The sequence below is a fragment of the Lynx rufus genome, unplaced genomic scaffold (genome assembly GCF_022079265.1).
Source record: "Lynx rufus isolate CCGP_SWC_20201006 ecotype Redwood Valley unplaced genomic scaffold, mLynRuf1.p SCAF_31, whole genome shotgun sequence".
Lineage (NCBI taxonomy): Eukaryota > Metazoa > Chordata > Mammalia > Carnivora > Felidae > Lynx > Lynx rufus.
The window spans coordinates 1,573,954-1,637,035 of record NW_025814847.1 but is presented as its reverse complement, the minus strand read 5'-3'; the positions used below and the strand labels follow the sequence as shown (position 1 = coordinate 1,637,035).

General features: G+C 47.3%; 2 protein-coding genes and 2 pseudogenes across 2 annotated transcripts; 2 read left to right on the top strand and 2 right to left on the bottom strand.

Moving 5' to 3' along the window:
• Positions 1-3,158: 3,158 nt before the first annotated feature.
• LOC124521639 (olfactory receptor 10J3-like) lies at positions 3,159-21,780 on the bottom strand (annotated as a pseudogene).
• A 1,307-nt stretch (positions 21,781-23,087) lies between these two features.
• On the top strand, positions 23,088-24,023 carry LOC124521879 (olfactory receptor 10J4-like). Its single transcript, XM_047093037.1, has one exon. It carries the CDS (start codon positions 23,088-23,090, stop codon positions 24,021-24,023), a length of 936 nt encoding a protein of 311 aa, XP_046948993.1.
• Positions 24,024-31,396: 7,373 nt separating this feature from the next.
• Positions 31,397-32,350, top strand: LOC124521882 (olfactory receptor 10J1-like). Its single transcript, XM_047093040.1, has one exon. The coding sequence runs from the start codon at positions 31,421-31,423 to the stop codon at positions 32,348-32,350; it is 930 nt and encodes a 309-aa protein (XP_046948996.1). The 5' UTR covers positions 31,397-31,420.
• Positions 32,351-62,539: 30,189 nt separating this feature from the next.
• LOC124521637 (serum amyloid P-component-like) lies at positions 62,540-62,971 on the bottom strand (annotated as a pseudogene).
• Between the last annotated feature and the right edge of the window lie 111 nt (positions 62,972-63,082).

Below are 63,082 nucleotides of genomic sequence, written 5' to 3'. Positions count from 1 at the left end.
AGATAGAAAGTCAATCCGTGTTTGTGAGTGGCTGGGGCGAGGGGAGAAATGAAAAAGTGGCTGCTAATGGCCACAGGGGGTCTTTGGCAGTGATGAAAATGTTCTGAAATTAGGTAGTGCTGACAGGCGCACAACCCTGATTTTAGTAAAAGCCAGTGAATTGCATATTTTAAAAGGGTGAATTTTACATTCTGAATTCCATCCCAATAAAGCTGTTGTCTATTTTTGTTGTTTTTGTAAGGTGCTCAGACAATTTTGTTATTACAGTAAGTGGATATTTTTCTATGAGATCCTTCTGGAGAATATTATGTCCCATTGCTGGAGAACATAAAGGAAGCACTGTGTAAATGGGGCCACCTTCATTGATGGGAAGATTCAAGGATGCAAAGACGTCAATTCTTCCCAGATCAATCTACAAATTCAATGCGATCCCAATAAAACTCCCAGTAAGATGCTGCATGCATACTGACAAACTAATTCTAAAATTAGTCCAGAAGTAGAAGCTCATTCCTTTATTTAACAAATATTTATTGAGTGCTTACACTATGTCGCTTTTATTAAAGCTGCTGGGGTGCAGCCAGCAAAATGATAAACAACCTCACTGCTTTCATGGGGCTTATGTTTAGGAAATGTGCAAAAATAGACGAGCCTCTTTCAGAAAAAAAATGACAATGGGGTTTTTTTTTTTACTTGATCTAGCAGATATCAACATACCTCATAAATCTATACTAATTAAAACAGCATAAAATTGGCACAAAATAGCCAAAATAGATCCATACAACAGAACAGAATCCCAAAACGGATGCGTATGCATATACCAATTTGGCCCATGACAGAGAAGGGCCCACGGTTGAACAGACATGAAACGTGCAAACATGAAACTCTCTTTCATTAAACTTTTTTTTTAAACCGCACTTCCTGGCTCTGAACTCCAGTGTGCTTAGAGCCAACTACTACAAAAATATCCATCCAGTGTCTCTTCCAGTTGGATGCTGGCAGTCCAAAGGACAGGTCTGAAGCTTCAGCTGGTGCTAGGAAGCATCAAAGACTCTGGTTTGCTGGGTGGGGTCAGGAGTGAGGGAAATCAACAGGCAAACAAGTTTCGGAAAGCCAGCCTTTCACCCACAAACTGAGCACTGAGGGGTAATGAGCCTCCTGACCCCAACTCTCCATTTCTTTTCTCCACTCTCCTGCGCAGGCGTGCTCCCTGATGCCCCTTCCGAGGGACCAAAGGAATGCTCGAAGAGAGGAGGGGCCGGGATGGCCTCCATCAGGTCCTTTGCTAACCGCCCCCAAGGAGTGATGCTTCCTTCCCCCCGCCACGCCCACTTCTGGCTCTGACCTTGATTCTAAAATCTGCGTGGTCGGTGAAGGCAGATGCGGGTGTGCTTCCAGAGGCTCTGTCCAGTCAAAACCATTCTCATGATGAAGCGGACGTTCCTCACCTTTTTCGCTCATTCTCTTCCGAGAGAAGTTTTTCAGAGGCTACGCGATATGCGATAGGGCGTCAGGTCACGTGCGGGAGAACCGGGTCTCTTGGATGAAAGCAGACACTGGACACATTAGCAAAAACGTACACGGGCGTCACTCTTTTTGTCCGGGTTGTAGTTATTTTTCGTAACAACGTGACTTGTGCTAGCATTTGGATTATTTTTAAGTGAATAAAACATACTTTGGAAATCTTTTGGTTTTAATTTCTACTGCGGTCAGGTGGTACCAGCAAAGACTCTTGGGTCCTCCTTCATTTTTACGAAGAGTTTAAAGGGGTCCCCTGGTCACAAAGTGTGGGATGGCCCCAGCCTTCTTAGAGCCAGCTTCACAGCATCAACGGGTCATACAGCCCTCAATAACCACCACTTGGGTAAATGAGCGAAGAAATGAATCGATATACCAGCTTTTGAAGGACACAGGACATACCATGTCGAACACGGTGCCTATTGCACACGAAACACTTAATGCATCTGTGTTGTCTTCTCTGACACCGAACTAGAGGCACAGGGCTGGAAACTTGGAGTTTAACATCATAGCTCCTGTATCTGTAGGAAGATGTCTGAGATGCTGGCAGGGTAACCGTGGCCTCCACCCCCCCCCCCTTCCACATAAACTCCTGTCTCCAGCTCTTGGCAGAACTGGGGACAGATCTGGTCCTCAGGACCCACAGAGGCTGGCTCAGTCTAGGAGCCCCCGTGCTGGTACCACACTTACAGTAACTCCAGAACTTGTACATCTTACACATCCTCTCGACAAGACCCGAGTTAGAGACGTGAGAGGGACTCCAGTCGATAAGGGCGGGCTGGGAAATGAGGCTTTCAGACAACCCAGGACTGATCGAAGACTGTGGGCAAGGACACTGGCACCTATTTGTTTCCAGGCTCCTCGTCTATCCCTCGATCAGCCCTGCGGCGTGGGATTCTGCAGGTGTCCAGTGTGACACTAAGGGGGTCCATCCACAGCTTAGACATCTGGATTCGGGATAATTCCCAGGAGAGGGCAATAAAACCGTGATGGCCATTTCTGACAGAAGCATCCAGAGGAGAGGATGCTTTTCTCCTCAAGGGCACAAAGCCTCCTGCAGACCAGCCACAGCCCTGCCCACGCTATTCCCTGAAGGTCCTAATTTTGCCCGTGAAGTTCCCGCATCTTGTAAACGGATTCACTAAAAGGAATTTTAGTTTCTTTATTTACGGCACAGGATCGTTGCTGACCTGCCTACCTTCCAGATCACATAAAAGCCTGCAGGTGGAAATTCCTTATAAATCGTGAGGTGTGTACAAAGGCAAACAACTTTATCATTGGTGTGATACTAAGTCCCGGCGTTGACACGCCACGGCCGTGGGGGAGGCAGGAACAGCACCCGGGAGGAAGGGCACCCAGCAGGGCTCAGCACGGGCTCCCTGGGGTGGGGGGCGCAAGAGACCAGCTGGAGAGAAAGAGTAGTACACTTGCACCAAAGTCTGGCAACAAATGAAAACGTGAGAGGAAAGTGTATAAGGCGCAGCTAGATTGACCAACCCCATCTCTCCTGGAGGTCCCCTGGCCTCAAAGCAGAACAAAATTTTTGGAGCTTTTTCCAAGGTGTCCAACATGAATCTTCCTTTTTTGTGTGTTATTTGGCAGATGTAAGAACTGGCCAGAATCCCAGGGCCTGTTACCTGCGTTCATGGGGATATGACTGAAGTGTGACAGGAGACGTCTCCGGAGAGGTCACTGCAGGGGCAGGCCCCATTGGAGGCTCCGTGGAGCTGTGGAGAATCACGATGTCCCTGCGAGTCAACACTCAGAGGAACGAGTACGCAGAGAGAAACTATCACAGTCTCGATGCACTGAGACTTGAGCAGTGTTTTTGCCACGGCTCTGCACCGGGCACCTTTGACCTCCTTGTTCCCCAGGCTGTACACGACAGGGCTCAGCAGGGGAGTGAGGACGGTGTAGGTCACAGAGATGAGTCTGTCCTGCCCCCATGGAACTCTGGGACTTGGGCTTGAGGTAGATGACGGAGGCACAGCCATAGTGGACGATGACCACCGTGAGGCGGGAGGTGCAGGTGGCAAAGGCCTTCTTCCGGCCCCGGGCGGAGGGGATCTTGAGGCTGGTGGAGACGATGAGGACATAGGAGAAGAAGACCGGGCCCGTGGGCAGAATCAGGACACAGACGCTGATGACAAAGTTGATGATCTCGTTGACAGGGGTGTCCACGCAGGCCAGCTTCAGCAGGGGCCTGACGTCACAGAAGAAGTGAAAGATGACAAGGGCGTCACAGAAGGGCAGGCCAAACACAGATGTTACCTGGACAAGGCCATGCCCAGGCCAATTCTTAGAGACGCAGACGTCCACTGGCACAGGCCTCTTCCCTAGGACGGCTGTGGTGGTGAATTTTGTGCGTCAGCTTGACTGGGCTAAGAGATGTCCAGACAGCTTGCAAAACAGTAATTCTGGGCACGCCTGCGAAGGTGTCTTTAGAATATATTAGCATTTGAATCAGCAGACCGAGTGGGGAAGATCACCCTTACCCAACGTAGGCAGGGATCATCCCATCTGCTGGGGGCCTGAATAGAGCAAATGGCAGAGGAGGGCAAATTCCCTGTTGGTGGATGAGCTGAGACATCCGTCTTCTCCTGCCCTCACGCATCAGTGCTCCTGGTCTCGCGCTTTCAGACTCAGACTGGGATTTACACCATCAGCTTTCCCGGTTCTACACAGCTTGCAGATGTGAGGTCACGGGACTCCTCGGCCTCCTTGAGCACATGAGGCAAATTCCTATAGTAAATCTCCTACACGTATCAATAAAACCTGTCGGGTTCTGTTTTTCTGGAGAACTTCGATGACTACGACGACCGGCTGCCACAGGGGTTGCAGATGGCCACGCAGTGATCAGACTGTGTGGCCAGGAGCAGGAAAACACTGTGGGCCGCACAAGTGAGGCAGGAGACGAGTGGGCATGACCGTCTTGAATGGCAATGGGCTGGTGAGGACTCAGGAGGCCAGATCGGATGCAAGGAATGATGGCCACAGCGTAGCTGTTCTCCGAGATGGAGAGATGTATATGTCCCACATGGAGACAGTCAGCTGATTGCTGATGAAGGGAATATGGAGGTGATGGTCCAGAAAAATAATAGTCACGATGAGGACATTGTTGGAGAGAGTCACAGCAGGTACAGAATTAGAAGGACCAAGAGAAAAGGAGGCCGAGCCTGTGTGACCGCCCAAAGCTGGAGGAATCTGTGAGGAGGAGCTTGGCTGCAGCAAGGGTTCAGCCTTGGCACTGAGAAGGGTCCGGATCCAAATGAACTGGCCAAAGGGAAGGGAGGGTGAGATTCTCGCTGCACAACAGGTTGCCCTGTGCTCCGAGCTGCAGGCGAGAGTGCTGCCCCGGCCTCGGGTGCCAGCAGTATTCTTCCCCCGGCTAGGAACTCCGCACTCTTGAGAATAAATCAACAAGTCTCTTGTGATGTGCTTGATTTAGGGCAAGGATGACAGGGAGGAGAAGTCTCAACACAAACGAACGGCAGAATCACGAGAACAACTACCCAACTTGACCACGAAAGAGGTGGGTCCAGGTCAAAGACATGGCGGGTGTTGAGTGAGCGTGGCACTTGAGTTCCCTCTGTGCTGTGTGAGATCGGTCCAGTCCTCTCTGTCAACACGCATTGCCAGCACAAAGTGCCCTGGGAATCTCCCAAAACAGGTGTTCTTACCAAGTACTGAGTCCTGTGTTTTCCTTTCCTTAGCCCTGCTCCTTCGTGTACATGAGACCACTAGTACAAGGCCAGGCGGTGAGAGGGCCATTCAGGCTATAACACTCATCATGTTTCCAGAAATGGAGGCCAACGCTCTTTTGAACTAAGTTCTGTCACATTTCTTTCTTCCTGTATACTGTGTCCTCTCTAGAGAAAAAAGCAGTACCCGGTGTTAATAAATGATGTTGACTTTTTCCAAATCTCTTTGTGATGTGACATTTCCCAATGAAAAGAAAGATATAAATAGAGGTGAGTTATTTTTCAAGGATTTTTTTCTACCCCTAAACCTGTACTTCATAACAATGGTTAATAATGCCATCACTGTGCCTGTAATTTTCGGCAACTATCACTTCCATGCCCCTCCTGTGTTTCTTAATGTCCTTTTCTTTTTTCTTTTTTTGTACTGCTTGGACAGGATCTCACTTTGGCTCTCAAGTATTGTGGAAGCAAGAATCAGCCCATTTCCCTGGAGAAGCATGGGATATGGCTCATCGTTTTTGCTTTTCTGTCACCAACCCATGGCAGTAATGGGGTAATACCTTGAATATGGGCAACCCGCTCTTACTTAATTCAAGAAATAGAAGATCTGTGTCCTGCTGGCACCCTCAGTGTATACCACAGGATTGCTAGGTATACACAGGATCCCGTGTATACCACAGGATCACTAGGTTCACGTCAGGGGCGGAAGTAAAAAAAAAAAATCTTGCCTATAGAGTAACAAAGATTACACCGGCCTTCTCCTCAGCACTCATGCCAGCAAGAAGACAGCAGAGTGAAATATTTAGTGTTGACAGAAAACAATGACCATGCTAGAATTCTGTACCCTGCAACATCATCCTTCAAAAATGAAACAGAAATAAAGACTTTGTCAGGCAAAAACTAGGGGATTTTGTTGCCAGTAGACCTGTCTTCTGAAAACTGTTACAATAAATTTTGTAGAAAAAAGGAAAATAACATAATGTCAGAAAGCACCAGGCCCAAATGGGTTCACTGATAAATTCCACCAAATATTTAAGGAAAAATTATACCAATTCTTCACAGTTTCTGTTAGAGAATAGACAGTATGGTATTGGCACAAAGACAGACACTTATATCAGCGGAACAGAATAGAGAACCCACAATGGACCCACAAATATATGGCCAACTAATTTTTGACAAAGCAGGAAAGAATATCCAATGGAATAAAGACAGTTTCTTCAGCAAATGGTGCTGGGAAAACTGCACAGCGACATGCAGAATGAACCTGGACCTCTTTCTTACACCACACACAAAAATAAACTCAAAATGGATGAAAGACCTAAATGTAAGACAGGAAGCCATCAAAATACTAGAGGAGAAAGCAGGCAAAAACCTCTTTGATCTTGGCCGCAGCAACTTCTTACTTAACACGTCTCCGGAGGCAAGAGAAACAAAAGCAAAAACGAACTATTGGGACCTCATCAAGATAAAAAGCTTCTGCACAGTGAAGGAAACAATCAGCAAAACTAAAAGGCGACCGACGGAATGGGAGAATATATTTGCAAATGACATATCAGATAAAGGGTTAGTATCCAAAATCTATAAAGAACTGATCAAACTCAACACCCAAAAAAACAAATAATCCAGCGAAAAAAATGGGCAAAAGACATGAATAGAGACTTTTCAAAAGAAGACATCCAGATGGCTGGCAGACAGATGAAAACATGCTCAACATCACTCATCATCAGGGAAACACAGATCAAAACCACAATGAGATACCACCCCACACCAGTCAGAATGGCTAAAATTAACTACCCAGGCAACAACAGATGTTGGTGAGGATGCAGAGAAAGGGGAACTCTTACACTTATGGTGGAAATGCAAACTTGTGCCACCACTCTAGAAAACAGTGTGGGGGGTTCCTCAAAAATTAAAAATAGAGGGGCGCCTGGGTGGCGCAGTCGGTTAAGCGTCCGACTTCAGCCAGGTCACGATCTCGCGGTCCGTGAGTTCGAGCCCCGCGTCAGGCTCTGGGCTGATGGCTCAGAGCCTGGAGCCTGTTTCCGATTCTGTGTCTCCCTCTCTCTCTGCCCCTCCCCCATTCATGCTCTGTCTCTCTCTGTCCCAAAAATAAATAAAACGTTGAAAAAAAAATTAAAAAAAATAAAAAAAAAATTAAAAATAGAACCTATACCCAGAAATTGCACTACTAGGTATTTATCCAAAGGATACAGGTGTGCTGTTACCAAAGGGACACATGCACCCCAATGTTTATAGCAGTGCTATCAACAATAGCCCAAAGTATGGAAACAGCCCAAATGCCCATCGACAGGTGAACGGATAAAGAAGATGTGGTGTGTGTGTGTGTGTGTGTGTGTGTGTGTGTGTGTGCTGTACCCTACACACACACACACACAAAATGGAGTATTATTCGGCAATCAAAAAGAATGAAATCTTGCCATTTGCTGGGAAGACAAAGGAAGAGGAAGACACTTGCTGGGATGAGCACTGGGTGTTATATGTAGGGGATGAATCACTGGATTCTACTCTTGAAATTATTATCACACTATATGCTAACTAACTTGGATGGAAATTAAAACATAAAAAAATAATTTAAAAATATTAAAAAATAAAAAAAATAAATTCTTATAGAAATAAAAAAAGAACTATTTGAGGAAAACTACAAGAACTCTGTTAAATGAAAATAAAGAATAAATGTAGAGATATTCACAGATAGGAAGACTCCATATCGTCACATCAGTTCTTCCCAACTGGATCTATGTATCCAATGCAATCCCAGTCAAAATCCCAGAAAGTTCTTTTGTGGATGTCAACAAACTTATTCGAAATTTATTTGGAGAGGCCAAAGATCCATAATATCTAAAGAGAACAAAATTGGAGAAGTGACACTACTCAGCTTCAAGACAGTATCGTGTTGGCAAAAGAATAGTCAAATGAGTGGAACAGAAGAGAAGGCCCAGAAGCGGACCCACATATAGTCAACTGATTGTTGGTGAAAGAACAAAGGCGATACGATAGCACAAAGTCAGTCTTTTCAACTGGTGCTGGAACTGAAAATCCACAGGCAAAAAAATGAATCTCGACACAGACCTACCACCCTTGAAAAAATGAGCTCAAAATGGATCACAGAACTAAATGAAAATTCCAAAACTCTAAAATTAAAAGATTTTAATTTATTTCTTAAAAAAATTTAATTTAAAACAAAATTAAAAGAGAAGAAAATTTCAATGACTTTGGGTGTGGTGAGGACTGTTTAGACACAATACCAAGGGCACCATCCATGAGAGATAAAAACCTCTTCTCTGACATGGCAAGAGAAGGAAAAGACAAGCCACAAATTGGGAGAAAATATTTGCTGCTGACACGTCTGATATCTCCACAATATACACACAAGTTTCAAACTCAACCATGACAAAATCTGATTTTTTAAATGGGCCTAAGTGTGGGTTTCCTTGCATGGGATGAGTCATTTAGCTCTTGCTGATTTCATGATTTTTGTCTTTATCCTACAATAGTTTGTGATGTTTCTACATGTGGCTGTCTTTGTGTTCACCTTTGTGTGTGTGGGGGGGGGGGGTTGGGGAGTAGTTTGTTGGATGCATAGATGAATGTTTTCATCACCATCTCAAAGGGAAATTGGCTGCTGAACCCACAGTGGAAACTGAGGAAGGAAGATACAATCAAATATCTTTTCTTTGGAAAGGCAGTGCATGTTGGCTTTCCAACTTTAGCTCTAGCTCTTCTCTTTGCTTCTCTCCTGAATAGCACTCTTCCCAGAGGGGGTCCAAACCACTGGATTGATCGAGTGGTCAAGGTAGCTCTCCCCCCCATCATGCTGACCCAACTGGTACAGCTGGAATCTGTCCTCCCTCCCAAAGAGAGTCTCAGTTTTTCTAGAAACGATGAGTTTAACAGAGGGGCACTAAGGTTTACTTGTGTCTTGCTTCCCAACTGTTCTAGAATTCATAACACTGAATCATATGCACAAACATAAACAGAACGCGTCCTCTACCTCTCTCTGCCACAAATGACCCTGCTTCTTTCTAAGAAATTTAAAGTATTGTAATTCTTTTTGCCTCTTCCTATCACAGATGCTCTTTCACTGCTGGGTGTTCCTTCTCTGCTTCTCCATACTGAAATGATAAAGGACTCGTATCTAGCTTTTTTACATACTTTCCTGACGTGCTTCTATTGAGTACCTAGTTTCTTCCATTCATCCCTCCTTCCAATTTTTTGTTGAATAGGTAATGCACAATGCTATACAAAAACAGAACTAAGGCAGGTTCCATTTAACTATTAGTCTCCCTTAAAACTTCCTTTCTGTCCCTTCTGGAATGCTAACCCTCTGGGGGCGCCTGGGCGGCTCAGTCGCTTAAGCATCCAACTCTTGGTTTCAGCTCAGATTGTGATCTTACACTTCATGAGTTCGAGCCCCGCATCAAGCTCCATGCTGCCAGTGTGGAGCCTGCATGGCATTCTCTCTCTCCCCCTCTCTCTGCCCTTTCCCTGCTCGCTATGTCTCTCTCTCAAAAAATAAATGTAAAAAAATTTTTTAAAAAAGAATGCTAACTCTCTGAAAATAGCACTAAAATAACCTGTTGATAAGCAAAGCTGAGTTTATTCCTATCTTCACAAGGAGAGTATCAACTTCCTAGAGTAGTAGTGTTATATCTGCTAGTGGGGACTGAAAAGTGAGGCTATTCATGATGTTTTGGGGCTATGGTATATGACTGGTTTTCCAACTCAGGAGCTTAATTAGGACTGGGTGTCATGCTAAAATAGTTTAAGATGTGTGGACCCAACAAAGACTTTTGAGGTCAGGGTTTCAAGTGCCTTAGAGAATTAACAGTCATTTGGTGGTGTTTATTGAAGAGCTGAACAGTTTGATGGTCATTGACCTGAGGTTTTTTTTTGTGAAGGTTCCCAAGAAAAACAATAAAGTTATACACAACTTTTGTCTTCCTGGACAAAGACTTTTTTTTTTTTTTTTTTTGGAATAGCAATGCCATGCTGATGAAGACAGTAGAAGAGTAAAGTTGTATTATTGAAGACAAATGAATAGCAAAGTCATGTTAATGTAATCAGTAAGCACGCTCCCTCCTTACCCCCACCCCCACCCCCACATTCTTTCCAGGAAATACATAGTATATAAAAATACAGATATGCCTTCAAATACAGGCTAACATACAAGCAAACGTGTGCTCATATATACATTAATACTATCCCCACTATATGTAACGACATCTAGGACATCCTTCCGCAGAGCACTCAAAGATTTACCTGAATTCCTTTTAACGGCAGCGTAATTTTCCACTTTAGAGATGGGTCATTATTAACTCAGCTTAATGCTGACATATTTTATTTCCCCCCAGCTGTCGCCATTATAAACGATTCCATACTAGAAACCAGTGAACATGTCATTTCATACAGAAGTGAGCACAAGGAAGTGAAATGCAAAGTCAAAAGCTATCTGCACACGGAACTTCGACCGAGTGCCACACATCCTTCTGTGACACGTCTTACCGAGCGATGCCTCACCAAGAAGGTGCCAAAATGCAATCTCCCGTCATTAGGTCTCAAAGAGGAACGAAGAGCATAGGGAGAGGCAACAGGGCTCAGCGACGAAAGGCATGTGTCTGGAGCCACACTGCCCGGGATGGAATCCCACTTCCCTCTAGCCATGTCACCGCAAGGCAAGTCACCTCCGTCGCGGTTTCTCTCTGAAGTGGGTTTAAAGATGGCACCCTCTTCACAGAGTTGCGAGCATCAAAGTCGTTAAGATACGCAGAGTGTTCAGATGTGTGTCTGGCACCTAGCAAACTCTATCTAAGTAAACTAAGTACCTATGAGGTGTGATTATAGGAATCACCACCAGCAAAGACACGGAGCACCCAGTGCCTTCCAGGGATCTTAGGGCAGGAACCGGAAGCGGACAAACCGGAAGCTGACGAGAGAAGGCAAAACTCACGGGAAGCTGGGGGGAAAACAATCGATTCTGTAACTTCCTGGGTGTAGCCAGGCATAAAACCCCCTCTTTCCGTGTTAGATTAGCAATAAAATTCACAACTGATCTTAAGGGGAAATGAATCTGAAAGAAAAGGTATTTATTTATTTGTTCAAACATTTCCTATTCCCCTACCATGTGATAGGATCTATCGATGGAATGCCTACTACCTACTAGCTTCTCAATAAACGTTTACTGAATGAAGAATGAATTAGAAAGAGTCTCTGATGTTAAGGAACTCGGAACATCATTAGGGGAGAAAGATACATGAGAATGACCATACAGAACAATGGGTGCTATAATGGAAATTGGTACAGGATGCTACAGAAGCATCGGACAGGGCCAACTAATGCAGACTAAGGGTCACAATACACTAGAAGAGAGCTTGTCCAAGTTAGTAAGGGAAAGGTGACTCATGGATGCATTGCAGAGGGCATCTGGTTAGACAGATCAACATTTACAAAGGTCTAGGAAATGTGGAGGTAAAGCTCCAGATCCAGAAGGTCCTACGACTGAATCCTACTTCCCGCCTCGGGCAAGGTCCACTCCTCTCTATAACACACTTTCCACATCTATACAGCGGGTAACATTAGTCCTTAACTCCAAATACAGCCAGGATCGAAGAGGTTAGTGTGTAAGCCATTACGCAAAATGGCTGACACATAGAAAGATCTCAAAAAATGTTGGCCATAATTATCATCACCATGAGGGATGATGGTGCCACGTTCGGGAAATAAAGAGTGGTTCTGAATGGGTCCAGGGTCCATTCGGTGGCCTGTGGTGGCTTTAAAGAGGAGGAGTCCTTGGGGGCCTATCGTAAGGAAGAGAAACCCAGCTAAGTCTTTGGGGCTGAACAGCGCCTTGGTGTGTGGGATTTTCTGAAATACAAAGGCTGAATTTGATGGAACCAAATGTGTCATTATGTACTTTCTACTATTGTGTGAGCTGAATGAGCCTGTATTAGTGCTGTTCACACCATTCCTAATATGCTGGCGTGAATCACATCCCTTCTCTGCCTCTGCCTTATCAGACTACCTGCACACGGGAGCCCTGGCCCCTCTCCCGAGGGCATTTCCCGGCTCTTACCTGGTGGCTTGGACGGGGGTCACCTGCCTGCAGGAAGGAGAACCAAGGGTGTGTGAACGGTCTTTTGTTGCCACTGCTCCCTGATGAAACCCATTTTTTAAAATCTTTTAGGCCTGTATACTGGGAAATTGCCCACAGTGGCTGCAAACTCTGCTTTCTTTTAAATTAATAGCTCAGAGGACTTGATGCTTCAATCACGCTCTAGGCTCTCTTTTTAAATGTATTATTTTACATTTTCTCGCTTCCTCTTCCTGTCAGCCGCAGAGAAATTCCTGCCACTTATTTTCATTGACTTCATATCTTCACATCTTTGAATATATACATTTCCATTAAGATAACCATTTATCTTGACCTTTATTACCTACCTGTAATCCAAACATAATAAAGATCCTCTGTTATTTTAATGGCTCAAATACTAGAGAGAGAGAGAGCCTTCCCAAAGTTTGAAACTCAAAATATATTACTATTTTTATTTACAGAGCAAATGGATCATCTAGCCTCTTAAGAATACATTCCCCATTCCCCACTGAGCGCCTCGGTGGCTCAGTGGGTTAAGTGCCTGACTTGGGCTCAAGTCGTGTTCTTGTACTCCGTGAGTTCGAGCCCCACGTCAGGCTCTGTGCGGACAGCTCAGAGCCTGGAGCCTGCTTTAGATTCTATGTCTCCCTCTCTCTCTGCCCCTCCCCTGCTTGCTCTCTTTCTCCCTCTCTCAATAAATAAATATTAAAAAAAAAAAGATATGGTCAAACATATCCAGTCATTTCTGTCTCCATCCATCTTTATCTAGCTTGCTGGAGCTTCTTTTTGTCTTAAGACCAGCGTTCTGCACTCCTCTTTCCTCCAGCTCCAGTCTGGCTGGGGTTGCTTTGTGGGACTGCTCTAGGGCTCTAATCCTGGAACTCTCCTTCACCAGCATTCCCCCCCGATCCCCAGCTTTATTAAAGTATAATTAACAAAAAGAAACTGTACTATGTCTGAGGTGTACAATGTGATGATTTGATACATACATTGTGAAATGATTACCACAATCAAGCGAATTAACACATCCCTGACCGTGTGTGTGGCGAAAACACTGAACCTCTCTCCTAGCAGATTTCAGGTATATGACACAGCGCTATGGGCTGTGGTCACTATGCGGCAAGCTCTATCCTTAGAACTTATTTATCTTGTTTCTTCTTGAAATTTTTTTCAATGTTTATTTACTTTTGAGACGGAGAGAGACATGAACGGGCAGCGTCAGAGAGAGGGAGACACAGAATCCGAAGCAGGCTCCAGGCTCCGAGCTGCCAGCACAGAGCCCGACGCGGGGCTCGAACTCACGGACCGCGAGATCGTGACCTGAGCCGAAGTCGGACGCTCAACAGACTGAGCCACCCAGGCGCCCGAGAACTTATTTATCTTGTAACTGTAAGTTTTTAACTTTGACCAACAGCTCCCAGTTCCCCCGGCTGCTGGCAAGCACCTGCTCCCGTGACCTTCACATTTTTAAATTCCACATATAAGTGAGATCATTTGGCTTATTTCAGTAACTGTTATGTTCTCCAGGTTCATTCACACTGTTGCAAATGTCAGCATTTCCTCCTTTTCTGAGGCTGGATAATGTGTGTGTGTGTGCGTGGGCACGTGTTTCTCTCCCACATTTCTTTATCCTCTCCTCTGTTGATGGATGCCTAGGTTGCTTCCGTGTCTTGGCTATCGTGAGTAATGTAGCAGTGAGCACAGGGGTGCAGTTATCTCTCTACAGAACACCCCCTGTGCATGCAGAACCGTGGTTAGAGAATTAAGAAAATTGGAATAAAGCCCCCATCCAGAGCTATGAAGGGTCTGAGACTGACCCTACTTGCAAGTTGCTGGCACGTTAGCCTGCCATCATGTCACGGCAGAAGACAGACATGCTGGCAGAAGACAGACTCCTGGGTCTGAGACAAAGGACGTTATTATTCACAGCAATAGTATTGACCCTGGCTCTGGTTCTTCGAGCTCTGGTTCTCATACAGGAACAGAAAGAGGGCCAGGAAGGACCTGATCATGCAATGAATTGCATTAGAAAAATGAAACTCTGAGCTTGGGGACCCCGGGTCTGCTTTAACGCGCAGTAAAGTTGCCTCCTCTGTGCTTCAGAGGGACACACGGTCTATATTCCAAGGCCGTTCATTACACAGATTTCCTCGAAATAATAATCTAGGACAAAGGCGTGAAGTGTCTCTGTTCACAAGATGTGCAGAAAAGTGAGACCCAAGGAGAACTGTCCCAGTTCAAGTAGGTACTGTAGAACCTCAGAGGGAAGGAGGAAGACATCATGTGTGATGGCAGGTGGGGTAAATGCTGCCTGCAGGTGGGGGTAAATGTTGGCTTCTGGAATGAAGTGCAGACACACTGAACGTCACCTGTGAGGGAAAAGCATCTTGGCTCTTATATGAGGAATGTATTCTTTTTTTTTTTTTAATGCCTATTTATTTTTGAGAGAGAGAGACAGCGCATGAGCAGGGGAGGGGCAGAGAGAGGGGGAGACCCAGAATCCCAAGCAGGCTCCAGGCTCCGAGCTGTCAGCACAGAGCCCCATGTGGGGTTCGAACCCACAAACCATGAGATCAGGACCTGAGCCGAAGTCAGACGCTTAACTGACTGAGCCACCCAGGCTCCCCTATGTTTAACCATACCTAACTAGCTTTGGAAGAAGGCTTTCCTGTTCTGGAAAAAGAAAAAGGAAAAGGAATTGAGGTTGGATTCATTATGCATACTTCAAAACTGAAGTAAAAGGGTTCACTTACTAAAATTTAGTGAGAAAACAAAAGTTGTGCTGGAAGAGATCCACACTCGTAGCGTGCTACCTGGCTCAGAATAATATTTGCATATTGCAATGATGTATGTTCTGAAAACAGATTGAAGTGTTTTTTCATTAAATGCTTTTTTATTTCTTTATTTTTTTTTTGAGGGGGGGTGCAGAGAGAGAGGGAGACACAGAATCCGAAGCAGGCTCCAGACTCCGAGCTGCCGGCACAGAGCCCGACGCGGGGCTCGAACCCACGATCCGCGAGATCACGACCTGAGCCAAAGTCGGATGCCCAACCGACTGAGCCGCCCAGGCGCCCCCAGAATGAAGTTTTAGTAGGAGGATGACACGAGGAGAAGCGTGCGTATGTGTTCATGGGTGCACAGTGTCGCAAATGAGCTGGGAAGTCAGGAGAGGATGTCTAAAATCTAGGAAGTCAGAACTATTATTGCAGCCATGTTATGGAGAAAACAGAAGCAGCAGAAATATGGAGGGGACACCACGAAAACAGATAAAAGAGCTGGACGTGGGTGCTTATAAGAAGTGAGAATCACAGGTGGATGGAGAACTGCTTTAATAATGAAGTGACATTTTGTATTTTTAATTCTGCATTTGGACTATTTGTAAAAACTAAATTCAGTTGTACAGAATTCACTTTCACTTTTGGATGACTACAAGTGGTACATAAATCAACAGAAAATGAATCAAACAAAAAGCCTGGGGAAGAAACAAACAGAGAGGAGGACGGTAATTTCCAGCAACACCTCTAGTTATAAAAGATGTGAGTTGGGGCGCCTGGGTGGCTCAGTCGGTTGAGCGTCCGACTTCGGCTCAGGTCACGATCTCACAGTTCGTGGGTTCGAGCCCCGCGTCGGGCTCTGTGCTGATGGCTCAGAGCCTGGAACCTGCTTCATATTCTGTGTCTCCCTCTCTCTCTGCCCCTCCCCCACTTGTGCTCTGTCTCTCTCTGGCTCTCAAAAATAAATAAATGTAAAAAAAAATTTTTAAAGAAAAAAAAAGATGTGAACTGATTAAGTTAATCCATTGAAACAAAAGGCTCTCAGACTGAATTTTAATAATCTGGCATGACACTATTAAAATAAAATTAAAATAAAAAGGAAAGGTTGAAAATATAGAGGCTGAGATGGGATCCAGAAAAAGGCTGACAAGAAAATAGTTGATGTAGGGGCACCTGGCGGGCTCAGAGGGTTGATTTCGGCTCAGGTCATGATCCTGGGGTTGTGGGATCGAGCCCTGCGTTGGGCTCCACGCTAAGTACGGAGGCTGCTTAAGATTTTCTCCCTTTCTCCACCCCTACCTCTGCCCCTCTCCCCCACTTGTGCTTTCTCTAAAACAAAAAAAATAAAGTTCATGTAATACTACAAACATCAGACAAAATACTATTCAAAGTGAAAACCAATAAGGAATGTAGGGTATTGATAAGCAAAATAATTCACCAGGGAAGTCTTCCACTCGTGAACTTATAAGGTCCTAACAGCATAGCTTCAAAACGTACTACACAAAAATTGATAACACTCCTGGGAGAAACTGAACACTCAATCACAGGAGACATTTCAGGCAGTTCTCTCATAAACTAACAAAACCATCAATGGGTCAATAGGGTTCAAAAGGGTATAAGGACAATTCACACGCCTGATCTACAAGTCTAACCTTCACACAGAGAATGGTCACGATTTTGACCCCACAGGAAGCCTCGAGAAATTCTGAAACACTGATATTATATAAACAATTTCCATGAACCACAACACAATACGTCCTCCGTCCCAAAAAAGGAGCCAGACCCTGGCTTCATAGACGTGGATATTTACTATCCGTCTTCATAGACGTGGATATTTACTTCATAAACACTTCTGTGCCGGCCATTATTCTAAGCACTTTCAAATATTTACTCACCCGATCTTTACAATAGCTGTTTGAGGAAGTCCTATCATTCCCCACATTTTACAAACAAGCAAATGGACACACGCAGACTTGGAACGACTTGCCCAGAGTCACGGAGAGTAAGTGGCAGAGTTAGACACAAGCCCAGCACCAGGACTCCACGGTCTAAGCTCTTGATTGTTGTATCACGCTTATTCTCCTAACATAAACATCTAAATATGCTGTGAGTTGGGGCGCCTGGAGGGCTCAGTCGGTTAAGCGACTGACTTCAGCTCAGGTCATGATCTCACGGTTCGTGAGTTCGAGCCCTGTGTCAGGATCTCTGCTGACAGCTCAGAGCCTGGAGCCTGCTTCGGATGCTGTGTCTCCCTTTCTCTCTGCCCCTCTGCCTCTTGCGCTGTCTCTCTCTCTCTCTCTCTCTCTCTCTCTCTCTCAAAAATAAGTAAACATTAAAATTTTTAAAAATAAACTGTGAGTTAAACAAGAAATAAAAACAAAAATTTTAAAATACATAGTTCTACAACTTAACAGAAGCACTACAGATCAAAATAAATAAGGAATATTGAGAGCAGTTCCCAGAAAGCAATTTATAGCTTTCTAGGTTTACTGTAAGAGGCAAGATAAATAAAAGATTCTAATCCAAAAAGCCTGGAAAAGAACAAAATAAACCCAAAGGAAGTAGAAACAAATAATAATGAAGTAGAATTTAATTAAGATCCAAAGTAAACATGAAACAATAGAAATGTTCTTTTTTTTAAAGTTTGGAATCTCTGGAAAGATGAGTTGAAAATAACCTTCAACGACAATGATAAATCAGAAAGACTAAACAAAATGAGGTAGGAGAAAAGGACACATAAGATGATTATAAAAACATACCTTGAACAACTTTGTATCAATCTATTTGAAAAAGTATATAAAATGGGCAAACTCAGAGGAAGATATAAATTACCATAATTATACCAGGAATAGAAAATGTACTAGAATAATAACCCTAAAAAAATGGAAAAGCAGTGGGGGGAAAAATCCACCCTTTCAAAAAACAAACAAGAAAAGACACCAGGCTCAGAGCTTAGAAAAGGCGTGAAATTTCCCCAGCATTGAAAAACATTGTTAATTGCAAACGTTTGGTACCAAAAATAGGCAAAGTAGGAGAAGATAACTACTGGCAAATAACAGGTAGATGAAAAAAATAGCTAATTCAATTCAATAGTGTATATTGGGTCTTGGTCTTTTGACCAAGCAGGGTTTTTCTTAAAAATGTACCAATGAGTCAACCTTAGAAAAATCTATTAATGTAATTCACCACCCTAACCAATTGAAGAGTAAAAAGCATACAATCCTATCAATGGATATAGAAAAGGAGCCAGCTAAAAATGTAATAGATCACTAGCAATAAAGTGGCAAACGAACCAGGAATAGAAAGGAACTTCCTTCATCTGATAGAGGGCAATGCCAGAGATGTGCCCCAAACATCCCCTGTCATGGTGACCGAAACATGAGAAGCATTTTAATTAAAATTTGGAAAAAGGGAACAAGTCTCCATGATAGCCTCTGTGGCTGCTAGCGTTCAATATTGTATCATGGCTCATAACTGAATGCAACAAGAGAAGATATAAAAAGTCAGAACGGAAAAGACAAAACTGCCAAAAATAGGCAGATGATGTAATCAGTGTATTTTCTCCCTTTTCAGGAAAAAAAAAAAAAAAAAAAAAAAAAAAAACCTCCATCCACTCCAGATTTTCCAGTCTTTTTACATCTAAACTTATGTCAGATAGACCCACGGTAAGAACCATACATGTTCTAAAAATGCACGCAGTTTCCAGATCACAATTTCAACATCAGGGTTTCCTTTTCTTTCTCGTAGGTTTCAATCCCATTGTAGTCCTAATTCCAAAGAGCTGCGTAAATATTTGAATTGAGCTGCCTACCAGAAAAACTGTGAAGAAGGGACACTGACAAATGAGGCCCAAGATTAACGGATTCTTTTCAGGTCTTGGGAAGACCCTCCCCGCCACACCTCCCCCTCCCCCCCCAGCAGTGGTAAATACACCATGTAGTATCTCTCTTAGCTGTGGGTCTCTCTGCTCTTAAGTGTTTCCGGTTTCTCTCGGGTCAACATTTGGGGCCAGGAGAGATCATGTGGGACCGGACTGGATGGCTGGCAATTATCCCATGCTGGTTTGTCAGTCTCCATTGACCCAGCTTATCAAAGACACATTAATAAACTACCTTACTCCCAGGTATTCATGCCTCAAGCATGCTGGTTCTTAGAAAGGGAGCCTTTCATACTTTGGGAAGGTCTCTAGGAGAAAGGCATAAACTGAGCTCCAGAACTAGGAAACACCAAGGAGTCAAAGTCCCAGGGAAGCTGGCAGGTCAGTGTCTGGGTTGCCTTCAACCTCTGGGAAGGCCCATCTTGGCCCCATTGCAGGAGAGGCAGACAAGGCTGGGTCTGCTGACTGCCCAAAGGCCAGGAGACATGGGAGGGAGGCAGGAATCTGGAGGTTGTCTGCTCTCTCCAGCGATTCGAAGCGATGCTCTGGACTGATGAGCAAGCAGTGGGACTGGCGTCAGTACGGATGCCGTGTCCCCAGCTGCCGCCACATTCCCTGGCCTTGGCGCGTGCAAAGCGCTCAGTGAGCACCTGCTGAAAGCATCCACAAGTGAATGAGTCACAGCTTCTGGAATATTTGAATTGCAAGGGGCCTCACAGATCTTCAGCAATTAGGGCACGAGACCCCAGGGCACGAGTGGCTTGACTAATAAAGCTGCACCCTTCAACGTGGTTGGGTCCTGGGGCACCTGGGTGGCTTGGTTGGTTAATCGTCCGACTTCAGCTCAGGTCATGGTCTCAGTTTGTGGGTTCGAGCCCCGTGTCAAGCTCTGTGCTGACAGCTCAGAGCTTGGAGCCTGCTTTGGATTCTGTGTCTCCCTCTCTCTCTGCCCCTCCCCTGCTCACGCTGTGTCTTTCTCTCAAAAATAAATTTAAAAAAAAATGTAAAAGTATGGTTGGGTCTCGAGATAAGAGCTCCTCATCCTCTACGGAGATCAGGGCCGTGTCTTGATGCAAAGGCTTTGTTCCTGCTGGAAACCCCAGATCGCCTACACACATACCGTCCATGTGATCGGGCTGATGAGCCCCCTTTCTAGTGAGGTCCCCAGACATCAGCAGATTTGGATCTTGCTACTGCCCCCTTGGGGAAAGGGACCCCGGGGCCCAGGGGCCCGGGGGAACAGTCCTCCCTGACAGCCTTTAATACACACTTAAGGGGCAGGGCTCCGGGAAGGCACAGGGGAGCCTGGGGCTGCTTTTGTGACTCCCAGACCTGACCAATCAGCGCAGGAATTAACAGACAGACCCGGGCAGGTTCTAAGGTTTTCTTGCAGGCTTCCCTTCAGAAGACTCTGAGCGTGCTGCACCTGCCCAGCAGAGCAGGAGTGCTGGCCGGGGCTCTCCAGCCTTACTCTCTGAAGCCAGATCGAGCCTCGGCCCTGCCTGGCGAGAGGTGAGTCACCCTCCACCACTCAGTAAAAGCAGGGTTCTTGTCTGACTGGGCGCGGCCTCACGACTCTTGCTCATGGGACACCACCTTTTCTTTTTCTCCTCTGTCCTGGGACTATCGTCAAGTGGAACAATGACTGTATAGCTGGGCTGTAAGATTTAGGGAATAAAAAGCATTATACATACCGGGGAAAAAAATCATTTGGAAAGGGTTATCTGGGACTTAGCCTTAGAAAAACCTGAGGCAGAACTTTCTAAGGGCTTCATTGGTCCCTTTAGCCCAACAAAACAACTAAAGGCTGAAGGGAGAGCCAGGGGAACTGGGAACCTGCACTCCCACCCCTCACAGTCCTACCTGTCACACTCCTGGTGAACGGGGCCTGGTGGCAAGCCACAAGCCACCAGACTCTGGCGGGGTGAACCCACGTGGGCCCTTTCCACCAGGAAAAGTGGATTTCCCGAATATACAAGTCCCCGCCATTTCCTCCCATTTCCTGCCCCAGATCTCAAGCAGGGGCCAGGAAAGTGAGGATCAGTGAATGGCTGAAGTAGAGTCTCCCGAGCGCAGGAGTCCAAGCAGAGCCCGAGAAGAAGGTCCCGGATGCAGGCACACCTGCAGAATTGTTGCACTGGGAGAGGCTTACCCATCCCGACCCACATCCACACGCTCCCCCTGCCCTTGGGACTCTCTCCCCTGCGGGAATGTCTCCTTCCCTGTTTCCTCCTCCTCCTCCTCCTCCTCCTCCTCCTCTTCCTCCTCTTCCTCCTCTTCCTCCTCCTCCTCCTGTCTCTAAAAGCTAGCAGAGCACCCTCTATGCAGCAAGCTGGTAAATACGTTCTAGCTACATGAAGACCAGCCACGTCCTGAGCTGGGACTTGGGAGAGAAGTGAAGACAAAAACAATGACCTAAACTATTCCTATTTTGACATCTATTCTCATCTTTATCAATGGTTTCCATTTATTTATTTATTTATTTGAATGTTTGTTTATTTTTGACAGAGAGAGAGAAACAGAGCGTGAGCAGGGGACGGGCAGAGAGAGGGAGACACAGAATCCGAAGCAGCCTCCAGGCTCTGAGCCATCAGCACAGAGCCCGACGCAGGGCTTGAACTCACAGACTGTGAGATCATGACCTGAGCTGAAGTCGGATGCCCAACCGACTGAGCCAGGCGCCCCCATGGTTTCCATTTATTGATGGCCTACTGTATACCAGGCCTTCTGCTCAATGCCTTCTAGGCATCTTCTTGTGTAATTCTTCCGTCGGTCCTCTTCCGTGGAGATCCGTCCTGCCTTCATCTTACAAGGGGAGAAACCGAGGCCTGAGGAGATGAGGGAACATTTCTAAGGTCAAACATGAAGCCGGTAGAGCTGGGGCTTGCTCACGGGGGTGCTGGACTCCAGACCAGCCCCAGCCCCCCTCCAGGGTGCAGAATCTAGAACTGGGCAGGAGGTGGGAAGGGAGGACTGAGCGTCGCAGTCAACAGAGATGGGACAAATCAACGACGAGAACCCTGCACGATGTCTGGGTGGGTCTGACATTCAAGTAGAACCCAACTGGAAGTGGGGATGGGGAGGGTGGGTGAAGGAGCAGAAATTGAATGTACCATTTGCCTGTTACATATCAAGAACTACGCTTGGCTATTTACACAGAGTAATTAATATAATCTCCATAGCAACACTGTGACGATATATTATTCTATTTTATAGACGAGCACACACACACAAAGTGAGCAAAGTAAAGCAAGCATCTTCTACTTACACTAAGGTTGAAGCCGGAGGTTCCTAGAAACGTCAATATTTTGTTATTTTTATCACTCTTGTCTTGGAGTTACCAGTACTTCAAACCTTTAGGATGTCTGAGAGGCTTTCTGTGCTCGACTAGAGACTAGGAAACAAGTAGAAACGACCCTCCACACGGAAGGGAGGAGATGCAGGTGTTGAAACACAGGGTATTTGGGGAGCACAGGGAGGAAAGCAAGAATCAGGCTCTGCATCATAGTGTCCTGGGTCCACATGTTAGCCTCTCATCAAGAGAAAAAAGCAGTGTCTCCTCTCCCTGCCTTAGTCCAGACACTGGCCATTTTGAACTTGACCCACGGGGAGGACAACACTATGTGCTTTGAGCACACCTGGGTCTGGCTGCCCACCTCCCAGAATCATGCCTCCGGCAGCGATCTGTCCGTGGCTTGAATTCTCGCTCTATGGAGGACCCCTCACAACTGGCTCTCTGACAGGCGGTGCGTCACTGCTGGGCCAAAGCAGGGGAGCGTGGGCGGACTTCCAGGCTGTGCACACTCAGTCTGGTGACTTCTCTGGTCTGCGGCCCCCCCAGCCAAGCACGTGAGGTGTTTCCACCGCTCGCTGCAGGTATTAACTCTCTTCCCCACCCCCCTGCATCTGCCTCCCAGCGCCACGCCCCTGCGAACCTTGAGAAGTCTTGGTGAACTTGGCCAGTGTCTGAAAGCTGAGAGCTTCGGAAACCGGGAGCTATACCCATTTTGCGCCCCTGCACATGGCTGACGAGGACCGTGGACCAGCCTCCTGCTTCCACCCCGGATGTCCAACCTCCCCACTTCATCTCTTTCAGACCCAGATTGTCCTCAATGCCAAGACTCAACTTGACCGCCGTGACAGAGTTCACCTTTGAAGGTTTTTCCATTTTTGGGTGGCAGCACAGACTCATTCTCTTTGCGGTCTTTCTGGTCTTGTACCTGTTGACCCTCACCAGCAATGCCATCATCTTGACCGTTATCCACCTCAACCGTCAACTTCACACACCCATGTACTTCTTCCTGAGCGTACTGTCCATCTCTGAGACCTGTTACACGGTGGCCATCATCCCCCGCATGCTGTCCAGTCTCCTCAGTCCCCAACGAGCCATCTCCATCCCACACTGTGCCACTCAGCTCTTCTTCTATCTCGCCTTTGGCATCAACAACTGCTTCCTGCTCGCGGCCATGGGGTATGACCGCTACGCGGCCATCTGCAACCCCCTGCGGTATTCCGTCGTCATGGGCAAAAGGACTTGTCTACAATTGGCGAGTGGCTCCTGGAGCATTGGCCTGAGCACGGCCATCATTCAGGTGTCGTCTGTGTTCAGCCTGCCCTTCTGTGATGCCAACGTCATCTCCCACTTCTTCTGTGACGTCCGGCCCCTGATGCAGCTGGCCTGTGCTGACACCACCATCAAAGAACTTGTCACCTTGCTCATCAGTCTGTGTGTCCTTGTTCTGCCCATGGTGCTGATCTTCATCTCCTACGTCCTGATTGTCTCCACCATCCTCAAGATCCCCTCCGCCCAGGGCCGGAAGAAGGCCTTTGCCACCTGCGCCTCCCACCTCACGGTGGTCGTCGTCCACTACGGCTGCGCCTCCGTCATCTACCTAAAACCCAAGTCTCACAACTCCCTGAAGGACAGACTCATCTCCGTGACCTACACGGTCATCACACCCCTCCTCAACCCTGTTGTGTACAGCCTGAGGAACAAAGACGTCAAGGATGCCTTGCTCAGAGCTTTGGGCAAAAATCCTCTCTCTTAGGTGCTGGTCGGTCTCCATAAAAGTCAACAGTTTGCTGAGGGGTCGCAGTGAGAGAATGAGTGTGACACCAGGCACCCGGTACCTGATCCGGGCAGCAGCTAGGACTGAGAGGGCTACAGGAAAGTGAGGAAGGAAAAGATGAACAAGAGATTGATGGATTTCCCAAGACCAATAGGGGGGCTTCTCAGGCTTGATGAAAACCAGGCAAGATAAAGCATATTCAGGAGCTGTGCTGTAACGTTAGCCCCTGTTCCTGTTACCCTTGGCATAAGGGACTGGAAACTGGTAGTGAGGGTGGGAAGAATATATAGTATCTATCACAGGAATTTATGGGATCGGAACTTGGCCTCGGCATGGAAATCGAGAGCACTGAAATAACAAGTTCTCCATTATTTACACCTAACACTCTCTAGGCTGTATTTCATACAATAAAAAAAAAAAAAATTCACTCCATTAATTTACCTCGCGCCTATTCCTACCTGCACGAACCCTCGCCACCTACGTCAGACACGGGCGCTGATAGCCCGTGGACAACCTGGTTGAGAAGGATAAAGCAAAAACTGTAAAAATAGCTTCCTGGATACTGAGAGTTGCAGAACAAGAGCCCCCATCTTTCACATCCCGTCCCCTCTCCTCCCCGGACATCGGGGTGATTTACCGGAGGCCACAGCTCTGCCCAGGGCCCCTCTGTGGGCTGCCCCCCTCGCCCCCGCCCCCACTCTGAACCATCACCACTGACCGAAAGGAGGCTTTCTCAGTGTGGGGGGGCAGGGGGACACATACCCCACTCCCACCCTCCCAGGGGCGGTGGCATTCAAAATGCCAAAATGGCATTTTGCCTCAAAATGGCATTCCCTCTAGAGCCTTCCGTTCGATCAGGCTGCCTGAGACCACATTCCCTCTGAGCTCTGCCCCCATCCCATTCTGCCTCCCTCACTCCATTTTCCGTGAGTACGCCCTCAGTCCCTAGCACGGGGACAGGCTCAGGCTCTGCTTCAGGTCACCCGACCCGGGCCAGGCGTGCCTGGGGCCACCGCATGCTCACTCAGCCTCCCCCCCCCCCCCCCCGGGCGGCCTCTCCGCCTTTGCACCCAGCACAGTGCCTGGTACCTGCAGCTTGGGTGTTATTAACAGAAGGAAGAAAAGAAGGAAGGAAGACCGCTGTGAGCGGCTAAAACACCACCGGCCTCAGCAGGCGGCTCTCCTCTCTCTTCTCCTTTCGTGACGAGATTCCTTTCAGGTTGCCGGCCCCTACTTTGTGATGTCCCTTTTGGTCCCTTTACGGAACGCATCCTAGATAGCCGGCGTTAGTTCAAGCACTTTGTGTATTTAACCCTCACTATGGATCTAGGAGCTATTTTGTTACTTATCTTACAGATGGGAAACCCAAAGCCTGAAGAGATCAGGGAAGGTCCCGAGGGTCAGAGAGCCGGGCACGTGGACCCTCATTGGGACCCGAAAACGCGCAACCCAGCCCCAGAGTCTGTAGCTTCATTACGGGCTCACGGGGATGACTTTAGCCAGCTTTCCGCCTTGATAATAATTGCAGAAGTAGGCGCCATACGTTGCAAATTTACGCAGGGCTCCAATTCCCCCCAGAACGGCCTTAGGTCTTGGAAATCGGGCTGGGAGTTCAGGAATTCCGGACGTAATATGCTTTTCCCTCAACTATCTTGGTGCGCTTTCTCCACTCAGCACAGCTCTAAGGATGCAAAGAGAAAAAGGATAAAGTGGGCCAAAGGCCATCAGGGGGGCGGGGTTGATGGGGCGACAGAGCTCGTGCCCATCAGATTACTCTGTACCCATCGGCTCGCTGCCCCACTGGTTTACCCTGATGACCGGAAGTAGGAGATACACAGGCAGTAATAATGTAGAGGGACTGCAGGCTTTGGGGCCAGGGAGGCCCGTGTCCTGATCTTAGGTCCTCCACTATGACCGTGTGTTCTAGGAAAGGGACTTAACCTCACCATGGCCTTCCTTTCCTAACTACACCATCCAGCCAGCAAGATCAACCTCCAGGGTTCCTTTGAGGCCTTGAAACCTTAGGGACCTAACAAGTTCCCGGGGCGTGGGAAGCACCTGTAACTGTTAGCATCTCCTCTGCTCCCCACCCCCACCATGCACTGCTCTCTAGGTCAACATCAAGTCGCCCCAATATGGACACAGGGCCCCAGTTTTGACAACTGAGTTCTCCATTCACCGAATGAGCTCCCCCTTCCTGGGAGGGACTTTGCAAGGGGCCCTCCCACGCCCCACCCAGTGGTCTCTGCTCCCAGACTTCGGTCCCTGAAACCTGTTCCCTCAGGGTCTGGCAAGAGTCACTTCTGGGTTATATACCTGCCGCGTCTTAATAAGCCACGTTCCCCCCCCACCTCAGTTCCTACCTCAGACCCCCTTCCCCAGTGCCCTGCCCAGATGCTGGCCTGCCAGCTGCTTCGCATGGTGTCATTCCCCCTTGTCTCTGAAAGCCTGGAGTTGGTGCTGGGATTCAAGGGTGTGGTCTGCAGAGGCAGGCCTGTTACATGCTGACAAACACACGTCGAGCTATTTTTGTGCTGAAATCCATTTGGCAATATAGCGATTACTAAATTTGTGGCACTCTTTTTCAGAGTTTGTTTTTTTCCCCAACAATAGATGCAAACAGCACACGAGTATGATTCAACTAAGTATCAAGCCAGGAAGTATTTTAAGATTAAAAAGTGTTCACACGTAAAAACCTAGAGCCCCCAGCTCTGGATGAGAAGGATAGGGTTAGGGTGCGTGTGAGGTCAGACCTAACTTCACTGCTACAGACTGAATCGTGTCCCCCGAATTCACATGCTGAAGCCCTTCCTCCAGTGGGATGGTATTTGGAGACGGAGCTTCTGGGAATTAGGTTTAGACAAGGCCATGAGGGTGGGGTCATGATGGGTTTGGGGCCCTTTAAGAAGAGATGCCAGGGGCGCCCGGGTGGCTCAGTCGGTTAGGCATCCGACTTCGGCTCAGGTCATGATCTCGCGGTTCGTGGGTTTGAGCCCCGCGTCGGGCTCTGGGCTGACAGCTCAGAGCCTGGAGCCTGCTTCCGACTCTGTGTCTCCCTCTGTCTGTCTGACCCACCCCTGTTCATGCTCTGTCTCTGTCTCAAAAATCAATAAACGTTAAAAAAAAAAAAAAAGAGATGCCAGAGGTTCTCTCTCCCCCTCTCCAAAGTATCAGGACAAAGAGTGAAACCACCTATCTGCAATCCAGAAAGCAAGCCCTCATCAGGAACTGAATGTCCTGGCACCTTGATCTAGGATTCTCAGCCTCCAGAACGGCAAGAAATAACTGTCTGGCTGACCACCCGGTCTGGGGTTATTTTGTTCAGCAGCCCGAACTAAGACATTCAGGAACCATGCCGACCTCAGCAACATCTGTAGTCAGCCCTCTTCAGGGCTCTGAAACCCCCCATAACCATTCTAAGGCATCATTAGGAAGTCTAGACTGGCATCCTAAATTAACGTGAAAGTCACAAAGGAGCCCTAGTAAGGGCTACTGGAATCTGGCCCCCCACATAACGTGGTCTGCAGAGCCGAGGGAGTTCGCCGCGGGTCTCCCGGCTGCCCTGCCAGCTTTGTTTCTCGAGTCACCCCACATGCTCCCTCCTGTCTCGCATCAAAGCCCTCATCTGTGAAATAAGGATGCGGGTCACTTGGAGGTGTTCTGGAACACCAGAAAAAAACGTGTCAAGCGTTCCGTAAGCTCCGCCTCTCGTTTTCACCAGGCACCACATTTTTACACCATGTACCCAAGTGACCCGTTTCCAAAGTCCTCCTAATTTGTCCCAAAGCAAAGGCATCATCAAGCACGGAGCTATTTTGTTCAACTCTCCTCCCTCCCTCCCTTTTAGGATCCCACAGCCACCCATCCCACCTTAGGGGTCCGCCATTATCAACGGGGGGTCATTTGGGTCAACCTCTCTGTTCCAAGAGGAAGCAACGCAGATTGGAGTCTCAGGGAGTTGGCATGAATGAACCTGAGATTAGCGTACGGGTCCTTTCCTCTCCCTCGATCCACACACGCAGTCACAAGCCCATTCACCTCAGATGTCTCTCACCTCTGTCCCTCCTCCCGAGACCCCTGCCACCCCCACCTAGATCAACCCCAACTGACCTCTGGCCTGCCCTGTGACATTAGCATCCTCGCGGATGCCTCATGCGGCTGCCCCGTCAATCCTGCAGGGGAGCAGGGTCACCACACAGGCGGGAAGAAGGTGAGGGTAGCTGGTGGCCCTCAAGGGCCAGTAACTAACGGACTTGGAAGTCCCTGAGCACGAGGCATAAGTTATATCACTTGAGGGGCCCTTAAAAAAAACTGGTAGGGGCGCCTGGGTGGCTCAGTCGGTTAAGCGTCCCACTTCGGCTCAGGTCATGATCTCGCGGTCCGTGAGTTCGAGCCCCGCGTCGGGCTCTGTGCTGCCAGCTCGGAGCCCGGAGCCTGCTTCGGATTCTGTGTCTCCCTCTCTCTCTCTGCCCTCCCCTGTTCATGCTCTGTCTCTCTCTGTCTCAAAGATAAATTAAAAAAACATTTTAAAAAATTAAAAAAAAAAACTGGTAAAATCTCAGCACTCTAAGACCTTGTTGTAGCCTGGTCTTTGGCTACAGAATTTTGTTCTGTGATCAACCCGCATCTAATCCAGGACCATCCCCTCCCTGCCCCCACTCATTTTAGTTGACCGTAATCCTCTGTCACTGAAACTAAACCGTGAGCTGCCGGAAGGCTGAAGAAGCATGCCCCTATTTCCCTGCCCCCAGCAACCAGCCCCGGGCCGGGCAATGCCCGGTGCCTGAAGCATGAATGGACACAGGTAGGCACACGTGGTCAAGTAAGAACGTGGGTAAGCGAGTGACAGACGCAAGGGGAGTCTTCAGGGGAAAGCAAATCGGGCAGGTCTCGATGGGCTAGAAGTTTTGCCAGATGGAGGAGGGGGTGATTCTGGGTAAAGAGAGTATTCAGCCCCCATCCATTTCCTGGCCCCCAAGAGAGGGTCTTTAGAACCAAAGAGATTTCCTCCCACTTCCCAGGCGGCCAGCGGCCAGGCGGCCTGAACCGCTCCTCTGCAAAGTCAGGGCCCAAGCTGACTACGTTTATTCCAAAGAGAAAACCACTTTCTTAAACTGGGCAGGGGCCTGAGTGTCCCGATATGGCTCCAAGCTTGAGCTGCCTGAGTTTGGAAACTGTGGCTTTCCAAGGCACATCTGTAAGAAACTACAAGGTGCCTATGGACTCTAACAAGAAAAATTCAACTAAATAAACCAGCTTTATCTGATGCTGTTTCTACTTGAAGCAAAAACTTGCCCCAAGCTCCCAAACGGCCAACCCTGGGACTGGGTAAATGAGCCCCTCACATAATAAGGCCCCCAGGTGCCTACAGTCTGCATCCTCCCAGTCCCGGGTCGGGGATGGGGGGGGGCGCCTCTTGGGATATCTTCAGGGTGTGAGCCCCAGGAGCCCTACTGGCTGTTCCCGGGGGAGCATCTTCTCTGGCTCACACAGAGGCACCATCAATGACGCCTGCAACTCCCAAGCTGCCCACCTTCCGGCGAGAGCGTGTTTATCTGCTGTCTTCTCGGCCTCCACCCATGACGGGCCCTCCTTCCCGGTCACCCTGCTTTTCCTGCACCTGCAGACCACGGCCACCTCCTGCCCGGCTCTCCTGCCGTGACTCAGCCCCAGGCAGACACAGTGAGTGCTCTCCAGAACGGGAAATGAGATGGGGCTTGTTGGCCATGGGCTGGCTTTAATTTGCTGTAGCATAACAATCCATCAGCATCCTTACAAGGATGTGTGTGTTCTTTCCCTTGATTTCCATGGAATAATTACAGCCTCCCAAGGGTGGAGGGTGCTAGCCAGGTCATAGCAGCTACCCTTGTACCTCAAGACAGACAGGTATCAGCCGGGGCAGACAGCACCCTAGCCCGTGGATTCTCAGCAGAAACCCTACTGGTATTTGGGATAGGACAATTCTTCCTCGGGTGGGACGGTCACGTGGAGAGCAGGACACTAAGCATCGTTAATTGCTGGCAGCACCCGTGTCCGTCATTAGACCAATCAGAAGCAGTGACACAGGCTGCCGATTTCACAGCAGAGGGGCCAGGCCACCTCATGGCTGGACCACCGCCTAGTTTCTGCCCAGAGACCTCACAGAAGATCAGTGTCTTTCACCGTGTACTTCAGCGTTAAATGATTTTCTCTGTTCAGAGATATCTTCTGTTGTCGCCTTACTCTTCCAGCAGTTTTCGTGCAAATGAGTAACAGACAGTGGCCAACTTCTTGTAAGTAAAGTTTTATGCATGTGAAGGAGGTCTCCATGCCCAGCAATCTTCCTCCCTGGCGAGATTTACTTTACGTACAAAGTCGTTCTGAATAGGCAGAAGCAAACCAGAATATAATTTACGTTCCCTACAGGAGCTTACTGTCTAACGGGACAAAAGTGTGAAATATGACAGATATTGGACTGCGCCCCAACCCTCACCGCAGTGACGTATCTTTAGCGTGACTGTTTGGTTTTCACACTCAGGGCCTGCTGTGGCTCTAGGTGAGAGACCTGAGTGTTCGTGCTCCATCGTCCCCGGCACCACTGTTTCCCTCTGCAGAGCGGGTGTCTGCCTACTAGTTCTAGTGGCTGTAAATTTGCCTTTTAGTTTCGGGAAGGTGCAGCTATGGGGGAGCCCATAATGTAGCCAGAGTCAAGGGCTATACATTGCCGGCTGATGCCCGTCTCGCGGAGACAGCAGTGGGCAGAGGCAGGTGGCGGGTTAAGATCCACCTTTTCTTCCTCGGCAACAAAATGAGCCTTCGGGTCTGCTTTGCCTCTACTTCCTAAGGGTGTGCAAAGGGAGGCTTCCTAGTCTTGAAAGAGAAAAAAAAAAATCTCCAGTCAGTCCTTAAGTTATTTTCAATTATCTCATTAATCCATAAGCCCGAGCTGGTGAGATACGCAGATATCTCGGGGAGATATTGTCCACGGAAACGTGAGAGCATCGCAGCACGACAGCCGTGGAGGCTGTGTTGACCCCTGCAATAGTCCTTGAGGAACGGGGGAAATACTTAAATCAGAGGAGAAAAGGAGGGAGGGCATTCCAGATGTCAAGGAGGAAGCATGGGGTGAAGTGAGTGGGAATGTGCATCGTCATGTTGTGGAAACAGGACAAAAAAAAAAACCAAAAAACGATTCTGGAACCCACGGGAAATTGTAATGGATGGCCACAGAGTAGAAGTATTTTAAGCAAACCCAGAGATTGACTTTAACGCACAGGGAAATGCATCGCCAGGTTCACAGCGGAGAACGGAGTTCAATCAATTTGAGAAACGTGTTTCAACAGCCTTGTTGAAATTATGCGCCGTCTGTTCTCCATTTCAGATTTAGCGACCACTCAATGGAGAGAGGGAACCACACTCTCATAACTGAGTTCGTCTTCCAGGGTTTCTCCAGCTTCCTCGAGCACCAGCTCGGCCTGTTTGTCGTGTTCCTTGCACTGTACGTCGTGACCCTGGCCGGCAACACGGTCATTGTGACCATCATCCGAACGGACCCTCACCTGCACACGCCCATGTACTTCTTCCTGAGCATGCTGTCCTCCTCAGAGACCATATATACACTGGTCATTCTCCCAAGGATGCTCTCCAGTCTCGTAGGTACGAACCGGTCCATCTCACGGGCAGGCTGTGCCACCCAGATGTTCTTTTTTGTAACCTTTGGCATCACTAACTGCTTCCTGCTCACGGCGATGGGGTACGACCGCTACGTGGCCATCTGCAACCCCCTGAGATACTCCGTCGTCATGAACAAGAGGGTGTGTGTGCAGTTGGTGGGGGGCGCCTGCGGCATTGGGCTGATCGTGGCGACGACGCAAGTGACATCTGTGTTCAGGTTGCCTTTCTGTGCTACGAAGGTGGCCCACTTCTTCTGTGACATCCGACCTGTAATGAAGCTCTCCTGCATCGACACCTCGGTCAACGAGACCCTGACCGTGATCATCAGCGTGCTGGTGCTCGTGGTCCCCATGGGCCTGGTCTTCATCTCCTACGTCCTCATCGTCTCCACCATCCTCAAGATCCCCTCCGCCCGGGGCCGGAAGAAGGCCTTTGCCACCTGTGCCTCTCACCTCACGGTGGTCGTCGTCCACTACGGCTGTGCCTCCGTCGCCTACCTCAAGCCCAAGTCGGAGAACACCAGGGATCAGGACCAGCTGATCTCGGTGACCTACACCGTCATCACCCCCCTGCTGAACCCGGTGGTGTATACCCTGAGGAACAAGGAGGTCAAGGATGCTCTGCTCCGGGCCGCTGGCAGGAAGCTTTCCTGACAAGACAGGAAGTGCTCTCCTGAGGCTCTCAGCATCCGCTCTCAGCAGCAACAGGAGCAGAGCCATGTGCCCTTGGCTCCCAGAGACCTGCCCCATAAGGAGGCAGAGAAACAGCAGCAGCACCCAACTGTGAGTCTGCAAACTTGAGAAGCCCCTGAACAAAACATTAGCCCCGTTTTTGTGGGTAAATAGACAAACAAGGTCAGGAAGTAGTGTGAGCCCAGGATCCTTCATGGACATTTTGGTTTCTAATGAAGGCAACAGAGAGGAAATGGCAGAATCCAAGGGATGCATTTGTTCCCACGATTCCTTCCTACTTAAGAGCATGAGGATTTCTCAAACTGGAGTCCCTGTTAGAATGTTTCCCCACGACATGTCAAGTAATAAGTGACTGTGTGGATAGGGAGAATGGCCTCCGGAGGGGAGAGCAAGGGGGAAATACATTTCCTTCCCCCGCTGCTTTCGTTTATCCCAGTTTCTAGCAAAACTGCTTATTAAAGATGGTGATTGACCATAGACAGTTTAATTAGAGATCCTGGCAAACCCAGAGCTTGTCGGGTTTGAGGGCACATTCCAAGACCCTCCTGGGTCAGTTCAGCTGTTATTAATTCAGACAGTATGTCACGGGTAGTAAAGACACACAGGGCCATGTACTGGATTCTGGGAAAGACTGATGGAAAGACCCTACCTGCGTGTCTTCAAGAAACTCAGATTCTAGCGGCAGAGACAAACATTTAAAAGTACGGTTTCAATTCTCTATAATAGGTTATATATACAAAAGCCTGCAGGCGGAAGGGAGGGAGAGAAAGTGCTGGAGATGTCAGGGGAGTCTCAGAGGAGGTGATCTCCAGTGGGAACTGACTTTAGAACATTTGTGGGAGATTTCTTGATGGGTAATTTGTTGGAGGAAAAGAATCCCAAAGAGAAGGAACAATATATTCACAGGGACGAAACCAAGAGGAAGGTTCAGGAGATTTAAAAAAAAAAAAATTAGTGTTTGTACTGATTGCCAGGGACAATGGGGGGAGGTGGAGGGAGATGGGACCGGAGGGGTAGGCTGGGGTCAGATTGTGAGGGCTTTGTGTACTGAACTAAAAATTTTTGGCTTTAACTTGTAAACAGTGGCAATCACCCAAGATTTGGGCAAACGGGGATTCAGTATCTGAGGCACCTGTGTGAACTGTGGGCATCCTTCTTGTCCTTACACAGCTCCAATGAGACATGTAAGACATTGTATGGATCTCTGGACTCTAAGCCAAGAAAATTAGGGGAACGGGAGTGTGAGAAGAGTATCTGGAGGTAATACACAGACATAATTACATACATGTGATGAAGCTGAGAATCAGGCTCTCAGAGAGACCATGGTACAGAGGCCGATCAAGGAGTCTCATACAGATTTGGAGACTGAGGCTCAAATGAGCACCCAGGGAAGGAGAGCAAGGGCCTGCCACTGAGTCAGTAAGGGTCAGTCAGTCAAGGGCCTGCCACTTGACCTCAGACATGCGGCCCCACGACATACCTTGCAGCGGAATTCAAGGGTGGGCCCCTTACTCCGAAAAGCCTTCAAAAGAAAATACAGGGACACCTGGGTGGCTCAGTCAGTTACGTGTCTGACTCTGGATTTCCACTCAGGTCACGATCTCACGGTTTGTGAGACTGAGCCCCGCGCGGGGCTCTGCGCTGACCACAGGGAGCCTGCTTGGGATTCTCTCTCTTCCCCCTCTGCCCCTCCCCACGCATGCGCTCTCTTTCTCTCTCAAAATACATAAACTTTACAAAACAAAACAAAAATACAGAAACCTGTACAGACCAGAACTACCAGGCCCTTTCCCAGGATTGAGGGGAGCAACGACAAAACTCAAACGATACCTAACGTTCTCTAGAATCCACAGCGGCTGAAAGTAACGAGGAGAAGTTATTCACTGGCAAAGGACAGAACGAAATGATTAAAAGCAACATCATGCAGGCGAAGGGCTTGACAGGCATTCAACAATCGTTCGTGGAATCTTCTCTACACGCCAGAATCTGTGCGAGACGTGGGGCCTAGCAACAAACACCTGGCCCAAAGAAGGGAGCCCTCAGTCCTGCCCGGGAGATGGGCTTGTGCAGAACTCGCCATGATGCAAAGTGATGGAGAAATGAACAAAGAGTGCTTAATATTTCAGGACAAAGATCTAAGCCTGGGGATCTTGTTTTGTGATCTACGTAAAGCTCTCTCTCTCTCTGGAGGGAAAGGGCCCGGTAGGCAGGAGTTTGGTGAAATAAACGCTTGTTACCTAAGCAACAGGCTTTTGTTATGTATGTGTGGGGCCACCCCCTGGGCCCAAGGGCTGCTCAGCTCCAGACCAGCGCCATTCAGAATACCTAATCACTGTGGACTCCCTGCACGCGCATCACCCAGGTTTTCTGGAAACGTTGTCTAAAAGGAAGAGCTTCACAGTCAGATATCATGGAATCAGAAGTTTTCATCAGCCCCTTCTCACCCCCCGGAGGAACGGTCCACAGAACTTTTCCCTGACCTGCTCAACAGTCAGAATACTTGGCTACATTCACCACCTGAGTGAGAGGAATCCCTCTGGTTCCCTGGGATTATTTTGGTCACTGCTCACACTCGGTATCCCTTTATGGCAAACACCTCTTCCATAATGAGGCCTCTTACGCTAAGGTGCTTTCCCAACCATTATCTCACTAGGTTCTTAGAATCACCCCCCAGAAAGGAGGCAGGGATGAGGCTCTCCGCTGTACAAACAAGGCTAAAAGTGACCAAGGGGTGAAAACCAAACCTGAATTTGGACAAGCTGGCAGGCACTTTCTGTTTATCCAGAGTATATCCTCACCCAGGGGCAATTCACAGGACAGATCGTGATGTGCTAGAGAACTCCCCAGAGCCTCAGATTTCCCAGATACAATGAGACCTTGTCCCTGAACCTTTTTCCAGAGAGAATTCGTGTCCCCCATTGGAAGGGCCGCTGGGGCCTCACCCTAGCCAATCAATGGGGACCCCAGAGGAAGAGCGTCTCTGGCAGAAATGCAAACTGTAATGTCGTTTTCGTGAAGAACCGGCTAAGATTTCAGGAAAGATTGGAATCCACTTTTCTCCCACAGAAAAACAAATCAGAAAAGCATTTGGAACTTCTGAAGCAAGCCTGGCCCTCTGTTAAGAGGATTAGAGCTGGTGCTAACTGCTGAGAGTGTAGTGGTGAAGTGAATTTCTGGACTCTAGAGAGAAAGATTATACACACACACGCACATATTTACACACACACACACACACACACATATGTAAAAGGCAAAGCAATAGAGACTGCACACAGATCACTGATCAGTGGTTGCCAGGGGCCTGAGAAAGAGAGAAGGTTGAAAAGAGGAAGCTCAGGGGATTTTTTTAGGGTGGTGAAACTATTCCACAGAATACTATCACGGTGGCTACGACACTATGCATCCGTCAACCCCCATAGCATGTTGCAGTAGAGTGAACCTTAATGTATGCAAATGAAAGAGAAATCATTTCAGGAGACTGAGATCCCAGAATAGAATGCAGGCTGAAGCAAGAGAGTCTTAACTGTATTACAAACACACAAAACAACCCCACTGAAGGCGGAAGGGGGAAATGCTGACCTCCATAACTCTGAAAAGGAGTCAACTCCCCGAAGGCTAAACACAAAAGGACCTACACACAAACAGTGTCTTCAAATTTTGAAATTTGCTACCCACAGGGGTTCAGGTTAACAATTCTTAAAGTGCTATAAAGGTATCCTGGAATCGCACCATAAGAAAATGGATGGCAGATGGCAGAATTGTGAGTGAGTGAGTGTGGGAAGGTACAGCCAAGCAAGCAGCGAGGGCTAGGAATGATCTGTGTGGTAACGGATCATAGAAACCCAGATCTTGGTTTCTCATACCATTCTCCATTAGAAGGATCTAGGAATCTTGCGTAAGTGGCTACCGTAGGACAGGAAATATTCAAGAGGGGCCTGAAACACCTTGTAGAGCCTGAAAGAAGGTGGTCAGACCACTCAATCATTTGGGTATGCCAGAAGGTCTCCGTGGCCAACACGGGAGCAATCCCAGCAACAAAGTAGTGTCTGATTATAAACCAAAAGATAGGGGCGCCTGGGTGGCGCAGTCGGTTAAGCATCCGACTTCAGCCAGGTCACGATCTCGCGGTCCGTGAGTTCGAGCCCCGCGTCAGGCTCTGGGCTGATGGCTCAGAGCCTGGAGCCTGTTTCCGATTCTGTGTCTCCCTCTCTCTCTGCCCCTCCCCCGTTCATGCTCTGTCTCTGTCCCAAAAATAAATAAAAACGTTGAAGAAAAAAATAAATAAATAAATAAACCAAAAGATAAAATAAATACGTTCAAGTCCATACTGATATGATAGAAATAAGTGGAGGAAAACAGACAAATCTTCTGGGCGGAGAAGAATTCCAAATAGTTTCTATACATACTCTACTCTCAAGGTGGTGGAGTATAACTGCATTAAGAGTGAACCGCAGGGGCGCCTGGGTGGCTCAGTCAGTTAAGCATCCCGCTCTTGATTTTGGCTCAGGTGAGGATCTCTCGGTTTGTGAGTTCGAGTCCCGCGCTGAGTTCTGCACTAACAATGGTGCCGAGCCTGCTTGGGATTCTCTTCCTCTCCCTCTCTCTCTGCCCCTCCCCTGCTTGCATCTAGCTCTCTCTCAAAAATAAACAAACAAACAAAAAGAAGAGTGAAGCACACATGGTGATTTCTTTCCAAAGAGTATAGTAGGGAGGTGGGATACAAAGAGTCACTTATTTCAGAAACCTGTAAAACCACCCTATCCAGGTCACCCAGATTAACATCAACAGTGGGAAGTCCTATTGGGAGAATGTTTCTGATGTAATGAGAATGGCACTTTCTGTGGTCTTCCTCCCCAAATCTATAACCCTCAGTACTTTTCTTTGAAGTCTACTTTAATCTGCTATTAAAATAGCCACTCCTCCTTTCTTTCGATTGTTATTTTCCGTCCTTTTATTTTCTACTAGCCAATACCATATTTAGTGTTTTGTAGAGCGTATATAGCTGGGTCATGTTATTAAACCCACCGTACCAATCTCTGTTTTAAGAGGACCTATTTAGACCGCTTAAAGTAATGATAGATATTTCAGGGCTCAAGCCCACTGTATTTCGTTTTCTATTTTATCTCTTTTTCATGCCTTCCTTTGGGTTATTTGAACATGTTTGAGAATTACATCTTGATTTTTCCATAGTATTTCGAGTGTCTCCCCTCGTACAGCTTTTCTAGTGGTTGCTCCTTTGGGGCAATAACAAGGAATTGAGTCGCTAGGTCACAGGACGAGTGTGTGTTTGACTTTATAAGAAACCATCAAACTGTTTTCCAGAGTGGCTATACCGACATGCTTTCCCAAGAGGAAAATCCCTGAGGCTCTTCGTCTTCGTCAACTGCTGGTATTGTTGGTATTTTTTATTTCTGCCATCCTGATAGGTGTGCAGTTGTGTTATAGTGATTTTACTTTATATTTATCTAATGGCTAACAAGGTTGAACAGCATTTCACGTCTTTATCATCCTTACATCTTTTTGGTAAAGTGAGCAACTATTGTGCCTTTTTTAATTGGGCTGTCTCCTCATCTTAAGCGTTGAGAGTTCTTCACACATTCTGGATAGAGGTCTACTGGCAGATATATTATTTGCAAATATTTTATGCCAGTCCGCGGCTTGTCTTTTCCTTCGCATTATAGTTCTTTCACAAAGCAAGATTTTTCAATTCGGAAGTTCAATTTATCAATTTTGTCTTTAACGATTATGTTTTTGTATCCTATCTGAAAATGTGCTGCCTAACTCCAGTCGAGGAAGATTTTCTCCTAAAAGTTCCATGGTGTTAGGTTGTACACAGACAGATGTGGGATACGTTTACCTTTTGTGTCAGATAGGGGGTTTAGGTCAAGGTTCCTTTTTTTCCATCCAGAAATCCAGTTATTACAACATCCTGTTTTGAAAGGATTAGCCTTTCTGCACTGAATTGCTTTGGCAATTTGTCAAAAATCAATTCCACATTTGGGCTCTTTCCATACTTTGACTATTGTTGACGGCACTCCTATAAACACTGGGGTGCATGTGAATGTGGTATATATAATGGAACACTACTTGGAAATGAAAAAGAATAGAACCCACCATTTACAACAACGTAGATGGAACTAGAGGGTGTTATGCTCAGCGAAATAAGTCAGAGAAAGACAGATGCCATACGTGGAATTAGAGAAACACAAACAGATGAACATAGGAGAAGGGAAAGAAAAATAAGATAAAAACAGAGAGGGAGGTGGGGCTGGGTGGCTCTGTCAGTTGGGCATCTGACTTCGGCTCGGGTCATGATCTCACGGCTTGTGAGTTCCAGCCCCGAGTCAGGCTCTGTGCTGACAGCTCGGAGCCTGGAGCCTGCTTCGGAATCTGTGTCTCCCTCTCTGTCTGCCCCTAACCCACTCGCATTCTGTCTCTGTCTCTCTCATAAATAAATAAACATTAAAAAAAATTAAAAAAAAAAAGAGAGAGGGAGGCAAACCATAAGAGATTAAGCACAGAGAACAAGCTGAGGGTTGCCGGAGGGGAGGTGGGTGGGGCATGGGCTAGATGGGTGATGGGGATTAAGGAGGGCGCTTGTTGGGATGAGCGCTGGGTGTTGTATGTAAGTGATGAATCACTGGGTTCTACTCCTGAAGCCAAGACTACACTGCATGTTGACTCACTTGAACTTAAATTTAAAAAAAAATCGATTGTCCATATTTGTATAATATTGACCATTCCCATCCAGGAAGAGGACACATCTCTTAAGCTCTAACCCCCTATACACACCACCCACCACCACCTTCTGTGCATGGCTTCATTTTGTCTTCATGTGCTTTGGTTATGTCTGGTATTTTAGCGACAGGCCCTAGGCTGCCTGCCACTGAGTCCCTGCATTTTCGAGAGTAGAGAAACTTCCCCAATCTCCATCACTGTTACCGGACAGCAGGGGCAGACTTGTGTATGCACAAAAGCGCCCACAGAGCCAGCCTCTCCTGCCGCCCCTCTTCCAGACTCCACACCCGGGAACAAAAGGTGCCTCTCCAGCCTCCCCCTCCACGCCCCCTCCCTCCCTGTAGGAATCACTTCACCAAAGTATTTTATGTAAGTGGATTCCTGGAGGCCTGCCCCTGACATGTCCAAATCCCAGTGGAGACACAACTTAGTCTATAATGGAGACCCTATACCACATTCAGAACATTTCTCCCTGTTCCCCAAATGTCATTTATAACGAGAGGACTGGAACCTGAACCACAATGATGAGAGCATCAGGGGAGGAAACAATGTAACTCATTATATAAATATGACAAACCAGGTTCTGGCCCCAGATTCAAGGAGGAGCTTGAGGAAGAGGGTGGAGTGCAAAATCACTCTGGTCATTCTCGGTGGAAAAGGCATGAGGGGATTCGTAAAGAATATGAAATATGGAGCAGTTGTGTTGTGAACACAATGTAGGGTTTGAGGTGATTATAAAAACTTCAAGGGGCGCCTGGGTGGCTCAGTCGGTTAAGCGTCCGACTTCAGCTCAGGTCATGATCTCATAGTCTGTGAGTTCGAGCCCCATGTTGGGCTCTGTGCTGACAGCGGGGAGCTCGGAACCTGCTTCGGATTCTGTGTCTCCCTCTCTCTCTGCCCCTCCCCTGCTCGTGCTCTGTCTCTCTCTCAAAAATAAATAAACATTAAAAAAAAATTTCTAAAGACTTCGAGTGGAAATACTCAACAGAAAGTTGGAAATGCAGGTGAGAGCCTCTGAGAAACTGAAATGGGGAGCCATCCACACAAGGGGAAGAGTCAGGCTGGGAGAGCAAAGGATTTCTCTGAGGAGAGTCCCACAGAGATAAATGGAAAACTGAGGACTCAGCCTCGAAATTCATGAGTAGCGTTCAAGTGGGTGACTGAGAAGACCAGGTGGCAGAGGTGTCTATGTAAACAGAAAGGGGTTAATTGAAAAGGGGCAAAGAGCTCCCTTCTGCTGAAGGCATGAAATTAATTTCAGCTTTCACGTAAGCAGTGTTTTGTGTCGTTGGCCGTTGGTGTCATTTTGGGCACTTGCTCCGCTAACCGACACTCAGTGGCATCGCCATTTACCCAACTTGCCTTGTGTTCTCTCTTCTTAAAATTTTTTTTTTTTAACGTTTATTTATTTTTGGGACAGAGAGAGACAGAGCATGAACGGGGGAGGGGCAGAGAGAGAGGGAGACACAGAATCGGAAACAGGCTCCAGGCTCTGAGCCATCAGCCCAGAGCCTGACGCGGGGCTCGAACTCACGGACCGCGAGATCGTGACCTGGCTGAAGTCGGACGCTTAACCGACTGCGCCACCCAGGCGCCCCGTGTTCTCTCTTCTTGAAGAAGAGGAAAGAAGCTTCTGGTATCTGTGGTCCGGGAACCCTTCTGAAACTCTACACAAACACCCCAAAATAGGATACCCTGTAAGAATCATTTCCAATTGTATCCTTCCAAAACAGACCATCCCTTCCTGTCAGCCATTCTGCGGCTTCCGGATCCTTTCTGATTATTTGCGTCTATCCACAGCTCTTCTTTTCACAACGATCCAACAGATTTCTCGTATATTCAGAAATCGTACCGACTATACACAAGGTTTTCATAGGAGTGTTTAGTTCCCCAGTTTTCCCATACAAGTACTAACGAGGCCCGACCCTGCTTAGCTTCCGAGATCAGACGAGATCGGGCGCGTTCAGGGTGGTATGGCTGTAGACTAGTTTCCCAATTCTAAAGTAATAAATGCCCATTCTGGAAAAATAAAATATCAAAATATGTAAGGAAGAATATAGGAGAGATTGTAAAAATCCAACTAACTGGAAAGCACGTTTCCTCTCATTGTTTTTTTACTTCACGTAGATATTTTATATAAAAAAGTCACATGTTGCTTTTCCCTTAATACAGTAGAAGCTTTTCTCTATACTACTGGGGACTCTTCATAAGGATGATACTTAAATTAAAGGCTTCAAAATACACCATCATATAGATGCTCACTATTTTCTTCAGCCATTAATTAGTTTAGCATTCAGTCATTAATTAGTTAGCATTTGGATTGCCACCTCATTTTATTCAGCGCAAAAAAAAAAAAAAAAGAAGAAAGAAAGAAATCTGTAAGAAAACGTGGCTTCTCATGTTTAAAATAATCCATTTTGGCTCATCCTCACATGAAACAGATTTAATATGAATACCAATTTCAGTTAAATGCAAAAAAGTGGCATCCATGGGTCCCACGATGTGTAGGTCCTCTCCGCATGTGTACAAAAAATGGTCCAATGATTTTTTTCTGGGTGATGAATGTGAACCTAGAGTTAATCTTTTTTTTTTTTTTTTAATTTTTTTTTTCAACGTTTATTTATTTTTGGGACAGAGAGAGACAGAGCATGAACGGGGAAGGGGCAGAGAGAGAGGGAGACACAGAATCGGAAACAGGCTCCAGGCTCTGAGCCATCAGCCCAGAGCCTGACGCGGGGCTCGAACTCCCGGACCGCGAGATCGTGACCTGGCTGAAGTCGGACGCTTAACCGACTGCGCCACCCAGGCGCCCCGAGAGTTAATCTTTCTCCTTCAGTGCATTAACCCCAAATCTCTCTTCTAATAACTCTATTTCCTTTCCCTTAAAAAAACTCATTCTAATTACTTTCTTTTTTTTTTTTTTAATGTTTATTTTTTAGAGAGAGAAAGACAGAGGGTGAGTAGGGGAGGGACAGAGAGAGAGGGAGACACAGAATCCAAAGCAGATTCCAGGCTCTGAGCTGTCAGCACAGAGCCGGATGCGGGGCTCACACTCACGAACGGTGAGATCATGACCTGAGCAGAAGTTGGACGCTTAACCAACGGAGCCACCCAGGCGCCCCTATTCTAATTGCCTTCAATCATTTTTTGCCTTAACACTCACCTGGCTTTGGTGATTTACAGGTATCCTCCCAAGGAGAAAGAATGTCTATCTTTCTCACACTCAAGCATCCAGATCAATGTGCCTGTTGCCATAAGATACTATCTTAAGGCTTTTCTGATGTGTTCTCCTGGACCAGATCCTCAGGAAAGGTGCACAGTGGGGCTTGGGTATGGGGCAGATAGTGATGATCGAGGACTAAAAATCTGTTGACAGCTTCCAAACACTTCTTCAACCAAAGTGATTTCTGAAAATATGTCCTCTGAGTAGAACCTAGTTTCAAAAAGGATCTATAGGGTATTTTCTCTACAGACCACTGCTTCTGTGTTAGAGTTTACTTTTGCCCTGCTCATCCCTGACCCCTCTGTACCTCCAAAGTCATAGTGCCGGTCTGCAGGTTGGCCCTGTTGTGGCGTCACTGAGCGAGAGGAGACGTGGAGAGGATCAAGTACTAAACAGAGTCCGGAAAATTTTAGGGGACCTGTCCAACAACATAAAGCTAGCCAGTCCAAGCTAGCCGATTTGAAATTAGTATACTTTTCAATACCATCCTGCAACAGAAAGATAGATAATTAAAAGCTGGCTGCAAATGTATTTCCCCTGGGAAGGTAAATCACTCAGCGGGAAAATGTGGGATGACTGTAGGCTTTAATTTTAAATTTTGTTGAAAGTAAAAATGCAAAAGATGTGTCAGACAGGGAGAGTTGAAGCAAAGTCCGACCTGTGATTCTTCTGTCCCACCCCGGCTGTGGTGATGGGACACAATGAGGGATCTTGAACCCTGCCTCACCACCTCGATCACTGTGAATATGTTAATAATCTTGTCCTTCCCAGCAATCCTCTGGGGCTGCATACTTGCAAGGGTCACACGTTAAGGCGTCCGTGTCAGGCCATCGAAAATGTATATGTATCTTCTCTCACCCCAGGACATACCTTCCAATATATTTTCATAATCACTGGGATTCTTTAAGTGATTCTTCCCAGAACAAATGAGATCTTCCCCAAGGTGACATGGTCTCTAATTATTTACACAAATAGCTGGAACTTTTAAAGTGGCAGCTTGTCTTATCAAGGAAATAACAGAGAAAAACAAAAGAGACCAGAGTAAGTTTCGCTTTTGGGGGCACCCAACAACCCAAGCCAGCACATGTTTAAAAACAAGATACGTCTGTGTCTGCCAGCGTGGTTAAGTACCAAGTACTTAATCCAGTTCACCATTAAGTATCTGTGGACGGAAAGAAAGAAATATGGGAAAAGGAGGTAAGGAGGAGAAAAGGGACAGGAGAAAAGGGACGGGAGAAAGGAGACAGAATGTGATCTATAGACCAAGATGGGGAAAAGAACCAATATAACTGAAAGCCAACCATGTGTTGGACATTTGACTCGCGGTTTTATATTGTCCTAACAAATAAAATAGGAATTTTATCTGTACTTAGCTATTGGAGGAAATGAAGCTCAGAGCTCATATGTAGTTAAGGGACTGTGGAGAGAGATTCAAACTGCTACCCTTGCACAGTTCTCCCTGCCTTCACTACCGTATTTAGCTTGGATTCCTCGAACAGCCCAGCCCCTAAGACACCTCCTTGCTGCCCTCTCCTGTACCATGCAATAGTCACCACCCAACACCAGAAACCGTCTACAATGCAGAGCAGATGGTGTCACTGTCCCCTGACCAAACCATCCTGTGGCTTCCCTCTGCACTTAGAATAAGAGGCCAATGTCTTTTCCGGGTCTGCAACGACCTACCTGTTACCTGTATCTCTGACCCCTAATTCTCCCTCCCACTCACCATCCTGCAGCCACACACCTCCCTCCCGTTCCAAGAATACAAAGCCCGAATCCAGACCTATCTGCCGTGAGGTCTATCTGCAATAACGGGACTCCAAGTTGGGTCTCTCAACTTGCTATCTGCCTGCCTGCAAATGCTCTTTCCCCTGGATCAGAGAATGGCAAATCATGGTCTGCGGGCCAAATTCAGGTCCTCTGCCCCTGCCTGTTCTTGCAAATAAAGTTTTATTGGAACACGACCACACCCATTTCTTTTCCCTACTCCTGCTTTCAGACTACAATGGCCGAGTTGCAGAGTTAAGATGGAGAGTACACAGGTTGCAAAGCCTCGAATATTTACTCTCTGATCTTCTTCGGGGGGAAAAAAAAAGTGCCAATCCCCGCCCTGTATCATGGCCTGGTTGGTTCTATGCAGTCACTCAGAAGAGGTTTCCACCCCAAATGTCATTTCCAAGGAGCGGACTTTCCCGACCACCCCGTCAGTGTAAGGCAGCTCCTTGCCACAAACCCTATCATCTGTATTCCTGTCCTTAGAACACTTATTTTATTCATTTATTCCTTGTTTCTTACCAAACTCCCCTCCTTAGAATATGCATTCCAGGAGAGCTGTGACATTCCAAGTCTTGTTTACAACATTTGCTAGTTATCAGCATAGAATAATCTCTGATGAGTATTTTTAATAAATGAATACATGATGGTCCCCTTGGTTTTTATTATTGCAACTCAATGTTTTCCACTGTCTTAGACGTTCTCACAAGAAAAGAACGCTCCGGCCGTAGGAAAGAACAATGTGTAATTAAGCAAACTTTGCTCAATTCCGCAGATCTATTTCAGACACAGTAGAGACAGGCATCACACCGCCCTCAGGAAAACCATAAAGACCACGAAACGTGGGGTACGCTCTAACTTCATTGTCAGTGCAGTATCACAGACCTATCTGCAATAACGAGGCAGAAGCATCTGGAAGGTTTCCGCGGGGAGAGGAGTTTGCTCTGGGAGAGTCCTAGAAAACACTTCGAAGTAAGCAGTTTGCCGTTTGAGCTCAGCGACTTTGTCTGTCTCCCCTCCTTCCCGTGATGCAATCACTGCCCAACTGTCTTCGTTTAGAAGGTCGTTAAGGACAAGGTGTTTCAAAGCTTCAGGAAGCCAAGTTACTAAATTTACCTCCAAGGTGTCTCTGAACGTGTCATATACTATCACACAATTCTTGCTTGGGATCGGAATGGCTCTAACTGGGACGTCTGCGATCAATTTACAAATGTGTCAAGTGAGGGTATGGGATTAATGATCCCTGAAGCCCCCTTAGTTAGAAGAACCCATGCTTCCAGGATGCCCACCAGAGACTTCGGGGCACTGCAGAACACGGACACCGAGGACACATCGATGGGAATTACAGTGCTGTGTGGTTTGTGGGGAGCCCCTTAATCACTCACGGCCTCAGTTGCCTGGGACAATACAGAAACAATAACGCCCGCCTCTTGTGTGGTCGTGACAATCAGAACATACTAAGCGCATAGAGAGCACTTGGAGCTGCACCTTGCTAATAAATGGAAACTAATATTGTTTTTTAAAGGTTTATCTCTGAGAGAGGGAGCGTGAGCAGGGGAAAGACAGGGAGGGGGACAGAGGACCCGAAAGGGGCTCTGTGCTGACAGCAGAGAGCCCCGTGTGGGGCTCGGACTCAGAAACCACGAGATCACGACCTGAGCCAAAGTCGGACACGCAACCAACTGAGCCACCCAGGTGGCCCTCATTATTATTTTTCTAATGGGTTCCAGCCTCAATAAAGCTGGGGAGAGTTGATCATGAGCCAATAAGGACTCGATCACAGACCAGAGTTGGGCGGGGGGCGGCTCATAGACCACCACTCCACAAGGAATCTATTTTTGATCCGAAATCAAGAAACCTGTTCTCAGAGAAAGATTATTAAGGATCCCAGGGACAATTTCAGTTCAAAAGACAAGCTGGCCTTTGTCCTTGAGCTGATGGACGGCTGCTGATAACATCAACCGATTGGCCCTGGTCTCGCCGAAACAATGATCTACAAAGAAAGGTTCGAGCTGCAGGCAGCCTTTCTCAGCCCAGATGTGGTTAGAGAGAGGCTATCTTACACTAAGGAGACTTGGGACTTGGTAAAGCTCCTTATTCTATTTACCAAATTTCTCAACATTGAAACCCTTTACTTTTAAAACTCACCCAATTTATTCTGTGTAATGAAATGAAGAAAATCATATTCCCCAAAATTCCTCTTAGGGAGACGCTGTATTTATTCAAAAGAAATTACTTTCTTTGGAGCATGAGACCCTAAGGAAATGCTCAAGTAACACAGTACAGCAATTAAATGGTTCCACCTAATAATGGTTCCTTGTTAGAGAGATTCTAACAAGGGAGAGGCCTGGAGAGGGAGAAAGGGCAGGAGGTGGGAAGATGGGGAGGAGAGGGCAAAGGGGCGGGAAGGAGAGGGAGCCCTCACGGGCTGAGTGGCAGAGAAGGGAGTCAGGAAAAGATTAAAAATGTCTAATGGGAGGAGGTACGTTGTTTGCTTTGAGTGTGCAATTCCAAGCCCTCCCTCCATTTCCCCTAAGAGATTCGCAAGAATGCCATTTTTATTGCCCCCTGTGTTTTCCTGCATTGTTTTGTAGAGCTGAAGAACTGCTGAGTTCTGTGTTCAAGTTCATACAGGGAGAACACAATGTTCCAGGGAATCGTAACTTGGAGAGCAGTGGGAATAGGGGAGAAAGAGCTAATATCGGAGTCAGACACAGTCCTGTTTCTTTATGGTTTCTCATAATATTTTTAATGAAGTTTAAAAAAAAAATTACCTCATCCATACTGTTGTATGGCAAATTAAGACCAGAGAGACAGAACTCAAGTGTGGTAGGAGGACCCTCCCCCAAGGGGGGTGGGGAGGACACACACTCGGAAGGCCAAGTTCAAGGAGCACGTCTCAGTCCTTCCCACAGAACACCCCTGGAAGGGAACTGCCTAGCTTGCTCCGTGGAGAATTTTAGGTTCTTTATAAGACAGAGCTGCCCAAAGGAAACAGAACGCAAGCCACGTATGTAGTTTTAATTGTTCTCATAGCCAAATTAAAAATTGTAAAAACAAAGGCTTAATTTAATGATGTCTCTTTATTTCACCCAACCTCCCTATACTGTCATGTCACCGTGTAATCAGCACAAAAAGTTGAGGTATTCTACATTTTTTACGCTCAGCTCTTGACATCTCCTGTGTATTTTATACTCACACCACCACTCAATCCGGACTGGCCACATTTCTACTGCTCAACAGCCACACGTGGCTGGGGGCCACTTGTCCTGGACAGTACTGATTTCAGGTGTGAGTCCCATGTGGTTACGATCACGGGCAAGTAGATGTAATTCCCAACTGGATCCACGGATAAACTGACAGTTAATCCACATGCGGAATATTAATTGGACAGTACTGGGTTCTGGAAATTTATTCTTCTTCAATTATGAATATGTGGCTTAAGCAAGCAGACCCAACAATTTTGAGCATTAGTGCACGCACCTGTTGAAACGGGCCCTTCCCTTACGTCTAATCCTCTCAAAGAAAACGTCTACGGATCGTTCTGGAGACGGACATGGCCAACTTGTGCCCAACATCTAGTTCATCCCTTTGCCTTCCTGAAAGGGTAGAAAGCTACTGCATTTCCTTGACTCTGAAACTTTCTCAGTATGATTTGTATTCAGCCCATCGGATCTACATGTATAAGATCCAGGGCCCGGAAGTGAGGCAGAGACAGCACATTGGCCATTTCCGCCCTTTCTTCTGGCACAGGCACAGATTTTTCAGCAGAATTAGAGAGGTGCCACTGAATCACAACCCACGACTGTCCCCTGGGGCCACTCAAGCCCTCACCCTGGTAGGGCAAAGGAACCCTGATCAGCAGGAAGAGGTGGGAATGTTTTTTACGCAGCGCGGCCAGGGTGGAGTATGTGTGGGACTGTGATCCACTTGGACAGCTCCGGGTACGCCCCTGCCTGGCTGTGATCACGAGCGGACTCAGACGGCAGCCCAAACTGTGAAGGATGGGATCACCAGGGGCTCTCTGGGACACCTGAGGTGTGGCAGTTTGGGAACACCGCAAGTCAACCGCCGAGACCTTTAGAGCTGACAGCTGAGGAGAGGGAGAACTTAGAAGTGATAGCGGAGGAAAGAAATTACTAGTATCGGTTGTGACCCCGAGAGTAACTGTGACGATGAAGGCTGTAATTTCCCCACCACCCTCCACCTTGTAGGTTTCCCTTCAGTAAGAGGCGCAAAAGGAGCCTCAACGTGCTATCTCCAAAACGTAGGCAGAGAATGATGGGTGCAAGCTAAGGGGTGGACCGGGGCAGACACGGAGACACAGCGCTCCGATTCCCCTTCCAGGAAAGGGTTCGTTACCCATGTGTAAGAGCCACCTGGGCTTTGATGTCAAGGTCACACTCCTGTGGGGTCCCCAGGCTAACAGCTAGCACAGCGGCAGGGCCATTCCCACGAAGGGATCCCTTTAACAAGCAGTATTTCCTCCTGTGTTGCCTGTTGGGCTGGCAGAGATCTTGTCAAATACATACCGTGGTCTGACGACCGCCCTCCCCTGTCCTTACTCTCCCCCATTTTCCACACGTGTTTCTCGATGGCAAATCTTTTGCCCCCCCACCCCCCCCGCCCCACCACCCCCCATCTCCAACTCAGGTTCTTTCCTGGAGGACCCAGGTAAGAGCAAGGGTTACTTTTTTCAGGAGATTCACTTCTTGGTAGCGAGAAGCATAATAAAAAATACGTTAACCGTGACCTCCAAAGAAATAATATACGGCAAGGGTATAGTGAGTAACAGAGGCATTATTAATGGGCCGGGCCATTAAGGCTTCTCTGAGAAGACGCACGTGAGTAGAGACCTGAATAGAGCACAGATCCGTGCAACGGAAGTGCGAAGATGGAGTGGTTTTCACTTTCTCCCACGTTCGCCAGGGTGCATTTTCCAAATCAACCTTGGCCCTGTTCACTGTGTTCTTAGCTCATGACCTGGTGTCTTGTACATCATCGCAGAATCAATCATATAATCCTTCTGGTATACCAATCCTTTTGGTATAATCATACCAAAAACACCAAGGCATTTTGACCTGGATTCCTCCAAATCTCTTTATTTCCCTTTCTTTGCCCATGACCCTCTCTCTGGGGAAGACGGTGTTCTCATGGCCAATACTAATCTCTCCATTTGTAACTGAATACAAGCAATGTAATGGTGTTCTCAACTGCCAAGAAAAAATTATGCATTTCCGCCTCCAGGGAACACTGCCATTTTCACAGAGTACGAATCAGAAACTGCTGATGCTTCATAAAGTAAGACTAATGAATCTCCGTGCCACACTGAAAAAGGACGTGTTCAGTAAAGTGTTTGTTCATTCATCACCTCGTGAGCACCTGCTCATGTGCCTGGTTTCGGCAGTGATGGTAGAAAGATAGCCAGCACCCCAAATCTTCGACCAGCTGTCTCCTGTTAATAGGGCCTTCTAAGAATTCTTAATGGAGCCCATTCTTGTAGATTCCTAATAGGCCATATTTTGCATGGGTTACACTAGGAAAATGCATACTTGTCCCCAAACAGAGTGCAGTGCCCTAGTTTGGATGACGTAGGCCAGCTCACATGCGCTGCCCACAACGTCCCTCAGCCAATCTAACTTGAAGGCCTGACTTAAAGCCTTAAGATGACCTCTTTCTTGGCTTTCTCTACCAGGTCTATTCCAGGAATTGGAGCCAATGATCTTTTTTAATAAAACAGTACAATGAGGGAAAGCTAGATCGTAAGTGTAGGAACCTGGCTTCGTAAGGCCCAGAGTACAGCGCCCCAAGGAGCTTACTCCAGGCTTCCCTCTGTGCCCATGTCAGTACTGGTGGCTGTTCCTGGTGCAGGGGGTGCTCCAAAGCTGGGAGGAGTAGACACCACTGCTACTCCAGCCCGGTTGGAAATAAGAAGAGAAGCAACAATAATCCCAACTGACGGCTTCTTGGCAAAACATACCCAACCTCTTTGATCCACCTGCTGAAGGACAAACCTGCTTCCTCCCAACACCGACACTGAATTGTGGATTCCCAAGAAACTGAAAAACCTTTGCTTTATTCTAGGGCTGGTAGTTATTTCTGTCGTCGAGTGCTCACCCTGCTTTACAGGACCTGTCCAAAATAACCCCATGCTAAGTAGCTGAGAAATGGATCCACAAAGAGCTCAATGTTTTCTGTGTACGAGGACGCGAGCCCAGTTCGCACTCTCGCCACTGCCTTCTAGAAAACGCTGAAGAGATGCCTCCGTGTAAGACATCGCCCACTTAGACCTGGTAGCTCCACTCTCTTCCCCCCTCCTGCAACTTCATTCCTATTTCTGAAATCGGGGTTTGCTGCCATTGTGGAAACAGTGAAAGCTTGGGAGCCACGGCAAGGACCTCATGGAAAATCTTTACCCAGACCTCACAACTGGATGCAATCCTCGTCTTTTTCTCATCGAAAGCAAAAATCAAGTCTGCTACTTGTCCAGAACCCAAATCCAGGGCTAGAAACTTTAAAACAATCTGTTCAAGTGTTCAGTATATCATTTGCAGCGTGTTCTTAGGCACACTGTCCACTCTGATCTTCAAACACAGAGGAAATGAGCACAGCAGGAACTGTTAACTGCATCTTATAGAAAAATTCTTCCGCGGAACTGCCTGCCTCCCCAACCTATATGGTCTGACCCTCAAAACCCATCTCTGTAGTATATGACACCCTCTCTGGTCAAAAATTGGTTGAGGGGCGCCTGGGTGGCTCAGTCGGTTGAGCGTCCGACTTCGGCTCAGGTCATCAACTCACAGTCCGTGAGTTCGAGCCCCACGTCGGGCTCTGTGCTGGCAGCTCAGAGCCTGGAGCCTGCTTCAGATCCTGTGTCTCCTCTCTCTCTGCCCCTCCCCTGCTTATGCTCTGTCTCAAAAATAAATAAAAACATTAAAAAAAATTGGTTGAATCAGGAAAGATCTCAATGGCATCAGTCTTATTCCCTCAATCAGGAATCTAGAACTGATTCCTAGACAGAAAGACAGCAACGTGCAAAAGTGGACACAGGAGAGAAGAAAACAAACAGTAGAGACCGAACATGAAGTTGGAGAGCTCGGGTCAGAAAAATAGCCATCTGGGGAAAAAGAATCACATAGTTTGTAGAGAGGAACAGGCCCCCAAAATGAGACAGAATGCTGACATTTCAGTCCCATGGCCTAATTTCTTCCCAAGTCTGGCGACATTCTTGCCCTTGAGTTTTGTGGGATGGTGCTGGCACTTACAATGTTCTTTTCTTTAAGCTAGGCCTAATTGGTTTCTATATTTGCAACCACCATAAAAAAGGTAAGCTTCAGAGGGATCGCATTCACCCAAGTTCACGTGGTTGGAGAGTGGCAGAAAAATTCAAAATCAAACTCCAAGTCCCTGACTTCTAGTCCATTAACTATAAAGAGTTGTTCTATCCTAGAGACACCTACTTAGATCGAGAGATAGCACAGAAAGGTTTATACAGTCAATTCGGAAGGAAAGAGCACAAAAACTGAAACAGCCAAGTCAGTTGTAGGTTAACTGGCATCCCCCAAAAGATATGTCCACTAGGAACCTGTACCTGTGACTTTATTCGGGAAAAATGTCTTTGCAGCTGTAACCAAGGACCCTGAGAAGAGATCATCCCGGATCAGGGTGGTCCTTAATTCCAACGATAAGTACACTTATAAAAGAGGAAAACAAGGAAGAGGAAGTTGAGGTAGGGACCAAGGCAGCCAACGAACACTGAGGACCACTGGCCGGCAGCCACCGAGCCCCCAGCAGCTAGGGGACACGCATGGAACGAGCTAACCCTGGGGAGACCCGGACTTCTGACTTCTGGCCTCCAGAACTGTAAAAGAATACATTTAAGTCACCACGCTTGAGATAATTTGTTAGGGCAGCCGCAGGAAACTCAACACAATGATTAAAAGTAGAAAGAAATCTGAAGGGTGGAAAGAAATTAGAAAAGACGATCTTAGGAATGAATCATGGCAGCCTGCGATATTCGAACTACAGTGTCCGCGTGAGAAGGCTGGAGGTCAACAGCCCGCGGGCTCCGTTCTGGTCACCCAGCCTTTCACACCTGTTCGGTGCACAGTAGATGGGCTCACCGCTCGTGAGCCTGCAATGGACTTGTGTCGTTGAGGTCCGGGCTGCTCAGGGCGAATAGTTCAAAATGCTATTTTGATTTTTGATTTATTTGGGAAAGGATGGAGTGTTTTCTTTCTTCTGCTATAGCTTTACCGGGGAAGAAATAAGACATCTTCTCTCTTCCTCATGGACACCAACATACCTACTCTCTGTCACCCCCCACGCCCCCATCACTCCAAAAAAGAAGCTCTGTGAAGCAGGAGAGAGGTGAACACTGCCTTCTGCATAATTCTCTGAACTAGAAATCTTTGTGTTTCAAACATGGAGCCCACCAGGGCCACGGGGATGAGGGATGGTTGGTCCATGAGCGGTAATGAGGGAGACGGTGGCTTTCAGGGGAGAATTGGGGGGCACAGCTCCAAGGGGGCTCAACTCCGCAAACCCCGAGAAGCAATGGCAGGCTGAAAGGGCTGGTGGCATGGAAACCTGCACGTTCCTCATACACAGCACCCCAGAAATAGACCTCGGAGAGGGAAACAGTTGTGTGAATACCCCTGGAGACTAAACTCTTATGAAAAGAACCAGTTTCATATTTTGAAATTAGAATACCTAAGGGCATCCTTTCTTTGTTGCTTGCTGGAAGGACAAAAAGCAGGTCAGGGGACATGAAGGGTTTCCTTCCCCGCTGCCTTCCCTTTTGTTGAGAGTAATGCATTAGATTAACATACGGGCGATGTGCTCACTTGTGATTTTAATGAAAAATTTGGTTTTCTAGACGTAACGTATAACATATTTGTATACAGAAAATGAACGGAGGTCTTACGTGCTCCCCAGTTGACGATTCCATCTCAAGAGGAACTTAACTCAGGTAAGTTAGGTATTTAATGAAAGAATATTCTACGGGAGATTTGTGGACAAATAGCCCCCGAAGAACCTGTGACTATCTCAGAAATGTTAACAGAACTTTCTGTTAAGACACAGGACTCTATACATTTATTTTATTTTTTAATGTTTATTTTTGAGAGAGACAGAGTGGGAGCAAGGGAGGGGCAGAAAGAGAGAGAGAGAGAGAGAGAGGGAGACACAGAATCCAAAGCAGGCTCCAGGCTCCAAGCTGTCAGCACAGAGCCTGACACGGGGCTTGAACTCACAAATGGTGAGATCATGACCTGAGCCGAAGTCGGACGCTCAACCAACTGAGCCACCCGGACACCCTATTTGCTTTTATTTTTTAAAGTTTGTTAATTGAGAGAGAGAGCAAGCACACATGAGTCAGGAAGGGGCAGACAGAAGGAGAAAGAGAGAGAATTCCAAGCAGGCTCCGCATTGTCAGCACAGAGCCCGACACAGGGCTTGAACCCACAAACCATGAGATCACGACCTGAGTCGAAATCAAGAGTTGGATGCTTAATTGACTGAGCCAAGCGTGTGCCCCTCTCTATATACTTAAGGTCTTGGCTCTTTCAGCGCTCTGTGCTCACAACGTCACTGGACCATAAAAGAAGTTGTACAGCCTCGTCTCGTTGACCTAAGAAATGATCAGCTCTGTATGTCGAAAATACAAACAACCTAACACAACTTGGATCTTTCTTACTGGGGGCTTTTCGTCAACACATTAAAAAAAAATGTGATCACAGGTAAGTAAAAGACTTTAAGATAATTTCTACCTACAACCCTAACCAATAGGGGTCCCCAAGACCAAGCTGGCACTAAAGGGGAGCAGCGTCAGACGTACTTGCAGATGTAGACACGAAACCTCTTTGTCACTGTCCAAAGTTTGGCCCGTCCATGGCTCTCTGAACTGCCTCAGAAACAGTCCCAGTCCAGTCCAGTGGAGAGAAGGGACTCAACAGTGCCACTTTGCATGGGATCTGATGGCTGGGGACTTGTGCCAAGCTTCATTTAAAAAAGGAAATGTGCCATTCATTGTCCCTAGAGATTTGTGAATTGATTCAGATCTACTACTTTGCATGCTGACAATCTATGCCTAAGACACTCCTGTGTTTATGACTCAGACAGGATCATTTGAGCAAAGTTGAACAATGTTGACTAGAGACTCTTTTTAAAAATATTTTTGAGGGGGGGAGGGAGAGAGAGAATGAGCGTGGGAGAGTCAGAGAGAGAGAGGAGGACAGAGGATCTGAAGCGGGCTCCACGATGACAGCTGTGAGCCTGGTGCAGGGTTTGGACTCAGGAACCATGAGATCATGACCTGAGCCGAAGTCAGACGCTCAACTGACCCAGGTGCCCCAAGACTTTTTTTTTTAATGTTTATTTGTATTTGAGAGAGAGAGAGAGAGAGAGAGAGAGTGTGTGTGTGTGTGTGTGTGTGAGCAGCGGAGTGGTAGAGAAGAGAGGGAGACACAGAATCTGAACCAGTCTCGAGGCTCTGAGCATCAGCACAGAGCCCGACGCGGGGCTCGAACTCACAAACCTCGAGATCATGACCTGAGCCAAAGTCAGACGCTCAACTGACTGAGCCACGCAGGCACCCCCCCCAACCCCCAGACTCATTTTTGATCTTTTGTTACGATTATACTTAATAGAAAAAAATTAAGCTCCACATGACGTGTCCACCGCTTAAGAAAACGTCACCTGCTACTAGTCTGTAAGGTCTCTTTCCTTTTGTGTCTTCGGTCTTTCTAGGAGCACAGGTGGAATCCGTACTTTCCCAGCCACCAAACTTTGCAAAGAAACCCCCCGGGTACCCAAACCAATTGTAATAGGCTGAGTCTTCACCTCTGTGGCCTCTAGACACTCCCTCCTCCCCAACGTCCACCAGAGCCGTTCGTGGTCTGTGTTGCGGTGACAGGACTGGTCACTCTCTGATCACCAGCTAAGTCCCACTGGGCTTTGAGCTGAAGTCAAAGTTCCCGTCCTGATTCTCTTCTGGTTGCTGAAAACACAAGCCTGTGTGCTCCACATGGTGCTGTTTCCTATTTGTTCCCTGCTGCTGTCCCCACCGCCCCGGCGAGCCTTGCCCTTTATGGTAGGAACCGGCCCTCAAGGCATCCAGGGGCCCGACCCCAACCCAAGCCCCACCGCAACCATTCTGGTCAGGTTTACAAATGCATTTACTGCGTCAAAGAACAGTTGTCTTGCACGCAATAAACTCCTGAGATGTTTCTGCTGCCCAGTCTTTCAAGAAATATGTGTGGTGGGGCGCCTGGGTGGTGAAGCATCCCACTCCGGCTCAGGTCACGATCTCATGGTTTGCGAGTTCAAGCCTCGCCTCGGGCTCGCTGCTGTCGGTGCAGACCCGCCTCAGATCCTCTGTCCCCGTCTCTCTCTGCCTCTGCCCGGCTTGTGTGCTCAAAAATAAACAAATATTAAAAAAAAAAAAGCTTTAAATAAAAAAAAATTGGTATGGAGCACCGATTGATCTGCTGGTAAAATAAATTTACTGTGCATATTCGGTTATGGAAAATGAACAAAATGCACAAAGTCCCTGTTTTTCTGGGAGGTGGTAACAAATGATTAACAAATAAATACAGAATGCATTAGATGCTAACAAATGCTAAGGAAAAGGCAGTCAAGGGGGCTAGGAAGTGCTAAGGTGGGTGCAGGGTCCTATTTGATAAGGCATAGCTCAGAAAGGTATTACTAAGAGACATTTACCGCAGAAACGTGAAGGAATGAGGAAGCCAAGCAGGCAACTTTCTGGGGAAAGAAAGTTCTAGAAGGAAGAGAATCCTTTCACAGACATTGCAGTGGAACCGTGCTGGGCATGTCAGAGGAAGAGCATAGTGGATGAAATGTAGTTATGCAAGGAGTAGAGGAGCAAAGTCACTGGGGCAGCAGTCCCTGGACGTGGCCACACCTCGGAATCACCGGGGGGCTTTAGAAACCAGCACGCTGGTGTCTGGGTCCACCCCTCGGGACTGTGGCTTAATCAGTCTGGGGGCATGGCCTGACATCAGGATTCTTTAAAAACCTGCCCAAGAGACTCTAACGCGCAGGAGAGTCTGGACTATGAAAATACGGTGACGTTGCCTAGCAACCCTTCGGCCCACATCAACAGAGATGACTCAGAGAGGTGGTGTTTTTCGCCACCCTGTTCTGCCGCCTGGATTAGATACAAAGAGCTGGAAAGTGGATTTCACATTGCACCCGTAAGTGCAATGAAGAAAGAAACAAGGGGGCTGAGACTACGCAAGAGAGTGGCTGGAGAGGGGGACCACGGAATGTTGGCAGGTCAGCAGTCAGGACCAGAGAGGGATGGCCAGGGTTGTGATCAACGAACCTGCATGTCTGCTCCGAATTACAAAGTGCGGGTTTTTCCTCACACCACCAAGCAGTTCTCTGACACCGGCTGGCTATCCCCCAACCCGGCCCTGACACTATCTGCCCAGAGACGGCATCAGATCCCACAGGTTGGCGGCTCAGTCCCACACGACTGCCACCCCCCACTTAAGATGCCAGTCACAAGTCCAGCCTCTGACCAAACTGGCTAAAGTAAGAGGGTCCCACCAGCCCTTTCTCAGGTCTAATTTGCCAGGGCCGATCGCAGGACTCAAGAAAACAGTTTACTTACTAGCTAACGGACGGAAGAGACGCATGGGGCAAGGTGTGAGGGGAAGGGCACTGAGCCTCTATGTTCCTTGCCCTCTCCGGGTACGCCACTCTCCCTAGACCTCCATGTGTTCCAGGATCTGGAAGTTCTCAGAACGCTGTCCATTTGGGTTTTTAATGGTAGCTTCATTACATAGGCATGATTGATTAAACTGTCGGCCATGGGTAACTGATTCAACGTCCAGTCCCCTTCCGCTCCCCAGAGGTCAGGGCTGAGGTTGAAAGCTCCAACCCTATAATCACACGGTTGGCTTTGCAGGCAGCCAGCCCCCATCTTTAGGTGGTTTCCAAAAGTCACCTCATTCGCAAAAGACATCTTGATGGGTCTGATTACAGGAAATTCCTGTCACTTGGGGAGCTCTGTGCCAGAAACAAGACGAAGACCACAAACACATATTTCTTATAACCACAAACAGAACCCAAGTCCTACTTGGGCTGAAGATTTGTTCCCCGAAGTACTAGAAAGAGAGTTGGAGAGGAAGGCAGTGCTGGATGCAGACATTACAGAGGAGATGTAGTTCTTAATGGAAAGATCTAGCATGGGACCACAGAAGTAGACGATCGAGGTATAGTGGAAAGAAAAAACAACAACAACATACAACTTTGGAAGCTAAGACAAAAACTGAGGGGCCAGAGTTTTGGATGGCTAGTCTGTTTGTTGTTATCATAATCACCATGAATTATAACAGCAGAGCGAGTAATCTAGGACATAAAAACATTCAAGGAATGGGAAAGAGTAAGCAGGGATGTCTATGATGTACTATCACAAAGAGGGCCCAGGGCAGTAGAGTCTGATAGCAGGAGCTTCAAATCTGCGAGGTGTTTAAGGAAGGAGGGAAAACAGACTGGAAGCAGCCATGGGGGAGGAAGGAGCTAGCACATCTCCCGGGCCAAACATACAAAGGAACCAAGAGAGGAAATGCCTGCCGTAGAATAAGGCCACAGAAGCTGCACCCATCCAGGAGCCAGGTCTCCGTGTGAGCACAAGGCAAAGGACACATTCAAGGGAAGACACTGAAGATACTGGGGATGTTGCCAGGGACGGGCCAGGGCTCCCCCATGGGAGTCGAGGGGGTGGGAGCGTAAGTTAGGTTAGGAAAGGAGACCTGAGTCATGAGCGAGGACCTGGTGTACGTGGCACGTTCTGGCACTCATAGAGCCCTTCAAACAGCGGCTGGTATATAGTAATTTCTGTGTAAATGTCAGCTATTGTTCATAGTATGGTCACTGATGCACAGAGGGATGTAGATCATGATGGTATTAGTCCCAACAGACCTTTAGGAGGACTGTATTGGTGAATCTATGATTCAGGGGGGTGGGTAAGGATAGGAATTGGGATAGAAAGTTGTGGCCCTGTGGAAACAGGAGCAAGTACATAAAAGGGAATGGAGAATGCTGGATCACCAAAATCCTTTAAAATTAAAAAGAAGCTACTAAGGAAAAAAAAATCCATAAACCTCTGGAGAGAAAGAATGCCTAAGATGCATTCCCGAAATTTTCTAGAAATTTCTGAAACTAGACAACAGTGCTTCAGTGAGCACTGGGTGGTGGTGAACTTTGACTCACACATTTTCAGATACTCCTCCCTTCAAAAGGTGCAGTGAATTCCCCTCCTCTGGAGGGTGGCCTGTACTTAGGGACTTGCTTCTAATGGAGGAGAATGTACAAGACTAATGGCACATAACTTCTGAGGTGTGGTCCCAGAAGACGCTGTGGCCTTCTCCTTCCCCCTCTTCTCGGATCACTAGCTCTGGGCGAAACCAGCGGCCACGTCTTGACACTAAGCAGCCGTATGTAGAAGCATAGGAGAAACTGAGGCCCTTCTCCAAGCGCCAGCTCTAACCCAGCAGCCATGTGAGTCAGCCAACATGGAACAGAGCTCCAGGGCTGACCAAGTCTTCAGTGCACCCAGACCAACACCCTGACCTCATGAGAGACAGAGATAGAACCACCCAGCGAAGCCACCCCCAGTGTCCTGAGCCACAGAAACCACACGAGATAATGTGTGCTGTTTCAAGCTGATAGAAGTTTGGGGGCCATGCATCATTAGATGGCTAGTGTGCCATGTTTGAGTTTTGATGTTAGACTAGGCTTACAAATTGTTTAAGTTTTCCAGATCCCCATACTCTCTTTTGGGGGCATGACACATTACCCCCCACGCCCTTCTTACACTGGATCATACCAATCTAAAAACAGAACGGGTGGCTCAGTCAGTTAAGTGTCCAACTCTTGATTTCAGCTCAGGTCATGATCTCACGATCCATGGGTTCAAGCCCCGCATCAGGCTCTGCGCTGACAGCGGGGAGCCTGCTTGGGATTCTCTCTGTCTCCCTCTCTTTCTCTGCCCCTCCCCTGCTTGCTCTCTCTCAAAAGAAATAAAAATAAATACACAAAAAAATAATTTTAAAAACAGAATGGAGATGGGGTGGGAGGAGAGGTCTTTCCCTTTGCTCACTCACTAAGCTTTGATTAACCAGACACCTCACGCTGGTAAGCTGTGCACCAAGCTTGATGGCAAGAGGGTTTTTGTTTTAAATAACATCCCTCAAAGCATAGAAGACAAATGGATTTCTAGGATACCGATGCTCAGGAGTTACACTAAGAGGCAGTCACCGTGAACAGGATGGTAGAACAGGTCTGTTGGACCCTGAGGCCATATCATCCAGGGCTTCTCTTCTGTGGTCTTTGTTTTATTCTACAACAATTTGTTGGCTTTTCCTTTCAAGCCACAAAAGTAGTAACTACTTTTTGCAACAATAGGACTGTCAGTGTAACAAGAAAAAGCCAACGATCTTCCTCTTTTCCCCCATTCCCAAAACAATCAATGTTAATGTCTTGTTCTGTATCCTCTTACCCCCCACTCTACGTTTACGAACAGATATAAAGGCACGTGTTTTCCTTTATTTTTTCCTGAGACCACACGCATTACCCAATATGCATTTTCTCAATTTAAATACACGTGTTGGGGCACCTCAGTTAAGTGTCTGACTCTTGATTTTGGCTCAAGTCATGATCTCATAGTTTGTGACTTTGAGCCCCACCTCGGACTCTATGCTGACAGTGTGGAGCCTGCTTGGGATTCTCTCTCTCCCTCTCTCTTTGTCCCTCCTGCATGAGCCCCCTAAATAAGCTTAAAAAAAAAAGAAAACATAAGTGTCATTTCATACGAACAGATCAAGCTCGCTGTTTTGCATAGCAGCATCATAATCCATAGTATGATGAACTGTAATTTACCCAACCATTCCACTGATTAAAAATATTAATGATTAAAATGCAATAGAAACATCTTTTCACATATATTTTTAACCCACCGAGACCTATGTGTTTAGACCTTATTCCTCAGTGACTTATGAGCCAAATGGGTACATTTTTTTAAGTTTCATAATTGTGTTCCAGCTAATCGTTAAAATGTCTTGTAGCCTTTCACAGTTGTGCCAACAGAATATAATTAGCCATTTTTCCATCTTGACAGGAGCTACAAAGTTCTGCAGGCTTGGAGTGAAAACGGTCCCCCGATACCCTCGCCTTACCTGTCCTCGCTGGTCACACTAAGTGTCTATTCCTGTGTTTGGGGGACATTGGTCTTTCTTTTTTGTCTTCACAAGCTTTTCTGAGGGAGAGAAAATGGGTGTTCTGTTTTTGCGTTTTTTCTTTTTTAAATTAATAGGCTTTAGTTTTTAGAGCAGTTTTAGGTTTACAGCAAAGTCGAGCCGACAGTAGGAAAAGTCCCCATGTCCCCTCCCCCATCAGCATCTGTTCTCGTCCATGAACCAACACTGATATATCATTATCCGCCAAAGGCAATGGTTTTAGAGTTTTGTACACAAAATGCTGACAAACTTATAATGTGATCCACCATTACACAGAATCATACAAAATCGTTTCCCTGCCCTAAATAAAATCACCTGTGCCCCACCTACTACTATCTGCCTCATAACCCCTGAGGTTGGGGGGCGGATGTTATACTTAAGTCCTCTAACACAATTTTTATTGATTGATTGATTGATTGATTGATTGACTTTTAACATGAAATTTATTGTCAAACTGGTTTCCATGCAACACCCAGTGCTCATCCCAACAGGCGCCCTCCTCAATGCCCACCCCCCATCAACCCTCAGTTTATTCTCAGTTTTTAAGAGTCTCTTATGGTTTGGCTCCCTCCCTCTCTGACTTTTTTTTCCTTCCCCTCCCCCCATGGGTTTCTGTTAAGTTTCTCAGGATCTGCATAAGAGTGAAAACATAGGGTATCTGTCTTTCTCTGTATGACTTGTTTCGCTTAGCGTAACACTCTCCGGTTCCATCCACGTTGCTACAAAGGGCCAGATTTCATTCTTTCTCATTGCCAAGTAGTATCCCATTGCCCTAACACAGTTTTTAAAGAAAGGGTCTTTCTGAAACAGGTACATGTGGAAGTCCAACCCGCTGGATTGGGAAACACAGCCAGGACAGAGGTCTGTGTGCCTGAGTCCTCCTGGGTCACCCGGCATGTGGTGCTGGTGACAGAAGCAAAGCCAAACAGGGCGGTAGCCAAGTTCTAAGGGGGGGCCGGAGCTGTCTGCAGGCCCATAATTGGGACCACAGTCACGGTCAGCCCTGTGAGGAAGAGCCTACCTTCTCAAAACGGTTCTCCTTGGCCTTGGACTACACTGGGGTCTCACAGTGTCCTCCCTGGATCTCAGAGCTCCCACAAAGGTGCTTTTGTGGGAGGTTGGATGCCAAATTGTTGATGTTGAGTAGGGGGGTCTTATTCAGTCTTCTTGCATATGTCACCCTCTCCAACCAATTTTATTTTAAGTTTATTTCTAGAAGGAGGGGGGAAGCAAGGGGAGAGAGAGTGAGAGAACAAACATGAGCAGGAGAGGGGCAGAGAAAGGATAGGGAGGATCCCAAGCAGGCTCCGCACTGTCAGCACAGAACCCGATGCAGGGCTCGAACTCACAAACTGCAAGACGATGACCTGAGCTGAAGCCAAGAGTCGGAGGCTCCACTGAATGCACCACCCAGGCACCCCCTCCCCAACAAATTTTATACAAGTGTGACCGGATACCAAAATCTGAAAGGGACAGCAGCAATATTTAAGACTGGTAATCTCAAAATCATGTTGGATTTATTCCAGGAATGCAAGATGGGGTTGACACATCAAAATCAATTTATTTCACAGTTGTAGAAAGGAGAAGGAAAACTATCATCTCAGTGGACTCAGACAAAGCCATTCATGAAATTTAGCACCCAATCCTGATGAAATTTAGCAACCTGGAATCACGTGAGAATACTGAAAACCTACTGTAGAGCACAGGTTATGTGACATCATTCTGGCTGTTCCAAATATATGCCGGTTTACTCCTCAATTCTCTTTTGCTTGGGGCAATAAATATCTGTTTAAGGAAGAGCTTAATAACTATACATGAAAGCCCTCTGTTTAGAAAAAAAAGCATTTCATAATCTCAACAAGGCATTTAGGAAATTAACAGTTCAATGGGCAACTGAAAACACAAGCAATGCGAAAGTCATATTAGAAACATAAGGACGAGATCCTAGCAACAATGCCATTCAAATGCCACTCATAGCTGTTTCCCAGTTTGTGCGTGGGGCTCTGTGACACAAAATACGTGACCCTTAGTTCAAAGATAGACTCTTTTCTACTGCCCTCAAATATCAGGACTGGAAAAGTAGCTCTCACATGCAACAGATACAGAATCTCAGAGAGTCAAATCTAATCACTTCCACCCAGAACAGCCGTTCTAGAACCCATTCTCATAGGAATCCTACTCCTGTCCCAGGACAGTCTTGGGATGAGCCCTTCCTAAGTGTCTCTGCCACAGACCCTTCCTCACCAAGGCCTTCCCACCAACCCAGAGCCCACCGATGCCCCAGGAGGGCCCTCAACGCCAGCACTTGTGAGCACTGAGTGGTTGAGTCTCTGCTGACTTTGGAGGCCATACTGTAGCCCCATTCTATAAATTGTATGCTCCAATCACAGGCCTAGTGAGAACCAATTCACTGTCCTCGCTCTAAGTACTAGAGAAAAGGGGGCTGCCATTAAGGGAGGAGTCCATGAAGGCTCCACAGCAAAGAATACAATTCTGCAGAAGCTTCTCCAGCTATACAACCAAGCTCACGTGGCAAGTAGTAGCTTCTCTAGAGGGCAAAAACCTCTGCTCACGGTTGTCCATGAAAAAGCAGAAAAATATTTACCCAAGAACTTATCAGGCAGGAAAAGACCAGATGGAACTTTTTTTTTTTTCAGCAATCACCTTTCCCTCCTTTTACTGAGTGTCCTCCTG

Excerpts from the sequence above, each read along its gene's own strand:
- LOC124521879 (XM_047093037.1), top strand. The coding sequence starts at position 23,088 with ATGCCAAGACTCAACTTGACCGCCGTGACAGAGTTCACCTTTGAAGGT.
- LOC124521882 (XM_047093040.1), top strand. The coding sequence starts at position 31,421 with ATGGAGAGAGGGAACCACACTCTCATAACTGAGTTCGTCTTCCAGGGT.